The 72,089-nt window shown below is 37.7% G+C and overlaps 5 protein-coding genes and 1 long non-coding RNA gene across 11 annotated transcripts; 1 reads left to right on the forward strand and 5 right to left on the reverse strand.

Annotated features, from left to right (window-relative positions):
- Window positions 1–6,492: 6,492 nt before the first annotated feature.
- On the reverse strand, window positions 6,493–8,161 carry LOC110906621 (isocitrate dehydrogenase [NAD] regulatory subunit 3, mitochondrial-like). The gene is made up of 5 exons (XM_022151728.1): window positions 8,135–8,161; window positions 8,004–8,018; window positions 6,890–6,968; window positions 6,641–6,799; window positions 6,493–6,593 (listed from the first exon to the last, which is right to left on the reverse strand). Exons 1-5 carry the CDS (start codon window positions 8,159–8,161, stop codon window positions 6,493–6,495), a joined length of 381 nt encoding a protein of 126 aa, XP_022007420.1.
- A 15,389-nt stretch (window positions 8,162–23,550) lies between these two features.
- On the forward strand, window positions 23,551–24,258 carry LOC110906622. Its single transcript, XM_022151729.1, has one exon. It carries the CDS (start codon window positions 23,551–23,553, stop codon window positions 24,256–24,258), a length of 708 nt encoding a protein of 235 aa, XP_022007421.1.
- A 465-nt stretch (window positions 24,259–24,723) lies between these two features.
- On the reverse strand, window positions 24,724–27,988 carry LOC110908298. Of its 6 annotated transcripts, XR_002574473.2 has the most exons (4): window positions 27,562–27,986; window positions 26,247–26,275; window positions 25,901–26,124; window positions 24,724–25,804 (listed from the first exon to the last, which is right to left on the reverse strand). It is a non-coding gene; the product is annotated as an uncharacterized LOC110908298 (long non-coding RNA). The 6 variants fall into 6 exon arrangements; XR_002574466.1 differs by having other exon boundaries at window positions 26,247–27,988; XR_004878494.1 differs by having other exon boundaries at window positions 26,059–26,124; window positions 26,247–27,987.
- Window positions 27,989–28,549: 561 nt separating this feature from the next.
- On the reverse strand, window positions 28,550–29,868 carry LOC110908299 (mannose/glucose-specific lectin-like). The gene is made up of 3 exons (XM_022153216.2): window positions 29,611–29,868; window positions 29,100–29,540; window positions 28,550–29,022 (listed from the first exon to the last, which is right to left on the reverse strand). Exons 1-3 carry the CDS (start codon window positions 29,866–29,868, stop codon window positions 28,768–28,770), a joined length of 954 nt encoding a protein of 317 aa, XP_022008908.1. The 3' UTR covers window positions 28,550–28,767.
- Window positions 29,869–52,420: 22,552 nt separating this feature from the next.
- Window positions 52,421–53,739, reverse strand: LOC110908300 (mannose/glucose-specific lectin-like). The gene is made up of 3 exons (XM_022153217.2): window positions 53,482–53,739; window positions 52,971–53,411; window positions 52,421–52,893 (listed from the first exon to the last, which is right to left on the reverse strand). Exons 1-3 carry the CDS (start codon window positions 53,737–53,739, stop codon window positions 52,639–52,641), a joined length of 954 nt encoding a protein of 317 aa, XP_022008909.1. The 3' UTR covers window positions 52,421–52,638.
- Window positions 53,740–61,417: 7,678 nt separating this feature from the next.
- Window positions 61,418–69,647, reverse strand: LOC110906623 (glutamic acid-rich protein-like). The gene is made up of 4 exons (XM_022151730.1): window positions 69,284–69,647; window positions 64,395–64,742; window positions 63,792–64,094; window positions 61,418–63,705 (listed from the first exon to the last, which is right to left on the reverse strand). Exons 1-4 carry the CDS (start codon window positions 69,645–69,647, stop codon window positions 61,418–61,420), a joined length of 3,303 nt encoding a protein of 1,100 aa, XP_022007422.1.
- Window positions 69,648–72,089: the final 2,442 nt, after the last annotated feature.

Below are 72,089 nucleotides of genomic sequence, written 5' to 3' on the forward strand. Positions count from 1 at the left end.
TGGTACCGGTGATTATTTTTGAAAAACATTGCAGCGGAATTTTCATCAGGACCGTGAGTTAGGAAAAACATCAGAGTTTAGAAAACACCGGATTTTATTTAAATAGATGGGATAAACCCATGTTTTATAATGGTAGCTTTAATAAAGATAAATTTTATTTTATAAAACAATATTTCTTTAATAAGTCATTTCTTGATGCCTTTCAGTGCCGTATCCAGCCTTATGATAATTACCTGAAACATGTTTGAAAAAGGTTTTGTCAGCGGGAATGCTGAGTGAATTCATTCCATTTTTATACAAATATATGGTTATACCTTACAGTATTAAGGTTTTATATTTATTTGTATTTACCTGACTCAATTGGTATTTTGTCACATAATAGCAATTCAAATATAACAGCAATAATATCACTCATTGGTTTACTTTCATCCAATAGTGAATTAATCAAATAACTATACTTTACTGTTATTCAATTTATCTATCATTAGGCAATTCCTATGACTGGGTCATATCACTGTTGATCATTCTTTCAACTAGTGACTCTGACCATATCACTTGTTCATAACACTGTTGATCATTTTTTTCAACTAAGGTCTTTGGTCATATCGCTGTTGATCATTCTTTCAACTAGCGATTCTATTCATGGCACTGTTGATCATTCTTTCAACTAGTGCTTCTGGTCATTATCACTGTTGATCATTCTTTCAACTAGTGATTCTAATTATAACACTGTTGATCATTCTTTCAACTAGTGTCTTTGGACATATCACTGCTGATCATTCTTTTAGCTAGTGACTTTGGACATAATGATGTCTTATTACTTTGTCAAATATATTATTTCTAGCACCAAATCATGTAATTCAGAATAATGACATTTTATGTCAATTATTATAACTTATCAAAACATGTTAATTCACTAATTGTAATAATATGATATAATAACTTGACTACAAATAGAATACAGTATACTTGACTTTGTTATGGTATCTGCCATTTAGATTTATATATAATAATTATGGTTATGCTAACTTTCTGGGTAATAGCAATGAGAATCAAATAATGTATAATACCTCCCATACCAGTAGTTATTATAAAATATAATAACTTAATCACTGTAAGTATAACTGGTAACCATTTAGGATTTTAGAAAGCATTTTGTAATATAATTGTTTCACAAAAAGGTGATAAAACTTTGATAAAAGAGTATAGACTCACAAACGGTGAGAAAAGAGAAATGAACTCACAGTGCAGATTTCTACGGGCAAAGTTTAGTCTACAGATAAACCTTGATATACTGCTGATTCAATTTGGGCAGAGTCTAGTCTACTGATTAGCCAAATTCACACAAACGGGTTTGTAACTAATACAGCAATTACGACAATTCACGAGATTAAACCTTCACAACAATTAATCAGTGCAATACTCGATAATTCAATCGGATTCACAACGAATAACAGAGCATAGTCCGAATTCAAACAGCACTCTAATATTCAAGTCGCAATCACGACGAATAATCAAAGTACAAGCTTAATTGAGCAGCACCTGGACTATCGTTGGATAGTTACAATCGATCGGACGTTGTATCGTAATAGCGATCGAGTTATTACCCTGATTGCGGCAGCGATTCGAGGTTTGTGTGTGTTATGAACGAATTCTGTTATAACTCAGCGTATACAGCGAGTTTTTCCGTCGTTCAAGTGCCAAATTTCAAGTCCCAACCCCCTCTATTTATACCCGAATTTTGACACCGTCGCGTAGCGCGAGGGGTAACCCCTATAGGTGTCGCGCTACGTGAGTGGTCACCTATTTTCTATAGGTAGCTTCGTGTCTAAGTAACTTAGCTGAGTTGATGAAATTGTGAAATTCAAAACGGCCAATAAGTTATTTAGATAATCGTAACTAGGGTTTTGCCCCCCCTGAGTTTTAGGGGCCCTGATCCTGATTCTGATTGTTCTGGAAATTTTAGGGTTAGTGCAGAATTACTTGGGTTCTTCAATTAGGGTTTTCTTAATAGCTAATTACCATCCTAATTATGGTTTTTAGGGACAGTTGTTACAGTTTCGTTCCCTGTTTTCATCTCCACAGTTCCCACTCCACGAATGAATAAAAAAAATCATTCATTCCGGATCTTGTTTCGACACCCATTATGTGTTTTACCCTTTTGAAAACATCGATATTACCCACAAAATGATGATTGAATGTTGGATTAACATACCAGATTTCATTCCATTATCCACCATCAGTACCGGTGACAATCATCTCCTCTCGGCAGTGCACATCATCATTCTGCGTTCTGATTCCGACATTAATTGCTTGTCTAATCAGTTGCGTCTCTTCGTCGTTCTCCTTGGCCTTACATGTATAAATCCGGTGTCCTGACAAATGACAGTAGTAACATAATCTTTCACGCGGAATTCGGCGTTTTTGCTCATTTTTCTCATCAACACATTGTTGACAAGGCATAGAGGTTACAGTGGGTTTAACTTCTTCATCGAATCTTGTAGTGGCTCTGAATGTCCAGATCAAGAAATGATGCAGAATATACAGAGGATAATCAATAGAATAAAGTAGACAATTTCGGTTGATTGAAACTGTCTTCATATCCGACATTGTTGCCGGTAACATGAATAAATACATATGAGTTTGGCGGTTCGATTTTGGCAGGTAACTGTCAAAGACAGTTATTTGAAATGTTTGCCCGCTTATCAACCGATCATTACATAAACATATCATCTATTAGTCAAATACTTATCATACGTAATACTACTTATAAGTTCAAATAATAATTAAACTAATAAACATAACTAAGTTTAATATTTCTAGCAGTGACAAGTTGAAGAATTATACAAAGATATTGTGCAATTGGCCATATGAGAATAAAATAGGTGTACAGATTTATCTTAGGATAATTTGGTGTGTGCCAACATTTATAAACTCACACATTGTTTACATTATTTGTTTACATTTTTTTCTTTGCTCAAAGGTATTAACCCTGACTATATAACTTATTTAATTTGATTATTTATTTCTTCCTTGTAAATTTTGCAAGGAGAGTGGGCATAAAATCTTAAAGTTGTTTCACAAACCTAGTAAGATTCTATTTGGAAGACTTTTGTTATTTTTATTTATGTTATATATAGATTAATAATACTAATTGTAGTGATGATAATTATGATAAAATATACAAGTAACCGATATATTTAATTGTAGTTATAATATGAATTATGATGCTAACACTTATAATAATAGTTATAATAATTATAGTATTAGTTATAATATTTTTTATACATACATAACCGAATTGATCACATTTTTACTCGTGCAGGGTTGGTTTAAAACCGGACAGAGCATTTTCCAACCGAGACAAAGTCGAATGAGCGCCTTTCGATCCGAGTATTTTTCAGATGAACTTCAAGCTAGTATCTCGTGTCGTAGAACAAATATGGAAGTGACCATGAGGTTGTTAGTTTTTAGAGTAAATTGCAGCTTTCACCCAATAAGAACACAAGTATAAATTTGACAACTAACAAGAATAGAAAAAACACTCAACTAATTCTACCGAGATCTTATGAGTGAAAAGATATTAACCGAAAATCTAGATTTTAGTTATGATCCAACTAAACTGGCAAACGACTAGTATATATATATATATATATATATATATATAGGATAAAGATCCGTTAGGAACCACCCTTTATTGCGAGAACCGCGAGAACCAATGTGAACACATGGCAAATTTGTAATTAAGTGACATTTAATAAAAAAACACGCTCTCCTCTTATTTCAGCCCCTGCTCTCCTCTTATTTCAGCCCCTGTTCACCATCGTCATTCACAATCTAGGGTTTCGCTGGAGATTTTGCTTAATCGGCGACGGAGATCTACGGCGGTGAGTTTCACGGCGGCGATCTTACGGGGGATTCGATTGGGATACTAATTACGGTGTTGGGATACTGATTTCGGCTACACATGGCTTCGTCTGACTTATCTCGTGTTGGAGTTGAACCTACGACATCTGAAGGTTTTAGTTTTCGAATCCAATTCAGATGTTTATGCTATGATTTCAATTTATGATTTGCCCTTGATTCGAATCTCGTTTTAAAAGATTATTTGGTTGTTCTGGAATCGAAACAAGTTGCAATGACAGGACGATGGCTGTTGTAAGTAATTCAATTTTACATATAGCATACTCCAGCAGGTTTTATTCTATTCGAATCCCTAATAAATTAGGCATTCTTGTTTGGTGTTTGGTGGTAGTTGCAGGTCAGAAGTGATGGTGAATTTTTAGCCAAGTGGTATCTTCTCAGGTAAAAGGTTTATATATAAATCTTTAATTTGTCAATAGATGGTATTTTATATCCATTTTATGTAAACTGTGACTCGTTCAATGATATACTCCTTTGCAGCATGTTCACAATTGTTTTATGATGTAAAATATGATTACTCAATATTATATGCACATGTGCATTGTGTCAATTGCATCATGTTTTATGTTGTACAGTATGGTTACTCAATATTATATGCACATATATTATATGCACATGTGCATTGTGTCAATTGCATCATGTTTTATGTTGTACATTATGGTTACTCAATATTATATGCACATATATTATCTCCACTTTGGGGTTTCGGTAGTTCACCAGCACCAGTTCATGGTCTTCTCACTCGGCCGAGAGGCATTCACCGCGGTTCACGGCGGCGGAGAGCCGTGCACGGTGGTTTTCATGACATATAGATAGTCGTGTTCATGTACTTCATGGCGGTTGCAGTCGGCACGATGTTTACAGTTGCATATGGCATCTTCGTGTCGATCCTCGTATATCCGATGGACTCCTCATATATTGTCTGAATATCATCATCATACAACATCTGATGCCGACTTTGGTGGTCCATCTGTTGTCAATCCTGTTGATAGTCACAGAATTATGTCTAAAACTGTTGAAAGTCGACATACCTTTCATAGGTTTGAAATTCGGACTCTTGACTCTATGTCTACATCACTTTGACAGCACCTACAAATATAGATCATCAAGAGTTATAATTCATTCAATTTGTGACTAAAGGTATTATGTTGACTGTAAACGATGTTTATACTTTTGTAAATGATATTGTATTAAATGATATGCATATGTGCATTATATTGACTGTAAATGATGTTGTATTAAATTATATGCACATGTGCATCATGTTGATTGTAAGTGATATTGTATTAACTTATGTGCACATGTGCATTATGTTGAAAATTATACCATGTCGTTGATGTATGGATTCTGTTTATGTATGGATTCTGAACAGGTGCCTTACGGATGACTATCCAATTATGTACAGAATTGCATTAAACAAAGGGTCTTGTGTGGCGGACAACTACAAAAAAAATGGAAGAACAAGCCGACAACCGGGGAGGCATGGTGGAGTTTATGCATCTTATGGCGTGCTGAGAAACACCAGAGTGAAGACGGGTCAAGATGGGTGGGGTTGGCACTGTTGATGCTGAATTCCCTACTCTAAATAGAACGTTTAATCACTAGGAGGACATTGTGATGATGTACAACACTTATGATACAACAACTGGATTTTCCACACGCAACTACTTATATATTGATTATCTCTTGTTTTTTGTTTACATTCATTGTTTATACTTATTGTTTATCTACTTAACGGTGTAATATTCATTGTTTTATTCATGTCCATTTAACATAAATTACCAATATGTCCACTGTTTTAACACATGCACATGTGCATTACCAAACGCGTGCATTTTCAACATTGAAACCGTAGCATCTAAACTTGTCGATTCACTGTTTCTAATGTCATTATGTTTTAAGTGTATGTACTCCATTTTCAATCCACCTATTATACATTGCAACGTATACATTATGCACATTTGCATTGCCACCATATACTATGTCAAACAACATTAAACATTACTACCTTTACGTTATGCACATGTGCATTGCCAACATAATTTATGCCACACATTATATCACATCAATATGTGCCTGGGCATTTCCAACATATATTATACCATACAACATTGTAAACTACATATCCTAACATGTATTATTATTCTAAATAATGCATATGTGCATATGACATATCACTTTAACATAACCTATACAAAGTTCATTTCCATCTACATTACCATCCGTGGATATATTACTAACATGTTTACCAATTTCAAATTATGCACATGTGCATACAAAAACCTCCTTGCCATACCAAATGTATAAAAATATTACCAATATGTATACATTTTCAAATTACACACTTTGACTCTTTTTGTTCCACCTACTTTTCAGTGTGATAATATTGGAGTCACATTTCATCTATGAAATATCATGTCATTGATTTAAACTTTATTCAAGATATAGGTTCAACAATAATTTGTGGGTTTCTATTGGACCACGTATGTAACCAAAACCTAGTTACAATGTTTGGCAAAACTGTCGGTTGTAACAAAGAATAATTACAATATCAGATTATGATTCAAGTCATGTAAGTGCAGATATGACTGCATCAGTAACCTCTTGTGTTGTGATACTTCCACCAAGATCTTTAGTTCGGTATTTACTCTCGTAAATAATGCGTTTCACTGCAGTTTATAAACGTAAATAATGCGTTTCACTGCAGTTTATAAACGATCTGCATAATTAGGAAGTTGAAGATGTCTCATCATCATGGCTGATGAAAGAAGCAGAGCCACTAGGTTTGCTCTCTTTTTCTCAACCATTGATGGTTTCCCAACATTCCCGGCTGATGCACCTTGTTCAAAGATCGCGTACTCCGTGCCAACGTTACCTGTAATATGATTGCAAAAACTTTATTACTACAAAATCATCGTTACAAAAAGGGTCTAGGGATTTAAATATATGGTTTATGACTGTGTACCTCCTGGCATGACCCCTGTACCGCCAGCAATACCAATAGCAGCGTTTGCAACTAGGTTTCCATACAGGTTAGGTGTCACCTGCAATATTTAATCAGTTAACACCCAATTGGAAAAAGAATAATCTCCTGTGTGCGTTTTAAAACTAGAACTTATGTACAACTTAAGCATTTACAGAAATAATAAGTAGTGACGTTATTAATGTAACAATGTATGTATTTTCCTATATTTATATATGCATATTTACTTGTCCTTTGTATGTCTTTTCCTATATCTACATCTGCATATGGTATAATATATGTGTTTAAATGAATGACAACATCATTTAACATAAAAACTAAAAAATAATGCAAATGTGCATCTCTACCCAATTGAAACATTAAATATTAAGCAAGCTATTCTAACTTTTTGTTTCAATATTACGTCCGTCCTCGTCCTCTGTAGCATCTCACATTTTTTTCGATCCTTACTCCCTTTATTTTATAATAAATGGAACCCTTTTTCGTTTTTTCCATCGTTGATCTACAATAATAAAAAAATCATATAATTTACCAAACCTACAAACCTACCGCATTTTTGCATTCCACACAATGATGCACATGTGCAAAGAAAATAAAACATGTTATCAAATGTTCATACATATTACTGCACACCTACATTTATAAACTTAATGTGTTTACACAACTTATAATATTAACAAAAAAAAAGTAATACAATGTTGCACATGTGCATAAACTCAGATTTAATTACTAAAAAATTATAATAATACTAAATAATCAACAGCTTCTAACCTTTTTGTTTAACATTCACATATTCGTCTTCCTTTGCGTCCGTTGCGTTCGGCATTCTTAATGACCCTTCATCCCTTGACTTTAATACGAATGTTACTTTTTTCGATTTTTTTTTCCATTGATGATCTACAATGAACATGTGGATAAAAGTTAAATACCTTACTAACCTATTATGACAAATTATGCACATGTGCATATTAACATATTTTGTCAAGCTATGCACATGTGCATATCTATGTATCGCATAACACTACCTTATTAACATAATCTGACATTAAATACAAATGTGCATAACTATACATCACACCAAAATACAACTAAATACCTTATTTAATGTCATCTGCATCAACATTAACTACCTTATTCACATGTTATTGCACACTATGCACATGTGCATATTGACTTATTATTACAATCTATGCACATGTGCATAACCACATATTACACAAGAATTACCTTAATAGCCAATTCTGCTAAACCCATGATGTCAAAATATGCACATGTGCATAGTTATATATCACACAATACAAAACAAAGCTTGAATCGACAAATTATCTATCATATAAAAGTACAAACGACAAATTATCTATCATATAACAATATAAACGAATTGTATAAACTTGCAAACGGTGTCTCGATTAATATGATAATATCTATATTACCAATTCGTCAACGATTCCGTAGGCGGCGGCGATTTCGACGGCGATTAATTCCAGCGATACCGTCTTAGTGACACACTCATTGAATCATCTATTCTTATAATCACTGGATGAATTTTGGGAACTAACCTCGATTATATGACGAAATATGAAATATCTGCTGGTAAAAATCTCAAATCTGAGATACAATCTCAATCCAGATGCAGTTGCTTCGATATGATGAACTGATGATGCTGAAGTGATGATGTATTCCAGACGATGATGAAATCGATTGTAATTGAATAATTGTTGAGATAATCAGGTTGAGAAAGGTTGAGATATTTGGATGTAATCACAGTTCAGATGATAGAGAGGATAGTGGACGTGAAGTTTGTATTAAATGTAGTTTAATTTTTGTTTGAAGTCCGATAGTAAAAGGGCAACAGGTAAGCGGGTTTTTTAAAGTTGTTTGGTATTTACAAAATTGCCCCCTGTTCACATTGGTTCTCGCGGTTCTCGCAATAAGGGTGGTTCTCGCATGAACCCTACCCTATATATATATATATATATATATATATATATATATATATAGGACAAAGATCCGTTAGGAACCACCCTTTATTGCGAGAACCGCGAGAACCAGTGTGAACACAAACAGTAATACCTAAAAAAATCTAAAAAACACCCAAAAATATTTTTTTTATTTTTTTACTATTTTTTTATAAAAATCGCTACTTTTAGTATCAAAAAATTTTAAAAAAAGTTTTTAAAAAAAAAAAAAATTTTTGGCTACTAAAAGTAACGATTTGAACATAAAAAATAGTAAAAAAATAAAAAAAATTTAGATTTTTTTTATTTTTTTTTATTTTTTTAGATTTTTTAGGTTTTTTGGGGGTTTAGTTTTTAGCATTTTATCTTGGGGGGGTGGGGGTTAGGTTTTTTTAGGTTTTTTGAGGGTTTTAGTTTTTAGCATTTAGCTTGGGGGGGGGGTTAGGTTTTGTTTTTGGGGGGGGGGTGGGGGGGTTTAGGTTTTTGGGGGGTGGGGGTTAGGTTTTTTTTAGGGTTTTTTAGGTTTTTTTAGCTATTTTAGGTTGTGTTCACATTGGTTCTCGCGGTTCTCGCAATAAGGTGGTTCTCGCATGAACCTTACCCTATATATATATATATATAGGGAAAGATTCATTTGAGAAGAAAATTAATGTGAGAAGAAAAAGAAGAAAGGACATATTAGTAAATACTATTTCATTTATAACTCATATCATTAATTTTTATCTCTTTAATTAATTAGTCAACTAGGGGAAGGTTCAAATGAAAACCACTAGTTAACGCGAAAACTCGAAAACTAACTAAAAAAGCCAAAAAAAAACATACCATTTTTTTTTGCATTACAATTTTCGACGCTTTTAGTATATAAAAAAAATTTCAAAAAAAAAAAAGTTTTGTAGTGCACATGTGTAATACTACACATGTGTAAGTATTAAACATGCGTAATACAAAAAAAAATATTTATTTATTTTTTTTTTTTTGAAAAAAAAATTATAAGAAAAACATGCGATTTTTTATAAAAAATTGAAAAAAACAAATAATTTGGTGTGTTTTTTAGGCTTTTTTTAGTTAGTTTTCGAGTTTTCGCGATAAAAGTGGTTTTCATTTGAACCATCCCCTAGTCAACTAATCATTAATTATCCTACATATAATCTATAAAACCTACACATATCAAAAATTTCCTACATATATCCTACACATTATAGAATTTTATCCTACACAGTCGAAATTTATCCAACACACCCCGAAATATATCCTACACAACTCGTAATTTATCCTACACTTTAAATTAAGCTGTTTTTTTAATTTGGAAAAAATATATAATTTGAAAAGGAGTTACAAATTTAATTTGGTTAGTGATGCGGGCCCAAGTGTGGAAGAGCGGGCCATCTTGTATTTGGAGGCCCAAGATCGCGTAACAAAAGGGGCTTCACTAAAATGGCTCTAACTTGGGCTACGGGGGTTCGTTTTGGGCGTGTGACCAGGCGAAATGAACGTGAGAACGAGCTCTATCTTGCTGCAAATGCCTACGGTGATTTGGGTCAACGTCCAGGCCAAAAAACGCTTATTTCTATTAGTTATTTCCATTTTTATGTTTTTTCAAGTATTTTGGGCATTTTGTTTTTGGGCTTGTGTTTGACCCGTTGTCTTTTTTAGGCCCATTTCGAGTTTATGTTCCTATTTATATGTTGCTCTAGTGAAATGAAGGATCAGACTTGAATTTTGAGAAAACTGGTTTTTCACTTCAAATTCCGTGCCCTTTGGGTTGAATTTTGGGGTTGGGGGAAGAACTACACGGGTATTCGCAGAATCAACGTGTTTGATCTTCATTATCGTACTACACGCTACATCAGTTGGAATCAGAGCCGAATTCCTGGCTCAAAATGCCTCGGAGGAGAAACAACAACAGGCCTCTCGATGAAGTGTATGAACAGGAGTTGGAGCAGCGGCTTATGGCGAGGGTAGATCAACGGTTGGATCAAGTGGTCGATCAGTTGACTGACCGGATGGCCGACTTGATCAATTGTAGGAGGCAGAGACCCAATGACGGGTATGGTTCTGAACTTAGTAACCCACTTGGTGATGATTCGACTTCCGAAGACGAACAGGAGGGGCAACCAAGGGGTGAACGTGGAGGGGGTAACAGGCGTTGGGTTTCTGGGATAAGAGTTGATGTTCCAGAATTTGATGGGTCTGGTTTGAATCCGAAGGGGTTCATCGATTGGTTGGCTACCGTGGAGGAGGTGTTTGAATACAAGGAGGTGCCTGAAAATAAGCGGGTGGCCTTGATCGCTACTAGGTTACGCGGTAGGGCCTTTGCGTGGTGGCAACAATTGAAGTTAACACGAAACAGGCTCGGAAAGTCAAGGATCGTGACATGGTCCAAGATGAAGAAGTGCTTGCGGTCCAACTTTTTGTCTCATAAGTTTCAAAAGTTGGTGTACCAACGTCTGCAGAATTTAAAACATGGGGCCAAATCTGTTGATGATTATACAACGGAGTTTTATCAATTGATTGCGAGGAATGATATTCAAGAACCGGAGGAGCAACTTGTTTCTCGGTATATTGGGGGTCTGAGGCTTCAAGTTATGGAGTCCGTGAACCTTTTTGATCCGTTAACCATTCCAGAGGCACACCATCGGGCGTTGGCATTTGAGAAACAAAACCGTCGGGTAGGCGATTCATTTACCCCTGCTGGAGGAAACATTGGGTCAGGCACTGGGGCACCTCGTGGCGGGCCTAGTCAGCAGAAGCCGGGGGGTAGCAATACCGGGCCTACTTCTAAAGGGGCTATCAGTAGTGGTCCGAGATGTTTCAATTGTGGTGAAACAGGCCATCGTCAAGCTGAGTGTAAAAAGGCTGGTAAAAGACACTTATTTGCTGAGTCTGAGGATGATCAGTATGAAGAGTATGAGAATAACCCAGTGTACGATGAAGAAACTGAATATGAAGAAGAGGTCATGACCGGTGATGTTGGGGTGAACTTGGTGGTCAGACGCTCTTGCTATACACCAAAGGCAGATGGGGATGACTGGCTGAAGCATAACATCTTCCACTCAACATGTACCATTTTGGGGAAAGTTTGCACGTTCGTTATTGATTCGGGGAGTTGTGACAATCTGATTTTTGAAGAGGCAGTTCAAAAGTTGGCCTTGAAGACAGAGAGTCACCCGAAGCCTTATAAGCTTCAATGGCTTAAAAAGGGAGGTGAAGTGACGGTATCTAAAAGGGCACTCGTTTCTATTTCTATTGGGTCAACGTATAAAGACGATGTTGTGTGTGATGTGGTCCCTATGGATGCGTGTCACTTATTGTTGGGTAGACCTTGGGAGTATGAGCGTAATATTGAACATAATGGGCGGTCCAACACTTATAGCTTTCTGTTTGGTGGTGTGAAGATAACCCTTGCTCCTAGCAAGCCTAAGCAGTTGGCCACAAAACAGTCGGGTACTATGTTGACCATTAGTCAGTTTCAAGATGAGTTGGAGGAAGCAGACAACGTTTTTATTTTGATTGGGAAGCCGGTGCCCGAGGAAGTCGAAATTCCTGAATGTATGGTTCCGTTATTCGAGGAGATTGTTGATGTTTTCCCAGATGATCTACCTGCCGGGTTGCCACCCCTACGAGACATCCAACATCACATTGATTTGGAACCAGGGTCCCAACTACCCAATAAGCCCCATTACAGGATGAGCCCAAAAGAACATGAGGAATTACGTCGGCAGGTTGAAGACTTAATTTCCAAAGGGTATGTTCAGGAAAGCATAAGTCCTTGTGCTGTTCCTGCTCTGTTGACTCCAAAGAAGGATGGGACATGGCGTATGTGTGTTGACAGTCGTGCTGTCAACAAGATCACTGCAAGGTACCGATTTCCGATTCCCCGACTTGATGATTTACTTGATCAAATTAGCGGTGCCACTATTTTCACGAAACTAGACTTGAAGAGTGGGTATTACCAGATCCGACTTAGGCCTGGGGATGAGTGGAAAACCGCCTTCAAGACTCGTGAGGGGTTGTATGAATGGTTAGTGATGCCTTTTGGCTTGTCCAATGCCCGTAGTACGTTTATGCGGGTCATGAACCAGTTGTTTAGGCCCTTTATTGGCAAGTTTATGGTGGTTTATTTTGATGATGTTCTTAATTTATAGCCCTAATTTTGATGAGCATGTGAAGCATGTACGGCAGGTTTTGACCTTGCTCCGAAGGGATAACTTGTATGCAGCCAAAAAGAAGTGTGTCTTTATGGTCCCTAAGGTCCTGTTTTTGGGGTATGTTGTTGTTTTTGGGGTATGTTGTTTCTGGTGACGGAATACAGGTGGATGAATCAAAGGTAGCGGCTGTTAAGCAGTGGCCAACCCCCACTATAATAACTGAAGTACGTAGCTTCCATGGTCTTGCTTCATTTTATAGACGGTTCATTCGAAATTTCAGTTCCTTTATGGCGCCAGTGACTGACTGCATGAAGGGGTAGACTTTTATATGGACTGAGGAGGCAGAGTCAGCTTTTCAGTTAATCAAAGAAAAGCTTACAACAGCACCAATTCTAATATTGCCAGATTTTTCTCGGGTTTTTGAGTTGTACACAGATGCCTCGCAGGGTGGTATTAGGGCAGTCCTAAGTCAAGAGGGCGTCTAGTTTCTTATTTCAGTGAGAAGTTTACTAGGCCAAAGTTACGTTATAGCACTTATGATCTTGAATTTTATACAGTGGTCCAGGCTGTGAAACATTGGCGTCATTATTTGTTTCACAAGGAGTTTGTTTTATTTACAGACCATGATTCATTGAGGCATATCCACAGTCAAGATAAAGTATCACATAAGTATGCCCGGTGGATGGCTTTCTTATTAAAGTTTACTTTTGTTGTGAAGCATAAGTCTGGAATTTCGAATCGTGTGGCAGATGCATTGAGCATGAGGAGTAGCCTGCTAGTTTCTTTGAGGGTTGTTGTACCCGGCAAGACAATCTCATGGAACAGCTCACAACAGATCCATATTTTTCTGTCATTTTGCAGGATGTGCAGTTTGGGAAGAGGACAGATTTTCTTGTGCATGACGGTTTTCTTTTTAAGGAAAATCAATTATGTATTCCCAATTCCAGCCTCCGCCTTCAAATAATTAAAGAACTGCATGGGGAAGGGCATGTGGGGAGAGACCGTACTTTACGATTGGTGCAGTCTTCTTATTTTTGGCCTACTATGCGGAGGGATGTTGATCGGTTTGTTAGACGTTGCAGGATCTGTCAAGTTTCAAAAGGCACAACTACCAATGCAGGGCTATATATGCCTCTACCCATTCCTCAGCAGCCTTGGGTTGATATTAGCATGGATTTTGTGTTGGGGTTACCCCGTACTCAGCGTGGTAATCATTCGATCTTTGTAGTGGTGGACCGGTTTTCGAAAATGGTGCACTTTATTCCTTGCAAGAAGACAACAGATGCAGTTAACGTGGATCAGTTGTTCTTTCGGGATGTCTATCGTTTGCATGGTTTGCCATCTTCTATTGTTTCTGATCGGGATACTCGTTTCTTGAGTCACTTTTGGTGCAGTCTATGGAAAATGGTGAATACTCAGCTCAATTTTAGCAGTGCTTACCACCCACAAACTGATGGGCAGACGGAGGTTGTTAATCGGTCACTTGGTAATCTTTTGCGGTGTCTTGTGGGTGATCATGTGAAGTCTTGGGATCTAAAGCTTTGTCAGGCTGAGTTTGCTCATAATCATGCTGTTAATAGGAGCACTGGGTTTAGTCCATTTGAGGTAGTCTATTCTGCTAAGCATCGGGGTCCTCTTGATTTGATGTCACTTCCTACCCCAGGTTCTGTTCCCAAGAAGGTGCAAGATTTTGTGGTTGGGTTACATGAAGTTCATAAAGCTGTGCAGGATAACTTGGCCAACGCTAATTCAAAGTAGAAGCAAGCTGCACACCAAAAGCGTAGGCAAGTTGATTTTGAAGAGGGTGACTTTGTTAGGGCCATTTTGACTAAGGATCGTTTTTCAGTGGGGGAGTATAATAAATTGTCAGCCAAGAAGATTGGGCCAGTTGAGATTGTGAAGAAGATAAATTCTAATGCCTATCGTCTGAAGTTACCAAGCCACATTCGTTGTTCCGATGTTTTCAATGTCAAACATTTGCTGCCTTTTCATGGGGATTCGTCTGATGATGAGGTTGCTGCGGATTCGAGGTCGAATTTTGTCTACCCAGGAGGGAATGATGCGGGCCCAAGTGTGGAAGAGCGGGCTATCTTGTATTTGGAGGCCCAAGATCGCGTAACAAAAGGGGCTTCACTAAAATGGCTCTAACTTGGGCTACGGGGGTCCGTTTTGGGCGTGTGACCAGGCGAAACGAACGTGAGAATGAGCTATATCTTGCTGCAAACTCCTACGGTGGTTTGGGTCATCGTCCGGGCCAAAAGACGCTTATTTCTATTAGTTATTTCCATTTTTATGTTTTTCAAGTATTTTGGGCATTTTGTTTTTGTGCTTGTGTTTGGCCCGTTGTCTTTTTTAGGCCCATTTCTAGTTTATGTTCCTATTTATATGCTGCTCTAGTGAAATGAAGGATCGGACTTGAATTTTGAGAAAACTAATTTTTCACATCAAATTCCGTGCCCTTTAGGTTGAATTTTGGGGTTGGGGGAAGAACTACACGGGTATTGCAAAATCAACGTCTTTGATCTTCATTATCGTACTACAAACTACATCAGTTAGTTATTAAAGGGGAAAATACAAACTAATGATTTATGTAAGTTTACCAATATACCCTTATATTAAAATTAAATGCAAATATTAAATAAAGTAAAATGGAACATTCTTATTGGTTAAAACTTCTTGTTTTTTCTTCTTACAAAAAAATTCTTCTCATTTGAACCCTCCACTATATATATACATATATATATATATAGGAGAAGGATCCGTTAGGAACCACCCTTTATTACGAGAACTGCGAGAACCAGTGTGAACACAAATAGTAATACCAAAAAAAAAAATTTTTACCATTTTTTTTTTTTGAAAAAATCGCTATATTTTGTTTACAATAAAAAAATTTAAAAAAAAATCGAGTCACAGTTATCCATGCACATGTGCATTTGTATCATTTCTTTAACAAATTCCGTAATTCATTACAAATATTAGACAATTGCACTTTTATTTACACTACCACGTGTAATACACTACTTTTTTTTTTTACGTTAACAATATTATAAATGCATATGTGCATCTATATGTATCAACATGAAATAAGGTGTTTTGGTACACTACTTTCTCTTTCATCTATCATTCCTTCATAATACACAAACATGCACATATGCATTTTTTGTCATTTCTTTGATAAACTCCGTAATTCATTACAACTATTAGACAATTGCACTTGCATTTACACTACCATGTGTAATACAATACTTTTTACATTACCAATATTATAAATGCACATGTGCATCTATATGTATCAACATGAAATAAGGTGTTTTGGTACACTACTTTGGATACACTTTCCCTTTCATCTATCATACCATCCATAAAACACTACCATTACCTCCTACCATCCATAATACAATACCATTACCAATATTTTCACTTTATTACATGTATGTAAACACCATTTATACCATCCAATCAATATATTACATCATAAATTGACAACTATAACCAAACCATCAACCACTAGAGTCATCCGGTATATATGCTGCTCTTGTGAAATGAAGGATCGGACTTGAGTTTTGAGAAAACTAATTTTTCACTTCAAATTCCGTGCCCTTTACGTTGAATTTTGGGGTTGGGGGAAGAACTACACGGGTATTCGCAGAATCAACGTGTTTGATCTTCATTATCGTACTACACGCTACATTAGTTAGTTATTAAAGGGGGAAAATACAAATTAATGATTTATGTAAGTTTACCAATATACCCTTATATTAAAATTAAATGCAAATATTAAATAAAGTAAAATGGAACATTCTTATTGGTTAAAACTTCTTCTTTTTTCTTCTTACAAAAAAAATTCTTCTCATTTGAACCCTCCACTATATATATATATATATATATATATATATATATATATATATAGGGAGCCGCTAAAATAAGAACCACCTCCAGTTGTAAGAACCGTGAGAACCAATCTCAACCAATTAGATTATGACACCCCAAAGGGTATTATGGTCATTTACTCCAAATGTCATTCCCCACCCTCTCTCCTCATTAATAGTTGTCAGTAGTCTCTCTCCTCCACCATTTTAAAACTCCATCTCCTTATTAATAGTTGTAGTAGTCTCTCTCCTCTTTTCTTGCGTACACCAGACCTTCTCTGCTCTTCCTTTCTTCAATTTTTGAAAACCCTAATCAACACCCACCTAATTTACTCCTCCTCTCACCTAATTTACTCCTCCTCTCCACTCAATAATACCTACAGACATCACACTCAAAAATCTGCTACCTCATTCCTCTCTTTCTCTCTCTCCCATCGGTGAAGAAACCGGCGACTGGAGCCGGAGATCTGACCACCCAACGCCCCCCATTGTTACAGAACTGAACGGCCGCCCCCCTCCGATTTCCGGCGACAAGCACCAGCCTCCCTTCCTCTACGCCGTCTCCGCCGCCCCACAACCACCCCTCCGCCGCTGCATCCATCGCCAAAGATATGTTTTCTCTATATCTCTCTTTAGACATGGGATCTGCTACTATCTGTCTTTTTATTTCAGTTTTTTTGGGGATTTTTTGTGATGACGGTTTGAGGGGATGTCGTAAAGGTGATGTCATTTGGTGGTTAATATGCTGCTGGCGGTGGTGTTTTGGCAGAGGTAGGCGACGGGTGTTGTGCTGGTGGCGTTTTGTTCGGTGGCGAGGCGATGGTGGGAGGTGTTTGGTCGGTGGTGGGAGGTGGTTGGTAGGTGGTGGAAGACGGTGGTGGGATGTGGGTTTTGATCCGTGGGAATCCTGGCCTGTGTTCTTGATCTGTTCTTTCTTTTTCTGGGTTTTGAATGTTTGAATCGGTTGGATCTTTTGGCCTGTGTTCTTGATCTATGGGGTTTGAATGTTTGATATGTGGGTTGAATGATGTTCAGGTTCCTTGTGGGTTTGAATGCTTGAATGTTTTACGAGGTTCAAAATCTGAGTTTTTTTATCCGATCCCTGGGTTTTTGATCTGTTGAATCTGGGTTTTGAATGTTTTGATTTTGTGGTTTTTGATCTGTGGAATCCCGTTACTGACATTTTGTTGCTACTGCCATTTTTGGGTTTGTTTAAATCGGTTGAATCTGGTTGAATTTGGTGCCTTTTTGAATGTTCAAATCGTTTGAATATGTTTGAATGATGATCTTGTCCCTTTTGAATGTTCAAATCGTTTGAATATGTTTGAATGTTGAATCTGGGCTTGAAATATGTTTGAATGATGTTTCTTGTCCCTTTTGAATGTTTAAAACAGTTGAATATGGTGCCTCCTTTTGAATCGGCAGTGATGATGTAAAAAAAACTGACAATGGCGCGGCAAGGACGGCGGAGGGTAGGTTTTTGAACCTGCAACCCCATTTTGCAGCCGTTGATTATCGGAAAATCTGAGCCAAAACTTCGTTTTTTTTTTTCTACAATCCACTCGTTCTTTTGATTTTTGTTTGTTGGGTTTTTATTTTTTTATTTTTTAGGCGTCGATGATGATAACAATATATCTGAGACGCTTCATTGAGTTTGCGATTTCTGGGTCCGTTCATTTTTGCGTAAAAAAATTTTTGTAAAAAAAAATTAAACCGTAAACTTTTTTACGTCAACCGTAAACTTTTTAACGTAAAAAATTTTAGGTAAAACGTAAATATGTAAATTTTTTTTACTAAAACGAAAAAAACGTTAACGTAAAAAGTAAAACGTAAAACTTAAAAAAGTAAAATAAATCTTAAAACGTAAAAAGCTTACCGTAAAACTTAAAAAAGTAAAACGTAAACTTAAAACGTAAAAAGTTTTACATAAAACTTAACATTTAAAAACTTAAAAAGTTTAACGTAAAAAGGCATGTAAAAAACGGCGTGTTAAACGTAAAAACGTAAAAAACGTTAACGTAAAAAACCGGCGCGTAAAACGTAAAAAACGTTAATGTAAAAAACGTTAACGTAAAAAACCGGCGTGTTAAACGTAAAAAACGTTAACATAAAAAACCGGCGCGTAAAACGTAAAAAAACGTTGACGTAAAAAACCGGGACGTAAAACGCAAAAAAACGGCGTGTAAAACGTAAATAACGTTAACGTAAAAAACTGGCGCGTAAAACGTAAAAAAACGTTAACGTAAAAAACCGGTGCGTAAAAACGCAAAAAAAAAACGTTGACGTAAAAACTGGGACGTAAAACGCAAAAAACCGACGCGTAAAACGTAAATAACGTTAATGTAAAAACCTGGACGTAAAACGCCAAAAACCGGCGCGTAAAACATAAATAACCTTAACGTAAAAAACCGGGGCGTAAAACACAAAAACGGCGCGTTGAAAAAACGACGCGTGAAAAAGCCGGGCGAAAAAACGGCGCGTCAAAAAACGAGGCGTGAAAAAGCCGGGTGAAAAAACGGAAAACGTAATTTTGAACGCAAAACGTAAAGTTTTTTAACGTAAATGACGGCGTGTAAAAAAAACGACGTTTGAAAAAGTTCGGCTCGCAAAAAACGTAAATTGTTTTGTTAAAAAATCTGAATTTAAAAATGATTTTTAATAAAAAGATTCGGATTAAAAAATAAAAAGTAATATAATAAAACAAAAATGTAATAGAAAAATAATAAAGACTAAAAGACAAAAATAAGTAATTTTACTAAATTACCCTTTTTGATTAAAATATTAAAGACATAATAAGACAAAAAATACTTAATATTATTTTTTAAATACTTTTAATCTCATCCATCCATCTACTTGATCTAATGGCCAGAAAGTGGTTCACGCGCTTCTTACAACTAGAGGTGGTTTTCATTTTAGCGCTCCCCTATATATATATATATATATATATATATATATATATATAGGTTTAGGATCCTGTACAAAGTGCTTAATTTGTAAGAAGTGTAAGAAATATTCCTGGAATGACAAGTGTCCATCCTCTTAATTAATTCAAAAGGGTAGTTTTGTAATTGTACATTTTGTCATTTAATTCAAATATCAGCGAATTATATGGTAACCAGCGAATTATATGGTAACCGTCATCAATCTCCAAAAAATCAACGAATTTCTGCATACTTTATCATAAATAGATCTATAATCAGATTCATGGCGTGGTGTTTTAAAACAACTGGATAAATTGACTATGATGTTGGTCATGGTGTTTTATATAGAAGGTTGCTGGGGATTCCAGATAAAACACCATGACTTGAATCATGGCGTGGTGTTTTATCTGGTGACAATGTTCATGGCATAGTGTTTTAAACACTTGGAGACAAAACACCACGCCATGAACAATGTCTCCAGATAAAACACCACAGCATGAATAATGTCTCCAGATAAAACACCACACTATGAACAATTTCTCCAGATAAAACACCACGATATGAACAATGTCTCCAGATAAAACACCACGCCATGAATAATGTCTCATGATAAAACACCATGACTTGAATCATAGATGTTTTAAAACACCACACTATGAACAAGGTCTCCAGATAAAACACCATGACTTGAATCCTAGTCTTGGTGTTTTAAAATCTGGGAATGTTTTGTATTTATAAAACACTACGCCACGAACAATGTCTCCAGATAAAACACCACGCCATCAACAATGTCTCCAGATAAAACACCATGACTTGAATCTGCTATTACGTTTTAAAAATCTGGGAATGTTTTAAAGTATGAAGAAATTCGCTGATTTTTTTTTGGAGATTGATGGCGGTTACATATAATTCGCTGATTTTTAGGAGTTTGATGGTTGTGTTTGAAACGGTTACCATATTTGAAAGAATGGAAAAGACATTATTGCCCTTCAATTTTACAAAAGCCCCTTCTAATTAAAACACAATTTACATTTTAATACCCTTTTGATCTCAACCATTAGATCAAAGATCCAATGGTTTAAAACACTTCTTACACTTCTTACACTTTGGACACTTTTTACCATATCCCTACCCTATATATATATATATATATATATATATATATATATATATATATATATATATATATATATATATATATATATATATATATATATATATATATATATATATATATATGGTAGGGCTAGGTAGAAAACCCTAAAAATTTGAGAAAACCCTAGAAAACCCAACCTCCCGACTTTTTTGTTTTTTTTTTTGAAAAAAATAACACATGTAGTATACATGTTTTTAAGAGTTTTGAGCCAAAAAAATCAAAAAAGCGCCGAGTGGTTTTTTTTTTTTTAAATAAACAAGTTTCAGCACTTTTTTGTCTAACACATGTTAGTGATGAAAGTTGCTGAAACTTGTTTATTTTTTTTAAAAACATCCACTCGGCGCTTTTTTGATTTTTTTGGTTCAAAACTCTTAAAAACATGTATATTACATGTGTTATTTTTTTCAAAAAAAAAAAAAAAGGTCGGGAGGTTGGGTTTTCTAGGGTTTTCTCAAATTTTTAGGGTTTTCTATCTAGCATTGTCCTATATATATATATAGGAGAAGGATCCGTTAGGAACCACCCTTTATTGCGAGAACCGCGAGAACCGGTGTGAACACAAATAGTAATACCTAAAAATTTCTATAAAACACCCAAAAATATTTTTTTACCATTTTTTTTTTTTGAAAAAATCGCTATATTTTGTTTACAACAAAAAAAATTTTAAAAAAAAATCGAGTCACAGTTATCCATTTTATTTACACTACCACGTGTAAGACACTACTTTTTTTTACGTTAACAATATTAGAAATGCATATGTGCATCTATATGTATCAACATGAAATAAGGTGTTTTGGTACACTACTTTCTCTTTCATCTATCATTCCTTCATAATACACAAACATGCACATATGCATTTTTGTCATTTCTTTGATAAATTCCGTAATTCATTACAACTATTAGACAATTGCACTTTCATTTACACTATCATGTGTAATACAATACTTTTTACATTACCAATATTATAAATGCACATGTGCATCTATATGTACCAACATGAAATAAGGTGTTTTGGTACACTACTTTGAATACACTTTCCCTTTCATCTATCATACCATCATCCATAAAACACTACCATTACCTCCTACCATCCATAATACAATCCATTACCAATATTTTCACATTATTACATGTATGTATACACCATTTATACCATCCAATCAATATATTACATCATAAATTGACAACTATAACCAAACCATCAACCACTAGATATAACTAACCAAAAAAAAATGTATATGGGCCTACTTTTCCATTTAAAATCACAAACTTTTTGTATTAAAACACGTTATATCATGGTTATACCTAATGATGCACATGTGCATTTTGAATATTGGTAATGTAAAAATTAGTGTATTACGAATGGTATTGTAAATAAAAGTGTAATTGTCTATTCCTAATAGCGTATTACCTAATGATGCACATGTGCATGGATAACTGTCAGTAGAAAAAAAAAAAGCTTTTTTTTAATGGTAACGAAATATAGCGATTTTTTTCAAGAAAATATAAAAAAAAATTGAGTGCTTTTTTGATTTTTTTTTTTAGATTTTATTTTGTGTAATTTTTTTTTAATGGTAACGAGATATAGCGATTTTATTTCATTTAAGAACCACTCTTATTGCGAGAAGCACCACGCCAATATGAACACAAAAAATACCTAAAAAACACACAAATTTTTTTTCATATATTTTTTTAAAATCGCTATATTTTGTCCCTAAATTTTTTTTTTCCGAATAACAATTATTGAGCACATTTGCATATGTATCGTTTCTTTTTCAAATTCCGTAATACATTACCAGTATTATACAATTGCACTTTCATTTGCATTACCATTTGTAGTACACTATTTTTTACATTATCAATATTAAAAATGCACATGTGGATCTATATGTATGAACATGTTTTAACGTGTTTTGTTACAAAATGTTTGTGATTTTGAATGATGAAGTAGGCCCATGTACATGTTTTTGTTTAGTTATATCTAGTGGTTGTTAATTTGGTTATACTTGTCACTTTGTTATGTAAGATGTTGTTTGGTATGGTATGAAGGGTGTTGATGTACATGTGCATAAAATGAAAATATTATACATATTGGTAGTGATAGTGTATTATGTATAGTAGTAGGTAATAGTAGTGTATTATGGATGGTATGATAGATGAAAAGGACAGAAAACAATCTATTTAAAGAGATCAGTATAAAGAGAAGATAGATAGATCAAATCTTGTAAATGATGAGACATAGACGGCTTGGGTAGTATATGTGCAGAATTTGTAAATAAGTGTATATATGAGTAGAATTTGTAAATAAATATATGTAATTTCAGTAGGGATCCTTAATTAAGTAGAATTTGTAAAGCGGTTTTGGCTAGTCCATGGAATACCTTGGTTCGTTGGGAAAGTTCGTGGCGTCTAACAGGTAATCGGGTCAATAATTTAGTTGGGGATGGAAAGAGTATACTCTTATAGTTAGATGCGTGGATAGCAGACAAGCCGCTGCAGGTCATATTTGTAAGGCTTTTCAGTCTGGAAAAACAAAAAAAATGTTGCTTTTGGGACAGATGTGAGGGGCTGCTAGAAACAGGTTGTATTCAATGGAATGGAACTGGTCTGCGAATCTGGTAGATAATGAGGTGGTTTCGGAGTTTAATTTATGCAGCAATATGATTCAAAATGTGGCGCTTTCTCAGAGGGAGGATTCGTGGAAATGGCTCAGAGATAATACGGGTTCTTTCACAGTTAAGTCGGTGAAGAAGATGATAACGAAAGGTATACCGGATGACTCGAATGACAAGTATAATTTCAAGTGGTGTAGGTGGATTCCAAGTAAGTGTAATATCTTTGCTTGGCGTTTAACTTTAGATAGAATCCCGATGAAAAGGGCGTTAATGAAAAGAAACATTCACGTGGGTAATATGGATTGTGTTCTTTGTGGCGATTGGGAGGAAAATGTCGAAAATTTGTTTACAGGATGCAGAGTTTCGACGGGAGTTTGGCAAGGGATACCGGCGTGGTGCAAAATTCGGACGGTGTTTGCCTTCACAGTTAGTGATTTGTTCGACTTTCAAAACATTTGCGCGGCTTCGACGACCACGAGGAAGGAAGCCATCCGAGGAGTTTTTATTATAACGTGTTGGTGGATTTGGCGTACAAGAAACCAAAGTTTGTTCAAGCATAAGAGTTTCAAGGTGGCGGATATTGTGGCGAATATCAAGACAACGAGTTTTCTTTGGTTTAAACATAGGCAAAACGAAGTGGTTGTGGACTGGAATGATTGGTGTAATTTTTGCTTTTTGATGTAATCGATCACTACTAGAGAATTAGGTATTTGCTACCACATTTTCGGTCGCAAAACGGTAGCAATTGCTCTTTTGTCACCGTTTTGCCACCAAAAATTCGGTGGCAAAAGCACACGTAGCAAATGCCCTATTGCCACCTATTTGCTACTGTTTTATTTTTTGCTACCGATTTTGCTACCGTTGATTCGCCACCATTTTGCTACCGCTTTCTGTCACCGTTTTGCTACCGCTATTTTGCCACCTTTTTGCTACCGCTTTTTATTACCGTTTTGCTACCACATTTTGTTTTGCCACCGTTTTGCTACCGCTGTTTTGTCACCTTTCTGCTACCGCTTTGTCACATTTTACCACCGTTTTGCTACCATTTATGGTATTCCATTCAATAAATTGCCTATTCCATTTCATAAAAACATAACAATTATAACTTGTTGCCATTCCATTAAAATGTAAAAATTTATACATCCAATATAAACTTCCAAATCAAAACATCAAATAACTAAAATTAAATTTTCCAAATCCAAACATCGAAACTACAGTTCAGTTCCTTTCCATCCAATTGAAGTAACTAAACTACAATCCTTTTGCAACACTTTGTTCTAAAACATTACAAGCATTGAAACTCAAAACAGAACTCGCACTACTATTAATATACAATAAAACTAGTATAAAACGATCAGATCCATCTTACCATTCCATTCCAATCTGATTTATAAACCTCACCATAACGAACAACCTGGAAGAAAATAAACCACTTAAGATTATAACATGGTAACTTTTCAAGACCATCCACATTAAAGAGGCCCAGATACACCCAAAAATGTGGCTAGTCAGTTGTCACATCAGAAAAACAACAGCGCTAGATCAGGATTAATCAAATGTAGGACATGAAGGTTTAAAATCCACTGATCCTATTCAGCCTTAGTTTTTGGGTTATATAAACTAAAAATATACAACATAATCTAGGAAATAATAGAAGTAGGGATGACGGTAGGGACGACGGTGAAATTATCGGTAAAATCCGATTGGCTCAAGAATCGAATCCAGGTTTCCTGGTCTCCTGTAATATTAATTCTTTCAGTAGAATTAGAGAATATGTGAGTCGTACCTTTTGAGAAAACCCAAGGGGTAGTAGACTTTGGATAAGACATAAACTGTGAACTGGCGGTTTTCTGGTTTGTTTTAGTGCTTATCTGATAGTATATTGCTTACGTATCAATATCAGCATATATGTTATATGTTAGAAACGAAAGGCCGTACGATAGTGTCTTGAGGACCTTCCATGCTTGACCAGAGTCAGTATTTTGTTCTGCTTCCATATTATCAGCTCACCACCCACATTTATAAGAGTTTAAACCGTGTATTTGTCTCTTTATTAATGGAAATAAATTATCATCAAATCAACTTAATAACTCGTACCATCAGCACCAGAAGCAAGATACTCTCCTGCATGTTCCAGATGGATGAAAATAAATTATCATCAAATCTCCTCCACAGGCCATTGGATCAGTTGCCTCCCACTTCCGTCCAACCAGACGACCCTCGGAAACGACTGCAAAACAAACATATCATACATAAACGACATCGCTTTTAGCTCCGATCAATGCATATTAGTAAAAAGTGCGGTAGATGTGTTTGGTTTATTAACTTAAAAAAAAAAGTGAAACAGTATCTGCCAGCCCGATCGTGCACACCAGCTTCGTCCTCCGCGTGCTCCTGAACCCGTTCTCCTTCAGCGCCCATTTTCTACTATCAAATCAACTTGATATACGTTGTGCATCAAACTTCAAAGTGCCGGTAATTTACCTTAATGAGGCCGGTTTTCTTGTCAAGTTCATATTTCACTTTGCTTCCTTTAGTGATCTCAATAACCTGTATAAAAAATAAAAATTACAACTCAATATGAACCCATCCAAAGAAAGGGAAGTTATTATTAGTGAGCCTAAATAGAATAAAATATACATGGACATATACATATGACAAGATTTACATACCACATTGCAAATCTGGGGAGCTCCAGGTCCTGTGTCGGCAAGGAAGTGTCAGTAATAAAAAAGAGTGTAAATGGTGAAAAACAACCCATAAATAAAGCTAGAATCAACCTAAATAAGCATAAAATCAACCTAAAAGAGCCTAAACTAGCCCTAAACGAGCCTAAAACATGTCTAAAACCCCTAAAAATAGTATTTTTGTACTATATGCCTAGCTTAGCCCTCTCGCTTTTTAAGCGCCTGGTGCCTAGGCTATACGCTTTGAATGCGTTTATGCGCCTTGACAGCGTAGCACACATCGAACTACCCACTTTGTTAAATGCAAGTTGTATGAATCACAGATACGTGTGTGCAATCAACCAGCTGGACAGCTGGACTGCTGGAGACATACTATAACAGAAGCACAACCACCATAAAATGATTAACACCGATATTGAGTTTGAAAACTAATCATGACCTTCTTAGCTGAAAGCTCAATATGAGCAACAATTACGACACATCACAATAATCCCTAACACTTTACAATGCAATTTGATCAGCTCAACAAGCACATATTAATAACTCACAACCTAAACAGAATCAAAAGCACTACAGAGTAGCTATCGACAAGAGCAGCCTAGTACTCCTTGCATACACCTGGCAAATTCCTGTTCAACTAGAAAACAACATCAAACATCACCCAAATATATCAACTGCAAACATTCGTAAACCCTAAACACTCGATTCTTCAATTAAAATCAACAAAAACAGATAAACTCACAAGTAATAGGTGGAAATCGCTTAATCAGATCATCCGATAAATCAAGTAGTCAAACAACAACAAATTAACTTCAGTGTAAAAAATCTGCTACAAATTGATAGGCAATTAAACAATTATCAACGAAATCAACAGTCTAAATTCTCAACAGATTACATATGAACAGTTTTTTGGATTAACAATAGTCTCAACGAAATCAATAGTCAACAAACCCTAACTAATTGATCAAATTGAAGATCATCACCTTGCTAAACCCTAATATGTGAAAATGATCTGATGCAGATTGAACTCATATCATCATTCATCAATGTATCGACATGATTTGAACGAATATAAACGTATATAAAGAGAACGTTGTAACCTAGAAATCAAAAAACAGGTATATTGAACCAGATCTTTAAGATTCAACTGAAATTACCTGATTGAAGAACGGTACGTATCAATGTTCTATTCAGAATCCTCTGTTTAGAATCGTATGTCTAGTCGTATCTCAACTCAGTTGTATGCACAAACCTCAAAACCTAGCCGCTAATCCTAGTCCTAACCAAAGAGGATACGAACCTGTTCAGAAGATAAAGCCTGAGAATCGTCTGTGAATCGATGTGCAGAATCAAACCCTAGCTTTCTGTAACAACGAAGTTCAGAAGATCCAAATCGTGTGCGTAATCATCCAAATCGTGCATATGCTTCGAGAATCATTTGTGAAGATCAATGAATCGTCTGGATTACAAGATCAATCGATATGTCTAATGCGTCGAACACTTGAATCATTTGTGAAGATCAATGAATCGTACAATGAAGCAGAGCTTCAATTCTCTAATGAAACTGAACTACGGTGTTGTGATTTAGGGTTAAATTTCGTGTGAATTGGTAGATTTAGGGTTAAATCTGGTGTGAATCGGTAGATTTAAGGGTTTTGAATGTGTGAATAGGTGCAACTATCTGAATGAGAATGTAGTTAGGGTTTTTAAGTATACATCACTGTTACATATTTTGCTACCACGTAGCAAATTTTGGTGGCAATTGCCTTTTTTTTAATAGTGGATTTTCACCGGCCGGCTTAGTTTCTCCTCGAAACTTAGTCAGGGGTTTTGGTTTTTTAATGAACTTTAAGTTAAAAAAAAAAAAAAGTAGATTTTGTAAATAAGTATATATATTCATAATTTGTAATCGATTTAATCACAAAATCTATAATCGCAAAACTCAATTTAAAAACAAACCAAATATAGTATCACCGAAATTCACATTTTGTACTCTAATTTTAATAGGCAAATATGGAATGCACTCGTGCTCTAAACTTGTTGAAATACATGGAATATTTATCATTTATATCCAGTAGAATTATACTTACTTTCAGATATTTCTAATCACGTTTGGGATAAGTTTGAGAGTCCAGGTGACTGGAATCAAAACGTGAAAAACCAATAAACCGTGCGATATAAGAAGTTATCTGAACCTAGTTTGAGACACAAGTTAATATTAAGAAAAAAAATGAGACGAGAGATCCAGGGTTCCTATCATAGTTGTTTGTTTTGGAATATCAGGGTTTACGAACAGATACACTTGCCAAATGCTGGAACATGTCTTACTTTTATTCATCACAACTTAAACAGGAAACGATAAAGGGAAACATATTGCTAAATAGAAAAGACATAACAAACTTCATTTATTATTTTCTGAACAAATGGCTAAGGAGTTGCAATCCCAGATTACTCAGCACAACTTGAACCAGCTTCTTCAAACGTGTACTAACCGCCACCTGCTTCATCAGTAGTTTGTAGCCTTCAAATAAACACCAATGCTATCAATATAATAACCCGCAAGGCCGTAAAATCCAGCGAATGAACCCGCATTCCATGGTACTGTAAAAGGCGTCCCTCTTACGTCACCAAATGGCCCATGGGTTTTTTTATTGGTCATGAATGATATTGACGAAACTACTGTGAGACCCGCATAAGTTCCCCTTGACAATGCAACTGTGCCACTAATGCCATTAATTTCTTCGTCCCCTTCGAATGTAATCTGATCAATTATGAAAGATTAGATTTAAAAACATTATGATGCATGCATCGTTTGTGTTAACTTGTTTAAGTTTTTACCTCAGAAACATTTTCTCCACCATTCCAACCACCCATCTTTTCAGAAGTGTATGTTAAGTCTCCGTATTGTGCGGTGAACATCAGAGAGTATATGAGATCGCCATGATCAATGGTTATCTTCGTCAAGTGATAAGTTGGCTCAAGTTTGAAAGACCAATTATTTTGCGGACCTGCAGGAAGAGTTTTTCCCCATGTTCCGATCTTCAAGATTTGTCTCAAATAGACACCAATGCCATCAATATAATAGCCAGCAAGGCCGTAAAACCCGACTAACGAGCCATTCTCCCAAGGTAAGGAGAACTCAGAACTGGTTGCTCCACCAAAAGGTCCATGGGTGGTCTTGTTCGTTACAAAAGACAGTGAAGAAATTATTGTATACGGAGCTTTAGTACCAACGCTTCCTTTAATTCCAACTATTTCCTCGTCCGAGTCAAGCGTCACCTGTGCCAACAAGAAGGTATATTATTACGTTTCTTAAAGCGCGTTGATTAAGTTAAGATATATGGTTCACCTCCGAAACTGTTTGTCCACCATTCCAACCACCAAATTTGTTAGAAGTGTTCACTACACCTCCAGCAGCTTCAGTGGTGAACATGAGAGAGTATATCACATCATCACCATGATCAATGGTTATCTTTTTCAGCCTCTGGCCTTGATCAAGTTCAAAAGACCACTCATTCTGAGGATCTCCCCTTTGTCTTCCCCAAAGTCCTACCGGAATAAATCCCGTTCTTTTCTTGATGTTCACGTTTTGTAGTACTCCTGCCATACTGTATTGTATCAAAGAGAGAGAGAGATTCAGAACTTAACATAAATATAACATGAATTTGGCTAAATAGTCATACCTTTTCAGCCCTTCTTTTGATCTGTGTCTTGATGTGGAAGAAGCTGGCATAAGGTCCCGTGCATTTATATGCAAACACTGGTACCTACCATCTAGTAAATTATCCACAGAGGATGTATTACTTACTCCCCCCTTGTCTGCTTCTAATTAAAAAAAGGTCTTTTAGCTCACATGTTCAATGCCATTACCTTTTTATATATAACGTGTTACTACAAATCTGAATTCAAAATCTTATAATTAATATACATGGGGGGCACCAAATGGAACACGCTAAAAGATGCTTTTATGAATTCGATAAATAGATTAATAGTTAATAGTAATTCAACGTGCATCAAACAAACGGTATATATATTATGGCAGATCGGATTTGGATTTGCTAAAATGCATGATCAATATCATTGTTGATGCACATCTGTGTTTGAGTATATTACAAGTTATCATTTTGTTCCTGAAGAATTTGACAATAAACACTAATTAAGTAGGTTTAACACTTTAACTTATAAGTACAAAAATAATTAAAAAAAACTACGAGAATCGGTTTCAAACCGGTTTCCTCCAAAACGAATTTAACTTCTAGAATCTTAAAGCGGTATAAAGAGGCGGATCTTGTCCTGTGGCAGCCTCACTGGGGCAGCAATAATATATAGTATATGTAATTTGCTTTAATCTCTTCATTGGGGCATCCGTGACATATCGTGTATATATAATTTGCTTTAACACTGAGACCCGCATCAATGGTGTATCACTTTGGGCGATGATGTGACAAGTTGAAGAATTATACAAAGATATTGTGCAATTGGCCATATGAGAATAAAATAGGTGTACAGATTTATCTTAGGATAATTTGGTGTGTGCCAACATTTATAAACTCACACATTGTTTACATTATTTGTTTACGTTTTTTTCTTGCTCAAAGGTATTAACCCTAACTATATAACTTATTTAATTTGATTATATATTTCTTCCTTGTAAATTTTCCAAGGAGAGTGGGCATAAAATCTTAAAGTTGTTTCACAAACCTAGTAAGATTCTATTTGGAAGACTTTTGTTATTTTTATTTATGTTATATATAGATTATTAATACTAATTGTAGTGATGATAATTATGATAAAATATACAAGTAACCGATATTTTTAATTGTAGTTATAATATGAATTATGATAGTAACACTTATAATAATAGTTATAATAATTATAGTATTAGTTATAATACTTTTTATACATACAGAACTGAATTAATCGCATTTTTACTCGTGCACGGTTGGTTTAAAATCGGACAGAGCATTTTCCAATCGAGACAAAGTCGAATGAGCGCCTTTCGATCTGAGTATTTTTCAATCGAACTTCAAGCGAGTATCTAGTGTCGTAGAACAAATATGGAAGTGACGATGAGGTTGTTAGTTTTTAGAGTAAATTGCAGCTTTCACCCAATAAGAACACAAGTATAAATTTGACAACTAACAAGAATAGAAAAAACACTCAACTAGTTCTACCGAATGAACTAACAAACAAAACTCATGTGCATGCATACATATATACATATACACCACACACACACACACACGCATATATATATATATATATATATATATATATATATATATATATATATATATATATATATATATATATATATATATATATATATATATGGTAGAGTTTGTTTAAAAATCGCTATATATTGTCCCTAAAATTTAATACCTAAAAAAACACACAAATTTTTTTTAATATTTTTTTTTAAAATCGCTATATATTGTCCCAAAAAATTTTTCCAAATAACAATTATCGAGCACATGTGCTCATTTCCTTTACAAATTCCGTAATACATTACCAGTCTTATACAATTACACTTTCATTTACATTACCATTTGTAATACACTATTTTTTACATTATCAATATTAAAAATGCACATGTGGATCTATATGTATGAACATGTTTTAACGTGTTTTGTTACAAAAAGTTTGTGATTTTGAATGATGAAGTAGGCCCATGTACATGTTTTTGTTTAGTTATATCTAGTGGTTGTTGGTTTTGTTATACTTGTCACTTTGTTATGTAAGATGTTGATTGGTATGGTATGAAGGGTGTTGATGTACATGTGCATAAAATGAAAATATTATACATATTGGTAGTGATAGTGTATTATGGATAGTAGTAGGTAACGGTAGTGTATTATGGATGGTATGATAGATGAAAAGGACATAAAACAATCAATTTAAAGAGATCAGTATAAAGAGAAGATAGATAGATCAAATCTTGTAAATGGTGAGTCATAGACGGCTTGGGTAGTATATGTGCAGAATTTGTAAATAAGTGTATATATGAGTAGAATTTGTAAATAAGTATATATAATTTCAGTAGGGATCCTTAATTGAGTAGAATTTATAAAGCGGTTTTGGCTTGTCCATGGAATACCTTGGTTCGTTGGGAAAGTTCGTGGCGTCTAACAGGTAATCGGGTCAGTAATTTTATTAAGGGGTTAGTTGGGGATGGAAAGAGTATACTCTTATAGTTAGATGCGTGGATAGCAGACAAGTCGCTGCAGGTCATATTTCCGAGGCTTTTCAGTCTAGAAAAACAGAAAACTTGTTGTGTTTGGGACAGATGTGAGGGGCTGCTAGAAACAGGTTGTATTCAATGGAACTGGTCTGCTAATTTGGTAGACAGTGAGGTGGTTTCGGAGTTTAATTTTTACAGCAATATGATTCAAAATGTGGCGCTTTCCCAGAGGGAGGATTCGTGGAAATGGCTCGGAGATAATACGGGTTTTTTCACAGTTAAGTCGGTGAAAAGTCGGTGAAGAAGATGATAACGAAAGGTATACCGGATGACTCGAATGAAAACAATAATTTTAAGTGGTGTAGGTGGATTCCAAGTAAGTGTAATATCTTTGCTTGGCGTTTAACATTAGATAGAATCCCAATGAAAAGGGCGTTAATGAAAAGAAACATTCACGTGGGTAATATGGATTGTGTTCTTTTTGGCGACTGGGAGGAAAATGTCGAACATTTGTTTACAGGATGCAGAGTTGCGACAGGAGTTTGGCAAGGTGTTGGTATATATTCTGTGGACCCGGCTCGGTTCGGTTCGACTCGGTTTGGTTCAGTTCAAACCCGACGTCACGACATTCCTTTGTCGTGCGCCCCAAAGATCGACCATCGAAGCACGAAGAGCCGCAAGATGACATCACCATGATGATGTCATGATGATGTCAGCTAATATCATAAAAGAGTTGTGCATGTCTAAACGCCAAATACATGCAAAAGTCCTTGGGCCAATAGAAAATCAAATGGTTATTGGATCAGAATGTTTATTGGGCCTGATATGTCAACTAAGACTAAATATGACTGTTCCTCCATATTCTCCAACGAAGACTTTCATGTCATGAACTCTCAAGGGTTCGTCATTACCCACCATGTGGCCGAAGACTCTATGCTTGTGACGAAGGCTTACATTGGACGAAGAGTTGTGATGAACACTCCTTTGGACGAACCCTCGACTTGTCCAACGAACCCTCCATGTGGCGAACTATATAAGCGACGAAGACTCACTCTTCGTCGGCCGGAGAAGGGTTCGTGGCTCACTCACTGTTCGTGGAGATGTTGCTTTTTGCTTGTCTATTTAAATAGCTTATTGGTCACAGAAGAAAGGTGGACACCAGAGAACAGAAAACACAGAACTGAGTGAACATCAGAGAGTTTTATTGTATTTCCTCTTGTAATATCATTCTGTATTGAAACTCTGTTGATATCATTTCACTTGTGTTAAAACGTTGAATATTTGTGTTGTGTTTATTCCGATCTCGGTTTGCTTACCCGGTTGGATTCCGCACAACCGGGTTTGTTCGTGTCACAAGGATTAGGCTACTAGATCCTCCGCTAGTGGACCTACAAGTGGTATCAGAGCCAACGCTTTCATCCTTGTTAAAACTGAGTCGTGTGTCGGGTTTTTTTTTCAAAGTTTGTATCTTGATAGTTTTCTGGCTTTAATCCTTGAAAATCATGTCATTTTGCTGATAGTTCATATAAAAACCCTGTTAATCTCATACACACATGTTAAGATATGGTTTTTTAGTGAAGTTTCGAGCAAAAAAATTGAGTTAGGAAATTATTCCGGTGAACGTTTGGTTGGAAAACTCATAGAGTTCATCACTGGTCATCATATTTCCTGGGTTCTTAAGTTGTCTGCTTGTTTTCATTAATTGTTAAGATATTGTTTGTGTTGCAAAGTTGGTAAGAATATGATGGACAAAATCATGGACCATTGACAAAGTTGGCTTACCAACTTTCCTTGTGTCAGGATAAGGATAAGGTTGCTTAAAACATTCTTCTTCTCACCAACTTTTCACCATTTCCAATTTCAAAGAACATCCATTCTTCGTGGCTTTCCCCTTTTTAAATTTCTTGTGGTGAACACTATACTCTTCGTGGGACATTTTTTTATTTAGTCTTCGTGGAATACAAATCCAACAAGTCTTCTTGTCCCAACTTTGAGTCAAGTGTTCGTGGATTTTATCATAGTTCGTGGACTTCATTGTTGGCCCAATATAGTGTTTGTGAAATCAAATAGTCTTCATGGCACAATCTGTTGGACATCAAACTCAAACCAATCTCACCTTTAAAAGAGCTTATTTATTTTTAGTAAACTATCATTTGGGCCTCTCTTAATCGGGCGTCACAAAACACTTAGACATCTGTTTTTCGCAGTAGTTCACAACTTAGTGTTAAGTTGCGTGTTTTCATTTCATCATGAGTTCAGACTGGACTGGTAGGGTTGGAAACCTGATCCTAATGCGGATATGTATACGAGTAAAGGTTTAGGTCCAGTCCCTTCATGGGCTCAGACTCCCACGTCTTCGTCATCAGCACAATCGAGTTCAATTACAGCAAATCAGTGGGCATTGGTTACTAACCAAAATCAAAGTAAACCGAAAATGGCAAGAAATATGTATGGTGAACCATAACCAGTTGCCTCAGAGCAAAGCTATCGGTCTACCGGGGTACCATTATCTCTTGATCCAAACAACAGTAGTCAAACAAGAATTGCGTTTTACGCCAAAATTGTCAAGGATGTCAGCACTGATGAGTCCTCGGGAAATGATGACAATTCTGAACATGGCGGTAGCTCAGTTGAAGATGTTACAAGTTCAGTTGAAGATGGTACAGGCTCAAGTTCAAGCGAGGATGGATCAGAATATGAATCATCAAGGGAAGTTGTTGATTCTGAGGCAAATGAGTCACTATTTGAGAGCGAACCCAATCAGGTATGTGTCGATAAACCAAGTTCTGATAGGTGTGATAATTGTGTTGAGTTAAATGCTAAATTGTCTGATTTGCAAAGCCAATTGTCGGATTTGCAAAGCAAATATGACGATTTGCAAAGCAAGTATGACGTGATATTTATCCACAATCAAAGTTTGATCGTGGATCTTTCAAAATGCACAGAGGCCAATATGTTTCACAAAAATCATGAAAATGAATTTAAAAAGATAATCAACACATTGAAGGAAGATAAGTCTGAGCTAACAAAAATGGTTTCAAGAAAACAAACTGCAATAAACAATTACATCAATAGGCTCGAGGAAACACAAAAAGAATTGGCTTGTGTTAAGTGTGAAAGTGAGGCGATCCAGCTTAAGTTAGATAGTTATTCAAACTTGAGGTATGTGACAACCCTCAAAATCCCATGTATTCCGTACAATATATTAATGATAAATAAAGTGCTTGATGACTGTGCTAAATCATTAAACTGCTTTCTGATTTCTGTGTTATACTAACATGTGTTTGTTAACATACTAGTAGTATGCAGAAAAGTTACTAAATAGTCTTGTATGCTTTCCTCAATGTTGAAAATTAAAAACGTTACAAAAATATATACGTAGGACACTTTACGGATTAATTAAGCACTTTAACGGAACAGTATCGAACCGAACAACCGAACACTACCCGAAACACAAAAATATTGTCAAACACATTATTTCTATTTTTCTGAGTTAGTTAGGGTCCCCGAACACCCTAACACACTATATATTATATAACACACCATAAACTATTAACTAAACACTTGATTCCTAACTAGATCACTAACTATAAGTTGCAACCCAACTAGAACAACCCCCCCCCCAACCGGTTCTAGAAAGTGGGATCTCCACTTGATTTTTCTTAATTTGTTTAATTAGTTTGCTTTGTACTAAGGGGACATGGAATCTAGTGGATAATAGAATGGTGGAGGTCTATTTATATATCCACAAGAGTTTCATTCTTATCACCTACACACCATCAACACCATCATACCCTCCTCCTTTCCTCTTGTTCTCGGCAGCCCCTCATCACCACACAACCACCATTTTCTTGCAAGCTCCATCCATTCCAAGTGTACTTCTAGGTGTTAGTAGGCATACAACGAAGCTTGGTGTTCTCGGAAGTGGAAGGACCTTCTCCATTTGCTATTAACCACCACTTTTCTACTCTTGAACTTCCCTAGTCTTGAACTAGTGGTAAGAACTTAGATCTTTGCTTCTTACATCTTGTTTAGGTGGTTAAAGATGTGTAGTGATCAAAATGATAAGAAACTCTAAAAAAAAAAAAACTTACATTATGTCTTGAACATAAAGGTTAAGGGGTGGATAAAGAGAAGTTATATGGGTAAATCATGTAGGTCTTGTGTTGTTATGATTCTTGTTGATTTTCCTGATGATTTGCTGGATTATATTGATGTTTGATGTTATTGTGATCACTAAACATGTTAACGGAATTAATCGAACACGAATTAGAAAGCTAAAGGCTGAAAAACAGAATCTGTCCGTGCCTTTACAGCCACCTTCAGTTGGCTGTAAACAGGTCATAACTAACAAAAAACTGATATTTTAAGTGTATAACGAGTTATTATGAAATACGGTTCTAATGGCACCGGAATCATAATTTCTGGACTTCGTTTACTATTTTTAAAGAACCGATTCATAACCGCAGCTTAGGCTGAGTTTTTACAGTAATAAATGAGTGTTGTATTTTCTGTTGTAACTTGTATTCTGTGTAGAATCGGACCATGAGATTTGTACAGTAGATGAAAACCGATGCATTTGTAATTACCCCACTGGAATTTCGTAAATCGGACACTCGATGAATTTTTAATAAATTGTTCCGTAGACTGTGGTCAGAAATGTATAAATCTGAGTTCAGTCCGGAATATGATTTTTTTATAAAATATTGGTAGTGAACCGGACCCGGATATTTTTACACAATAAAATATGGAACGTTTAAAACATCTTGTAAAAATTTGGGAATTTTTGGAATAATTTAACTATTTTATTAAAATGTCCGAAAACAGCCGGTTTTGAATATAAATGCTGAATTGAGATAAGTTGTGACTTGCGTGTCTAAATGTCGAATATGCTATCTGTGAATGATCTAACATGTTATATATGTTATGTGCATTATCGTATGTTTGATTTTGAGTGGGGAATGGATGGGAAACTTAGATGGGCATAAACCGTTAAAACGATGCATGTTGTGTGATAGACACGTGTAGGAACTTTGTGTTCTATTTGAAGGCCACTAAATGACTAACTGGTATATTATATTAGGACGTGATTGACCGACCTTGACTGTTAGCTATATTTGAGAATCTAACCGAGCAAACCAAGGTGAGTTCACACACTTTCTAAGGCATGGGATTCCCGGTGGTTTGGGAATGGGTTAAAGAATTAAAACGGAATCTACATATCTTACTTAGGTAGGATATGTACGGCCATCCTCCTCGGGTAGGATGCCAGTATTAATCTTGCGTATTCTCTTTGGGAGAACTACGTACGTTCGTCCTCCTTGTGTAGGACAACAACCTTTAACTTACTAGACAAAACTCTATCATAAGTCCCTCATTTTATATCGACTTAATCGTCGAGGCCAATGGCGAGCGGGCCATTAGTTAATAGCGCTATTAGGTTTAACAAACCTCACACCGTGCCAGTCGGACGGGCGTGTACTAATGGACTATGGCAAACCATCAGTGATGATAGACACTGATGTAGGGCACAACTTACTTGCGTAGTAGTCGATATCATACGGTCTAGTGGTTCACATGGGGAAGCCCCCACTAATCATGAACAGGGTATGGGTAATAAAGAATGAACTGGTTAAAACTTTATTTCAACTAAGGGGTAACCCCCACGGCAATTACGCCAACGAAAGACAAACCACGTTTTCGGAAAACAACTTAAAACTAAACAACCAAACGTGAACTCACTCAACTTTGTTGTTGACTCGTTGTTACATGCCTTACAGGTCGTTAAATGCTTGGAGCTTGCACGAGGAAGGAGTCGTTGTGGTGTACGGACGATTATGTCCCGTGTTTAATATATAATCCTTGTGAACTTATTAAACCTATCTGTCGGACTTTAAACTTATGAACTGCGAACTTATGTTTTGAACTTTATGTTTATGCTTCCGTTGTCTAAACTAAAACTTGGTTAACTAGCTTAAGGTCACCTATCGTATTGTGGTTGGCTTGATTTATTTAAATACGTTGTTCAGTATGATTGGTGGCTCGATCCTGGTCACGTCACGCCTCCAAGCGGTGGTACTCCGCATGGTGGATTTTGGGGGTGTGACAGATTGGTATCAGAGCCATTGGTTATAGTGAACTTGGTTTTAAAAGGGAAAAGTTTTTCGATAAAACCAGACTATAACCTGTACAGTGCTCAACGATCCACAACGACGCATCGCTCCACGTGCAAGACTCAACACCATAAGTGGTATGATATATGTTATATTGTCGGTTAGATAGTTCTCACTATGCATTAGTTAACGTGATAATTGCTATTTGAACCTTCTGTGCTTACTCTCTCCTGTTGTCCCACACTTACGCACTTTCGCGACACTTTTCTCACTTACGTTGCTTCATTATGAAGATCATGAGCGGACGCGGAGGACGTATAAACCTCACTCAAGCCCAGTTGACGGCTCTGATCAACGAACGAGTTGCTGAGGCACTCGCAGCTGTTCCTGCAGGAGGTATAACCTGCTACTTCGACCTATCTTAGGACGTTTAGATCCTACCTTCGCAAACCTACCCTCGTGCTTAACCTTGTCATTTATTCTCGCACCACAGGTCAACATGCTCAGCCTCCTGTGCGCACATTCAAAACCTTCATGGATTGCCGACCTAGCACTTTCAGCGGCACAGAAGGTGCTGTAGGCCTTCTTCACTGGTTCGAGAAGCTCGAGTCTGTTTTCGAGATGTGTGATTGCCCGGAAGATCGTAAGGTGAAGTATGCTACTGGAACACTGAAGGAGCTGCGTTAACCTGGTGGAAAGCACAGGTCCAATTGCTTGGGTTGGCGGTTTCTAATGCCACCCCATGGAATGGCTTCAAAGAACTGATTAGAGAAGAGTGTTGCAGTCGTGACGACATCCACAAGCTAGAGGTGGAATTTTTCAATCTGAAGATGACGGGGTCTGAGATTGAGGCGTATACTAAGAGGTCAAACGAACTGGCCATCCTGTGCCCCACTATGGTGGACCCTCCCTACAAACGCATTGAGCTGTACCTTAAGGGCTTGGTGCCAGAAATTCAAAGCCACGTAACCTCAGCTAACCTTGGCACTATACAACAAATCGTCAAGTTGGCTCATCGTCTCACTGATCAGGCAGTTGAGCAGAACAAACTGCCCAAACGTATTAGCACCACTACTTCCGATGCTCCCAACGACAATAAGCGCAAGTGGGATGGAAATCTGGGCAAGGGTTCTACTTCAGCTCAATCTCAGCAGCGAAAGACAGATGAGTACAGGAGCCCCAATCAGCAGTCATCTGGAAATCAAGGTCAGGGTGGGTACAAGGGAAATCACCCTAAGTGCAATCGATGTAATCTGCACCACAGCGGCCAGTGCAACAAGGGTCGTTGTCAGAGATGTCACAAGCTGGGTCACGAAGCCAAAGATTGCAGGAGCCCACGTCCTGTGAATCAGAATCGCCAACAACAACAACAGGCTCCACAGAACCACCAGCAGCAGCCTCAGCAGGGAAATAAAGGATGCTTTCAGTGTGGCGCTGAAGGCCACTTTAAAAGGAACTGCCCCCAGCTGAACCAAAACCAGAATCAGAACAACCCAAGAGACGGGAATCATAATGGGAACAACAATGGAGGCAACAACGGAGGTAACAATAATGGCAATGGCGCTCAGGGTCGTGTATTCCTGATTGGTCATGGAGAAGCAAGGAATGATCCCAACGTTGTGATGGGTAAGTTTCTTCTAGACGACTTCTTTGTTACTGTTTTATTTGATTCGGGTGCCGATACTAGCTACGTGTCCTTAGAAGTTAGTCAGATGCTTAAGCGTACTCCAACACTTTTGAACACCAAGCACATCGTAGAGTTAGCAAATGGCAAAAGTTTAGAGGCTACACATATAGTTAAGGGTTGCAAGCTTGCCCTTGCCGATCAGACCTTTTCTATCGACCTCATTCCTATTGTTCTGGGTAGTTTTGACGTTGTCATTGGGATGGATTGGTTATCTCAACACCAAGCGGAGATTATTTGCAAGAAGAAAATCGTCCGCATCCCTCGCCCTGGTAAAGAACCCCTCGTGATTCGTGGCGACAAGAGTGGTGCTGTTGTAGGCATCATCTCTTTCCTTAAAGCCTAGAAGTGTTTACGAAAGGGCCACACCGCTATCCTAGCCCTCGTTACTGAGGCATCCGTGGAAGAAAGGAAGATAGAAGACATTCCTATTGTACGCGACTTTCCCGAGGTATTTCCTGAGGGATTACCTGGCCTTCCGCCTCATCGACAAGTCGAGTTTCAAATCGAGCTAGCTCCTGGAGCAGCACCAATAGCTCGTGCGCCTTATCGACTTGCTCCATCAGAACTCAAAGAACTGTCTACGCAACTACAAGAACTCTTGGAAAAGGGATTCATACGTCCTAGCTCTTCGCCAAGGGGAGCTCCAGTCTTGTTTTTAAAGAAGAAAGATGGTACTTTCAGAATGTGTATTGACTATCGCGAGCTTAACAAGGTGACTGTGAAGAATTGTTATCCTCTTCCACGTATTGACGACTTGTTCGACCAATTGCAAGGGTCGAGCTATCACTCCAAGATTGATTTGAGATCGGGATACCATCAGCTAAGGGTCCGAGATGAGGGCGTCTCCAAAACAGCATTCAGAACTCGTTACGGCCATTACGAGTTTCTGGTTATGCCATTCGGGCTGACGAATGCACCAGCGGTCTTCATGGATCTCATGAACCGAGTGTGCAAGCCTTACCTGGATAAGTTCGTTATTGTGTTCATCGACGATATCCTGATCTATTCTAAGAGTCAGGAGGAACACGAGCAGCATCTACGATTTATGCTGGAACTTCTTCGAAAAGAGCAGTTGTATGCCAAGTTTTCAAAATGTGACTTCTGGCTTCGTGAAGTCCACTTTCTAGGCCATGTGGTAAACAAGGATGGAATTCATGTGGATCCATCTAAGGTTGAATCGATCAAGAATTGGCCTGCACCCCGCACACCAACAGAGATCCGCCAATTCTTAGGTTTGGCAGGATATTACAGAAGGTTTATCAAAGATTTCTCCAAGATTACGCAACCTCTCACTTCACTGACTCAGAAAGGTGTTACCTATCGTTGGGGTGATGCACAGGAGTCCGCATTTCAGCACTTGAAAGATAGACTCTGTAGCGCGCCTATCCTCTCATTGCCTGAAGGCACAAATGATTTTGTGGTTTATTGTGACGCTTCCATCCAAGGACTTGGTTGCGTGTTGATGCAACGCGACAAGGTCATTGCCTATGCATCACGCCAACTTAAAGTTCACGAAAGGAACTACACTACTCACGATCTGGAACTGGGAGCAGTTGTTTTCGCGCTTAAGATATGGAGACATTACCTGTACGGTACCAAGTGCACCATTTACACCGATCACAGGAGTCTCGAGCATATCTTCAAGTAAAAGGAGTTAAACATGCGTCAACTTCGATGGGTCGAACTCTTGAATAACTACGAATGCGCGATCAAGTATCATCCGGGCAAAGCCAATGTTGTGGCTGACGCCCTCAGCCGAAAGGATACTATACCTAGGCGTGTACGTGCGTTACAGCTTACCATCCAATCCAACCTTCCAGCTCAGATTCGTGATGCTCAGGTTGAAGCATTGAAAGCAGAGAACATCAGGGCTGAGTCCTTACGAGGATCGAGGCAACGACTAGAACAAAAGAAAAACGGCGCCTACTATGTTAACGGACGCATCTGGGTTCCACTTTATGGAGACTTACGTGAGCTTGTGATGGATGAAGCACATAAGTCTCGTTATTCAGTACATCCTGGTTCGGATAAGATGTACCACGATCTAAAGACTACATACTAGTGGCCTGGTATGAAAGCCAGCATAGCGACCTACGTCAGTAAATGCTTGACTTGTGCTAGAGTCAAGGTCGAATACCAGAAACCATCAGGCCTACTTCAACAACCAGAGATCCCGAAATGGAAATGGGAGCAAATATCCATGGATTTCATTACTGGCCTGCCCAGATCTCAACGCGGAAATGATACCATTTGGGTGATCGTGGATCGACTGACCAAGTCTGCACATTTTCTGCCTATCAAAGAAACGGATAAGTTTTCTACTCTAGCAGACATCTACCTAAAAGAAGTGGTATCAAGGCACGGAGTGCCAACCTCCATCATTTCTGATCGTGACGCGCGTTTCACCTCTGAACTGTGGCAAGCTATGCACAAGTCTTTTGGCTCACGATTAGATATGAGCACCGCTTATCATCCACAGACGGATGGGCAATCAGAACGCACCATCCAAACTCTTGAAGACATGCTTAGGGCATGTGTAATCGATTTTGGTAACGGCTGGGAAAAGCATCTCCCGTTAGTGGAGTTTTCATATAACAACAGCTACCACACCAGCATCCAGGCCGCTCCGTTCGAGGCATTGTATGGACGCAAGTGCCGATCACCCCTCTGTTGGGCAGAAGTTGGTGACAGTCAGATCACTGGCCCAGAACTAGTAGTAGATACAACAGAAAAGATTGCTCAGATACGACAACGAATGGCGGCAGCTCGTGACCGTCAGAAAAGCTATGCCGATAAGCGAAGAAAACCACTTGAGTTCCAGGTTGGGGATCGAGTGCTGCTCAAAGTCTCACCTTGGAAAGGTGTAGTCCGATTTGGCAAACGGGGCAAGCTCAACCCGCGTTATGTCGGACTGTTCGAGATCATTGAGAGAATTGGCAAAGTCGCTTACAGGCTGAACCTACCTGAAGAACTCAGTGGAGTTCACAACGTATTCCATGTGTCGAATCTGAAGAAGTGTCTGTCAGATGAGACCCTCATAGTTCCTCTCAAAGAGCTCACAATCGACGACAAGCTGCGATTCGTTGAGGAACCAGTAGAGATTACGGATCAAGACGTTAAGATTCTCAAGCACACCAGAATACCTCTCGTCCAAGTTCGTTGGAATTCCCGTCGTGGCCCAGAGTATACCTGGGAACGAGAAGACCAAATGAAACTCAAGTATCCCCAGCTGTTTAAGAAAAATGCAACCACTACTGAGGCTGAAGCTACCGCAGAATTTCGGGACGAAATTCCAAATCAACTGGGGGATGATGTGACACCCCAGGAAAATCAGGAAAACAACGCAACTTAGCTAGCTTCCGAAGTAACCACGCGCTAAATTTCGGGATGAAATTCTCTTAACAGGGGGAGAATGTGACAACCCTCAAAATCCCATGCATTCCGTACAATATATTAATGATAAATAAAGTGCTTGATGACTGTGCTGAATCATTAAACTGCTTTCTGATTTCTGTGTTATACTAACATGTGTTTGTTAATATACTAGTAGTATGCAGAAAAGTTACTAAATAGTCTTGTATGCTTTCCTCAATGTTGAAAATTAAAAACGTTACAAAAATATATACGTAGGACACTTTACGGATTAATTAAGCACTTTAACGGAACAGTATCGAACCGAACAACCGAACACTACCCGAAGCACAAAAATATTGTCAAACACATTATTTCTATTTTTCTGAGTTAGTTAGGGTCCCCGAACACCCTAACACACTATACATTATATAACACACCATAAACTATTAACTAAACACTTGATTCCTAACTAGATCACTAGCTATATTTGAGAATCTAACCGAGCAAACCAAGGTGAGTTCACACACTTTCTAAGGCATGGGATTCCCGGTGGTTTGGGAATGGGTTAAAGAACTAAAACGGAATCTACATATCTTACTTAGGTAGGATATGTACGGCCATCCTCCTCGGGTAGGATGCCAGTATTAATCCTGCGTATTCTCTTTGGGAGAACTACGTACGTTCGTCCTCCTTGTGTAGGACAACAACCTTTAACTTACTAGACAAAACTCTATCTAAAGTCCCTCATTTTATATCGACTTAATCGCCGAGGCCAATGGCGAGCTGGTCATTAGTTAATAGCGCTATTAGGTTTAACAAACCTCACACCGTGCCAGTCGGACAGGCGTGTACTAATGGACTATGGCAAACCATCAGTGATGATAGACACTGATGTAGGGCACAACTTACTTGCGTAGTAGTCGATATCATACGGTCTAGTGGTTCACATGGGGAAGCCCCCACTAATCATGAACAGGGTATGCGTAATAAAGAATGAACTGGTTAAAACTTTCTTTCAACTAAGGGGTAACCCCCACGGCAATTACGCCAACGAAAGACAAACCACGTTTTCGGAAAACAACTTAAAACTAACAACCAAACGTGAACTCACTCAACTTTGTTGTTGACTCGTTGTTACATGCCTTACAGGTCGTTAAATGCTTGGAGCTTGCACGAGGAAGGAGTCGTTGTGGTGTACGAACGATTATGTCCCGTGTTTAATATATAATCCTTATGCGCTTATTAAACCTATCTGTCGGACTTTAAACTTATGAACTGCGAACTTATGTTTTGAACTTTATGTTTATGCTTCCGCTGTCTAAACTAAAACTTGGTTAACTAGCTTAAGGTCACCTATCGTATTGTGGTTGGCTTGATTTATTTAAATACGTTGTTCAGTATGATTGGTGGCTCGATCCTGGTCACGTCACGCCTCCAAGCGGTGGTACTCCGCATGGTGGATTTTGGGGGTGTGACAAGGTATGTGCGGGATCACATCATTGACATACAGAAAAAGAAAGAAGAGGTCACGTGCATTGGATATAAGAAGTGTCCTCCACCTATTAGACATAATTATATCGCTATGCCTGATCAGGAGAATAAGCCTCACTTTGAGCCATCAGTTCCATTAGACGTTGAGGAATTTGCAGCTGGGCTCAGTTACAAAAAGGAAGTATCATCATATTCAGATGTGTCAGCAGATACGAAAGTATCAACTGCTGAACAAAATCAGGATCCTCTAGTCATTGTTGAGGATGCTGATTCTTCAGATGATGAATCCGACGATACTAACTTGGTACAGTCTGATGCGGTTATCAAAGAAGAGGACATACCTCTCGAGAATCATATTCTATGTGATCCTCCCACAAAACCTGCTAAGACTGTTCTGGTTGAGTCCATGTCTGCGCAACAGTCTGAGAGTTGTGAAAGCATGAATTTGCTTTACACGTTCATTGGATCTGATAAAATATATTCAGACAAGGATTTCCCAATCAAGAGTGTCAATCAATTCTTGATTGATAAATTTTTTGAAGATTCTACCAGTAAGTTTTTGGGAAAGTCGAGCCCAGGAGTTGCAGTAACTCAGTGTGCTCCTATCCCAAAATCCGAAGTTAGAGAGAAATATAGGAATCAAAAATTGCAACTACAACACAATCAACGAAAACAAGATCACGTTCACCAAGGACAGGGAAAAGGCAAACAAAGCCAAAACAAGAAGAAGGTTCAGAAGGTGAACTTCGTGAAATCCCGAGGAAAGGATAAAATTGAATCTTTTGAAAACAAATCCAACACAGATTTTGTTATGCAAAAGAAAATTTTGAAAAGAAACAGTCAAAACAACTACACACAACACACAAACTATTGTGATGTAGGACCAAGTACCTCAAAATCACGAAGTTCATCAACAAGCTTTTACAATTATGATACTCTGAGATTTATTGAGCGAAGATCATGTTTTGAATGTGGTGAGTATGGTCACATTGTCAGAAACTGTCCATATCTCACGAAGGGAAAGGCAAAAGTTGATGCCCCACATGGTAACAATTACCATATGTTTCACCAAAACAGGACCCTGGTCTTGTTAAACAACGGGCAATGAAACAGAAAAAGAAACAAAGAAAATAAGTTGAAAAGGCTTTGAAACCAGAGGTTATCCAAACACAGTCTATTAAATTAGAAATTAAAAATGAAAAACAAAAACAGATTTGGAAACCAAAACCAGTCATTGTTTCAGGGGGAGCTACATCAATTCTGAATCATCGGGAAATAGATGTCACAATTCTCGATGATGACAGATGACCCAAGTCTGTAAAGGCTTGGGTCCCCCTCTCCAACTAATCTCTGAATGAGTGTGCAGGATGTTCCAGGAGGAGGAACTATTGATAGTCCTAGGATTGTTGATAGTGGAGCGTCCATGCACAAGATCGGCGACATAAGGCTCCGAAACATTGTTACATCGAGGAGAATACTGTTGCCTTTGATGGAGAGAGAAAAGTAAAAGAAGACAAATATTCCGATGAAGGAATGATGGTGTAAGAATGTGGTTGAATGAAGTTGAAAAATTCGACAAGATGAAAAATGTGCCAAAATTTGATTGTTGAAGGTTTTGAACGGGTCCTCACGAAAGATTCCAATGAAAAGTATGCGCATGTAGCACGTCTGAAGCTTTTTGAAGATTCGTTGATTTTTCTTCCACAAGAAGTTCAAAGTCCACAAGATGAACGTGTAGGGTACTTTTCTCTATGGTGTGATTGAAGAAAATGTGTTCGTTGATCAAACCAACTAGGTGTGCGGATACCTTGGAGTGGATTGAACAACCGCACACTACTTCTAAAGAAGAAAGACGAAGACCTTTGCTGGTGCAAAAGCATGTGGAAGACATCATGTATGGACCGTCCAATGATGATGTGTACAAGCTTTCCCACATGTTCCATTTGCCACTTACCAGCCGGACCCGAAGGTTTATCATCTTGTTGTTGTGAAGAGATTTTTGAGTTAATTTGAGGCAGCTGCAAAATCGACCTTGAAATCCACACCCAGTGGATATCCAGTTTGGGAGAGCACTTAGATTTCTACCAATACACGAAGTATTTGCAGGATTACGGTTTTAAATTTCTAATCTCCCCTATCCTTGTCGATATTTAAAATGCTTTATGATTTACTAAAATCTCGTACAACACTCGTTGGCCAGACACGTTGATCTCGACACGTGATTGTTTCAATATGAAACTTGTCAATGTGTTTTGGTCCACACCGATTACCGACATGCCAACGGATTTTTCCAAAATTCGATAAATCATTTTTGATTAAATTAATTTTGGTAAACGGCATTAAGGTCAAGCCAGAGTAAAACCAACATCGGAAAATCATTTTTGTAAATATTTTTTTGTGTTTTCTTAATTTCTTGTACTTTTTGCATTTTAGGGGGAGTAAAAAACGAAAAATACAAAAACATTGAAAATTTTTAAAAATACAAAAACATCGAAAAATTTCAAAAACACAAAAACAATAGAGAAACAAAAATGAGTTTCCTGGCGACAAAAATAGAAAATGATAGTACATCAGTGGTCTGTCGAAACCTCTTTAAAACTTAAAATGAAAAACGATAAGCAGCTCTATATAAGATGTATCGGTAGGCTCACAATCATTTTAAAGTGTGCAGGGTAATATAAACCTAAATCGACTGAAGACTGTGTGAGAACCGCTCATCAGCATATGGTCTTAGTACCGAAATTTCGTTTGATAGATTGCTGAGGTTCTGAGATACGTGGTCTTTATGCTGTTTATCATCTGGGTATCATGGTTGTTTCTTTACCGGAAAACAACGGGGACGCAAGTCTAGATCTTCCATGATACCATACATACGTGTAAATATCATTCAAACATGTATATAATACATGATGCATCCGACCTCAATAAGTGATAAACAATCACATGACCCAATCAATAAGTGATAATATATCACAGTTATCCGGGAGTCAATTCGTCTCTTTGTCTGTACGATGGTACTAACCTGTTCACGGACTTGCTCCTGTGCCCTGCATGCATCAAATATCAAGTTCCTCGTCAATAAGTGATTTTATCACATAGGGCTTGTATTCACCCAAAAATAAGTGAGTATCTCACATCATATACGTTGAAAAACAGATGAAAAATGGTATACTTACCAGTAAGATGAACTCTCGTGCATTCCTTGATATGGGAATGTGTCGTGTGTGGATGAACACCGGTCGGTAAGTATAAATCATACCTTAACGTATCCCCTAGCGACGAGTACATCTGATAAGTTGAGCTTAAGTGGACAACAATACCGATAATCGTTATAGGATGCTTATCTAAATATTAACTAATTGAATAACAAGAGCGTTTTGGCGTGACCGTATACTGATATGATTCTCTTACCCTTGAAACTTGCAAAAAGGATGTCTGTAAGTTTTTATTTAACGCTTTCAGTTTCTGCATCTTTGTATAAATTTATTTACTGCTTCCCGTCTTTAAATTTGAAATATTCAAAAATTCCAAAAAGATTTTAGGTGTGTTTTATTTTCGATTGCCCGATGTTGGATCTCGAGTCTTTTCCACCTGAAATCTGATTGAAACCTAAAACAACTGCATCTTCATAAACGGTCGAAATTTAGCAACTGTTGAAAGTTAAAATCTAAATTAATCTATTTTACAACTTTCAATCTGTTGTCGGTCGGTGATTGATTGAGAGTTGGTCATATGTGTGTCGTTTGTTTATGTTGATTATGTTCCAAGCGGTTGTTCTCATTACGCGTTTAGCTTTCTTGTATGTGCAGATGCGACATTCGAGCCAGCTAAAGGCGAAGAGAACGTGTTAAACAACGAGCTTTGGAATGAAGACACACATGAATGCAATCAAAGGATCAAGATGACCGAGTTGCTGCTGACCACTTCTCAACACCGCAAGGATCTAAAATTCGAAGATCAATGTTTCACGAGCATCATTCAAGGGGGAGTTCGTTGATACACTCCCTATTTGTGACGCGTGAAGACTCTAAAAGATCTGACACCAATGTGAAGAATGAACCCTCACGAGCAGCGTCCAAGGGGGAGTTTGTTGATACATATTCTGTGGACGTGGCTCGGTTCGGTTCGGTTCGACTCGGTTCGGTTCAGTTCAAACCCTACGTCACGACATTCCTCTGTCGTGTGCCCCAAAGATGACACGTGAAGCACGAAGAGCCGCAAGATGACATCACCATGACATCACCATGATGATGTCATGATGATGTCACCTAATATCATAAAAGAGCTGTGCATGTCTAAACGCCAAATACATGCAACAGTCCTTGGGCCAATAGAAATCAACAAAGATCAAATGGTTATTGGATCAGAATGTTAGAATGTTTATATGGGCCTGATTTGTCAACTAAGACTAAATATGATTGTTCGTCCATATTCTCCAACGAAGACTTTCATGTCACGAACTCTCAAGGGTTCGCCATTACCCTGCACGTGGCCGAAGACTCTATGCTTGTGACGATAGCTTACATTGGACGAAGAGTTGTGATGAACACTCCTTTGGGCGAACCATCTACTTGTCCAACGAACCCTCCATGTGGCGAACTATATATGCGACGAAGACTCACTCTTCGTCGGACGGAGAAGGGTTCGTGGCTCAGTCACTGTTTGTGGAAATGTTGCTTTTTGCTTGTCTATTTAAATAGCTTACTGGTTACAGAAGAAAGGTGGACACCAGAGAACAGAAACACAGAACTGAGTGAACATCAGAGAGTTTTATTGTATTTCCTCTTGTAATATCATTTTGTATCAAAACTCTGTTGATATCATTTCACTTGTGTTTAAACGTTGAATATTTGTGTTGCGTTTATCTCGATCTCGGTTTGCTTACCCGGTTGGATTCCGCACAATCGGGTTTGTTTGTGTCACAAGGATTAGGCTACTAGATCCTCCGCTAGTGGATTTGTATCAAACACTTCTAGTTCCGACAAAGTTTACTCAAACACAGATTTTCTCATGAAAAATTTTCTTTTCATTAAAAGTTTAATACTTCTCTCTAAATGTAGTCCACACTTATGATAAAATCCACGAACATTTGACTCAAAGTTGGGCCAAGAAGACTTCTTGGATTTGTATTCCACAAAGACTAAATAAAAAAAAATGTCCCACGAAGGGTATAGTGTTCACCACAAGAAATTTAAAAGGGGAAAGCCACGAAGAGTGGATGTTCTTTGAAATTGGAAATGGTGAAAAGTTGGTGAGAAGAAGAATGTTTTAAGCAACCTTATCCTTATTCTGACACAAGGAAAGTTGGTAAGCCAATTTTGTCAATGGTCCAAGCTTTTGTCCATCATATTCTTACCAACTTTGCAACACAAGCAATATTTTAACAATTAAAGAAAACAAGCAGACAACTTAAGAACCCAGGAAATATGATGACCAGTGATGAACTCTATGAGTTTTCCGACCAAACGTTCACCGGAATAATTTCCTAACTCAAATTTTTTGCTCGAAACTTCACTAAAAACCCATATCTTAACATGTGTGTACGAGATTAACAGGGTTTTTATATGAACTATCAGCAAAATGACATGATTTTCAAGGATTAAAGCCAGAAAACTATCAAGATACAAACTTTGAAAAAAAAAAACCCGACACACGGCTCGGTTTTAACAAGGATGAAAGCCTTGGCTCTGATACCACTTGTAATTTGTTGATACACTTTGTGGATGCTGCTCAGTTCGATTCGAGTCGGTTAGGTTCGGCTCAATGCCTTCATCGCGACATTCCTCCGTCGTGCGCCCCAGAGTTCGACACTCGAAGCACGAAGAGCCGCAATCTGACATCACCATGACATCACCATGATGTCATGATGATATCATGCCTTTTAACAAAATGCACACATGAATCGAAGACCTGCAATGCACATGGGTTTGTAGTCTTGCATGCTTAATGGGCCTTCATACAAGAAGTTTTATCTATTTGTTTGGGCTTGCATTGGGCCTGACATGTCAAGAAGATACAATCCATCAACTGCACGAAGACTATGTGTGACGAACTCTATATGTGGGACGAACCCTTTCATTGCCGAAGCCTTCCATTGCCGAACTCTCTAACCGCGAAGGGTTTCTCCATGAACCCTTACAGTCCGTAGACCTTGGATGGGAAGAAGGGTTCACCACGAACCCTTACAGTTCGTGGGCTTGGAGTGTTCGTCGATGATATCCACAGTTCGGGGAGATGTTGTTTTGTTTGTCTATTTAAACAGTCTGTTGGTCACAGAAGATAGTTAGACAAGAGAACACACACCAGATATAGTTTGATAGTTTGTGAGCTGTTATTTTGTTTATCTTCTGTATCAAACACTTCTGGTTGAATACAATTTGAGCGTTAACTTTGAATATTGTTTTGTATTTTCGTGTTCTTTGCTTGGTTTCCTTACCCGGTTAGATTCCGCACAACCGGGTGTGTTCGGTAACAAGGATAAGGTTACTAGATCCTCCGCTAGTGGACCTACACAAGGGATACCGGCGTGGTGCAAAATTCGGACGGTGTTTGCCTTCACAGTTAGTGATTTGTTCGACTTTCAAAACATTTGCGCGGCTTCGACGACCACGAGGAAGGAAGCCATCCGAGGAGTTTTTATTATAATGTGTTGGTGGATTTGGCGTACAAGAAACCAAAGTTTGTTCGAGCATAAGAGTTTCAAGGTGGCGGATATTGTGGCGAATATCAAGACAACGAGTTTTCTTTGGTTTAAACATAGGCAAAACGAAGTGGTTGTGGACTGGAATGATTGGTGTAATTTTTGCTTTTTGATGTAATCGATTTTCACCGGCCGGCTTAGTTTCTCCTCGAAACTTAGTCAGGGGTTTTGGTTTTTTAATGAACTTTAAGTTAAAAAAAAAAAAAAAAAAAAAGTAGATTTTGTAAATAAGTATATATATTCATAATTTGTAATCGATTTAATCACAAAATCTATAATCGCAAAACTCAATTTAAAAACAAACCAAATATAGTATCACCGAAATTCACATTTTGTACTCTAATTTTAATAGGCAAATATGGAATGCACTCGTGCTCTAAACTTGTTGAAATACATGGAATATTTATCATTTATATCCAGTAGAATTATACTTACTTTCAGATATTTCTAATCACGTTTGGGATAAGTTTGAGAGTCCAGGTGACTGGAATCAAAACGTGAAAAACCAATAAACCGTGCGATATAAGAAGTTATCTGAACCTAGTTTGAGACACAAGTTAATATTAAGAAAAAAAATGAGACGAGAGATCCAGGGTTCCTATCATAGTTGTTTGTTTTGGAATATCAGGGTTTACGAACAGATACACTTGCCAAATGCTGGAACATGTCTTACTTTTATTCATCACAACTTAAACAGGAAACGATAAAGGGAAACATATTGCTAAATAGAAAAGACATAACAAACTTCATTTATTATTTTCTGAACAAATGGCTAAGGAGTTGCAATCCCAGATTACTCAGCACAACTTGAACCAGCTTCTTCAAACGTGTACTAACCGCCACCTGCTTCATCAGTAGTTTGTAGCCTTCAAATAAACACCAATGCTATCAATATAATAACCCGCAAGGCCGTAAAATCCAGCGAATGAACCCGCATTCCATGGTACTGTAAAAGGCGTCCCTCTTACGTCACCAAATGGCCCATGGGTTTTTTTATTGGTCATGAATGATATTGACGAAACTACTGTGAGACCCGCATAAGTTCCCCTTGACAATGCAACTGTGCCACTAATGCCATTAATTTCTTCGTCCCCTTCGAATGTAATCTGATCAATTATGAAAGATTAGATTTAAAAACATTATGATGCATGCATCGTTTGTGTTAACTTGTTTAAGTTTTTACCTCAGAAACATTTTCTCCACCATTCCAACCACCCATCTTTTCAGAAGTGTATGTTAAGTCTCCGTATTGTGCGGTGAACATCAGAGAGTATATGAGATCGCCATGATCAATGGTTATCTTCGTCAAGTGATAAGTTGGCTCAAGTTTGAAAGACCAATTATTTTGCGGACCTGCAGGAAGAGTTTTTCCCCATGTTCCGATCTTCAAGATTTGTCTCAAATAGACACCAATGCCATCAATATAATAGCCAGCAAGGCCGTAAAACCCGACTAACGAGCCATTCTCCCAAGGTAAGGAGAACTCAGAACTGGTTGCTCCACCAAAAGGTCCATGGGTGGTCTTGTTCGTTACAAAAGACAGTGAAGAAATTATTGTATACGGAGCTTTAGTACCAACGCTTCCTTTAATTCCAACTATTTCCTCGTCCGAGTCAAGCGTCACCTGTGCCAACAAGAAGGTATATTATTACGTTTCTTAAAGCGCGTTGATTAAGTTAAGATATATGGTTCACCTCCGAAACTGTTTGTCCACCATTCCAACCACCAAATTTGTTAGAAGTGTTCACTACACCTCCAGCAGCTTCAGTGGTGAACATGAGAGAGTATATCACATCATCACCATGATCAATGGTTATCTTTTTCAGCCTCTGGCCTTGATCAAGTTCAAAAGACCACTCATTCTGAGGATCTCCCCTTTGTCTTCCCCAAAGTCCTACCGGAATAAATCCCGTTCTTTTCTTGATGTTCACGTTTTGTAGTACTCCTGCCATACTGTATTGTATCAAAGAGAGAGAGAGATTCAGAACTTAACATAAATATAACATGAATTTGGCTAAATAGTCATACCTTTTCAGCCCTTCTTTTGATCTGTGTCTTGATGTGGAAGAAGCTGGCATAAGGTCCCGTGCATTTATATGCAAACACTGGTACCTACCATCTAGTAAATTATCCACAGAGGATGTATTACTTACTCCCCCCTTGTCTGCTTCTAATTAAAAAAAGGTCTTTTAGCTCACATGTTCAATGCCATTACCTTTTTATATATAACGTGTTACTACAAATCTGAATTCAAAATCTTATAATTAATATACATGGGGGGCACCAAATGGAACACGCTAAAAGATGCTTTTATGAATTCGATAAATAGATTAATAGTTAATAGTAATTCAACGTGCATCAAACAAACGGTATATATATTATGGCAGATCGGATTTGGATTTGCTAAAATGCATGATCAATATCATTGTTGATGCACATCTGTGTTTGAGTATATTACAAGTTATCATTTTGTTCCTGAAGAATTTGACAATAAACACTAATTAAGTAGGTTTAACACTTTAACTTATAAGTACAAAAATAATTAAAAAAAACTACGAGAATCGGTTTCAAACCGGTTTCCTCCAAAACGAATTTAACTTCTAGAATCTTAAAGCGGTATAAAGAGGCGGATCTTGTCCTGTGGCAGCCTCACTGGGGCAGCAATAATATATAGTATATGTAATTTGCTTTAATCTCTTCATTGGGGCATCCGTGACATATCGTGTATATATAATTTGCTTTAACACTGAGACCCGCATCAATGGTGTATCACTTTGGGCGATGATGTGACAAGTTGAAGAATTATACAAAGATATTGTGCAATTGGCCATATGAGAATAAAATAGGTGTACAGATTTATCTTAGGATAATTTGGTGTGTGCCAACATTTATAAACTCACACATTGTTTACATTATTTGTTTACGTTTTTTTCTTGCTCAAAGGTATTAACCCTAACTATATAACTTATTTAATTTGATTATATATTTCTTCCTTGTAAATTTTCCAAGGAGAGTGGGCATAAAATCTTAAAGTTGTTTCACAAACCTAGTAAGATTCTATTTGGAAGACTTTTGTTATTTTTATTTATGTTATATATAGATTATTAATACTAATTGTAGTGATGATAATTATGATAAAATATACAAGTAACCGATATTTTTAATTGTAGTTATAATATGAATTATGATAGTAACACTTATAATAATAGTTATAATAATTATAGTATTAGTTATAATACTTTTTATACATACAGAACTGAATTAATCGCATTTTTACTCGTGCACGGTTGGTTTAAAACCGGACAGAGCATTTTCCAATCGAGACAAAGTCGAATGAGCGCCTTTCGATCCGAGTATTTTTCAATCGAACTTCAAGCGAGTATCTAGTGTCGTAGAACAAATATGGAAGTGACGATGAGGTTGTTAGTTTTTAGAGTAAATTGCAGCTTTCACCCAATAAGAACACAAGTATAAATTTGACAACTAACAAGAATAGAAAAACCACTCAACTAGTTCTACCGAGATCTTATGAGTGAAAAGATATTAACCGAAAATCTAGATTTTAGTTATGATCCAACTAAACTGAACCTTCTCATGCACACCCTTTGAATTACTAACAAGTATTTTGTTTTCCGTTGCATCGCGAATTTAGTTTTGATTACGGCTCAAAACCGAACCACCCTGTACATAGCCCTAAACTCACCAACCTATGTGATATGTTTCTGATGTGCGTTAGGTTTAATATAATTTAGGTATGTATTTTAAGCCCTTCTACACTTTTTTAGCCAAGTTTTAAATTTATAAAACACGATATTTACTAACACTAAACACACATATGGGCAAGTGCACCCATCGTGGACGTAGTATAGTGTTGGTAAGATACCGAGGTCGTCCAAGGACACAAGAGCTTTTAGTACCGGTTTATGCTCAACGTCTAATCAAATCAAAATGTTAGAAAAAGATTTTTAATTAAGAAAATAAAATTAACTAAAATGCTGAAAATTAAAATAAAGATAAAACAGATAGACAAGATGAATCACTTGGATCCGACTCGTGTGTTAGTGTAACCTTTGATTATTTTCGCACTTTTGCACTTGTTTAAGAGATTATCTTAGTTATTGTAGTAAGCCCCTCTTTTGAAGGCGACGCTACCCTCAACCCAGTAGTTTGAGTCAGCAAGGATACAATCCTAAAGGGTCGGATTATTGAAAGATAATTAATTAACTTATTAATGCATAATGTGGTAGGCCCCTCTTTTGAAGGCGACGTTACCCTCAGCTAAGTAGTCTGAGTCGGCAGGGATACAGTCCTAAGTAGCTGGGTTAAAGTTTTAATAGTAGTTTAACTTATGAAGGGATCAAAGAGTTTGGACCCCCGCCATCCAATACCTTTGGATATTGAAGGAGGTCCTACTAAATTTGACCAAGGTCCTTTGCAGGATCTAAACACCGAACAATGGCAATACTCTTACCAAACCGTTCCCTTAACCCCCGACCAGGTAGCCAACATACCTCCATATAGACCGTGGAGATATGAATGGTGAAAATCTTTTATTTTATATAGACATTAATATAATGCCAAGACACCACGGACAAACGATAAGGAAGAATCACCTTCAACATAAGAAACTAGTAATTAAAGTCATTAATACAAAACCAATTAAAAAGTGCAAAAGATTAAAAATAAAAAGTATTACACTAAACACTTGTCTTCACCAAGTGATGTAAGAGACTTAGGCAAACATGGCCTTTGATTGTCAAGAACTCTTACGATCAATCTTGGATCCCGAGACAACTCACACACTCTATGATGGACAATGGATGATGGTGGTGGATGATGGTGTTATGGTGGTGGTGGGTGGTGGGTGAAGTGTGAGAGAGGTGGTGTGCCAAGGGATGAGTTGAAATGGCTCCAAACACTCCTATTTATAGGCTGAACAGAAGCTCGGGCACGGCCCCGTGTCCATCCGCGTCTCTCTCTTCATTAATTGTAATTCGCAATTACAATAAATGCGCCTGCAGGAAGTTGACCACGCCCCCGTGTCCGCTGGGCACGGCCCCGTGGTGGGCAGTAGAAGCTTTTATGGGTTTGTCTTTTCTGCTGCTACTTGGGCACGGCCCCGTGCTCGCTGAGCACGGGGCGTGTTCAGTCTTCTGTTTCCTCAGTTTTTCTTGGGAAGATGCTGTCGAGGGTTCGGGCATTCCACTTTTGTTCCTTTTCTTGTATTTATGTTAGATTTTGTTGTCTTTTTGCTTCTTTTGTTAATTTGAGCTCATTTAATCCTGAAAATACAAAAGGAAGACAAAAGCACACTTTTTCCAACATTAGTACTAAAAAAAGGGTTAGTTTTATGCCACAATTGATATAATTTATATGTTGCATTTTGTGCATATCAAATACCCCCACACTTGAATCTTTGCTTGTCCTCAAGCAACACTCTTTATAATGTGGCTTTATTCACTCCCAAATGGAATGGGTAGAATAGAAGGTTTTTGGGCTTGTCATAGAGTGTCGGGATTTCCAAGATTCTTTATTGAGGTTTTATTTTTATTTATTTACAACCCTATTCGTCATGATTTATTAAGAACGTTTCTTAAGATAAATTACTTATTAGGGCATAACATACCTTTTTAAAATCTCATTTATATACAAGTTCACATACCTCACGGGGGATCACTCAACACTCGGCCGAAGGTGTATTTTTAGTGAATCACTCGAGAGCGGCATGGAACTTACTCCTACCATAAGCTTGCCAAGCAATCAATCCTCCTCCTTTTTAACTATCTACCTTTGTAAATATCAAAAGGACTTTCTGGGTGAAGGGTTAGGCTTGGGCTAAAGGTGGGTGGTTGGGTTAGTGGTTAGTAAAAAGGGCGAAAAGCGTAACAAACGTCAGTTTGAAAGACTTTTATTTTTCATATTTTTATTTTATTTTGATGAATTGTTCAAACAAAGTTATTTTTGATAAACTTTGTTTGTTTGTTTGGTTATATAATTTTTTTTAATACAGTCATAAGAGAACCGAACGTTGTTACTAAAAGAAAAGGGTTAAAAAATAAAAAGGTTTAGGTGGGTAAAAAGGGTGATTGTTTTGGGTTAAGAAATGAAAAGGTTTAGGCTCAAAGGGGTTAACTAGGGGGATTTTGGGTAGGTGGTAAAAAAAAATGAAAAATAATGGTGTAGAATGAAAAAGAGGTTAGTCCTAATGCCTCCATCATTTACTTACTCTGGTTTAAGTTGGTAAGGACCGGGAATGTATTGTTGTGGCAAGTTCTAGAGTCGTACGAACCAAGCGGCTATTCACACAAGAAACGAAAAATGAGCATTTAGTGTGAAGATATATATTTGTATGCTCGTTAAAGGCTCAAAACTCACTTTTGTGGGAAAAGGGTTTTTATGTGATCAAGTATATATAATTAAATTTTAACTAAGTTTGTCATGCCTTTTCATAATTTTCTTATGTTGGTTCTTTTTATCACGATGCTATCGGTTGTAAACTTGTAAAAATATAACCTTTTTAAGACTTGAATTCCCAACTTAAACTTAGACAAGTAAAAAAAATGAAAAACTTTTTGGAAAAAATTTGGGGTGATTAGCGGTTCCAATAGAGTTTTGTGTAAGGCTTGTTATTAGGACTTGCAAAATTCAAGGTTTTAGCATCCCCCCACACTTAAATTACACATTGTCCTCAATTTGTCCCAAAAATAATTTTTTAGGTTGATTGAATGTGTAAAATGGGTTAAAAGCTAAACTTTATGTTACTGGCAGTCTGGACACGGCCCCGTGGGGACCGGGCACGGCCCCGTGTTCAGGTGCCAGTGACAAAAATTTAAGAAAAGGAACAGAAGCGTGGGCACGGGGGCGTGTTCAGTGAACACGGCCCGTGTCCAGTTACCTGAACTGGGCGATTTTCTGCAGAATGTGCAGCACGGGGCCGTGTTGGGTGAACACGGCCCATGCTGAGCCTACTGTAATGGAGAGATCGTTGTCGGATTGCTTTGTTTTAGTGCATGGGGCGATGTTTCTCGTTTCCCTTGTTATCCTTCACCATCCCGAGTGTGTTTTATTCCTGCAAACTAAACTAAGGATATTTCCGCGGAATGCCTCCGTGGTGCGCCACGTTTATAAGGGTCCTTGGCTAGACCCAAAGTGAGGTTATATGTTTTCCGAGCCGGATGCTTTGCATCCCATGTTGCACCGTCGGAGAGCATCATCCAAAGTCGAATCAATAACCTTCATGTAATCGACCGGATCATCGTCCTCTACTCTCTTCCCGACTCCAAACTCCACTTCCTGATCCCCATACTTCAAAGTGAGTGTTCCGTCATTATGTCTACCACTGCTTGTGCGGTAGCTAGAAACGGCCTTCCTAGTATGAGGGGGACTTCGGTGTCTTCTTCCATATCTAGTATGACAAAGTCGGCCGGGTAGACGAAGTTGTCGACTTTGACCAATAGATTTTCAGCGACACCTTGTGGGTATTTGACGGATCTATCGGCAAGCTGTATACTCATCTTGGTAGGGCTTGTTTTTCGTAAGCCGAGTCGTTTGAACATTGATGCGGGCATGAGTTTAATGCTAGCCCCAAGGTCGGCTAGTGCATTACCAATGGGGGAGTCCGCAATCGAGCAAGGAATTGTGAAGCTACCAGGATCAATCTTCTTTTGGGGGAGTTTGTTGAGTACGAGGGCGGAGCATTCTTCGCCTAGGTTAACTAACTGTAATGATTCCATTTTCCTTTTATGAGTGAGGAAGTCCCTCATGAATTTTGAGTATTTAGGCATTTGGGTTAGGACGTCGATGAAAGGAATATTAACATGCAATTGTTTTAGTAGACTTTCGAATTTTGCGAATTGCTCATTGGTCTTTTGACGGATTAACCTACCGGGGTACGGAACCGGAGGAGCCTTGGTGGGCTCTTGTAATGGAGGAGAAACCTTCTCTTGTTGGGGCGGTGTTGCGATCTCCTCAGTTGGTGGTGGACTTTCTGCGGGACCCTGTTGGTCCCCCGGATGGGATCTTCTTGTTCGTAAACGTAGTTGAATCGTAAGTGATTAATGCGCGGAATTCATGTAATCACATAGCAGATATACAAAGACAATATTCTACTCTGAATCATCGTCTGATATTCTATTGAATGATATGAAAGTGTACAGGAACCAGAAAGAACTCAGACTTACAAAAGGTAGCTAGAAAGTGAAAGTGTCAAAAAGTCCTAAATAAGCTGATCGAACAGCTATTTATAGGCAAGGTCAGAATAAGTGAATGCTGGCCGATCGGCTGGGCTAGCCGATCGGCTGACAATGCTAACCGATCGAACAGCCTGCTCGATCGGCCGGGCTGTCCGATCGGCTGGGCTAGCCGATCGGCTGGCAGCATCAGCACTTAACAAAAACTTCACCGTATTCTGTCCTGCTTTACATACACACATACACAACATATACACAACTATACAAAATATAACTACATGTTGACGAAAGCTACAGACGTTATTGCACTAACAGACTCCCCCTCGGATGTAGCTGTAGTTCCTTCCAACATAGTCTTTATTTCCTCCTGTTGCGTCTTCTCTCTTTAGCCTTTTGTCTTCTCTGTTCAGCTCGTTCTTCTAACATTCTTCTTCTTTTATGCCTGCCCTCATTTATCCACCATTTTCGGTATTCTGGGTCTCCATCACGCTTTCGATCCCACTTTGGAATTTTATTTTCTTCAGATTCGATAGGCGTTTGATCAGTAGGCGGCACATAACCAAGATTTCTCTTTCCTCTCTCTGCAGCTTTTCTAGCTATCTCTTTCGATCTTTGACTACGCTTGTAAGCCTTTAGGAACTCATCAATTTCAAGATCTCTCCATTTCGTCTTCCAATTTCTTCCTGGATTGATTTCTTTTGCGAAGCAAACATCTACCACTCCTTGATACTGCATAGCTATCTCTTTATCTTTCTTATCATAGATTATCTTGTTGACAAACAGACAATCTATATCTTTCTTCGAACAATTTACCAACCACATAGGATCCAAGATACTTATTCTTCGACCTTCTCCAGTGGTCTTGTCATACAAAGAAATAATTGCTTCAGCAGTAGAGGGATTGTATAGCCAAGCTTGAAATAGATCGTAGAAATCTTGTTCAATGGCTCTGAGAGGCATATTTTTCAAACACCTTGGAGGCTTTACATCCAACGTAATGTCTTTCTCTCCGCTCTCCAAGTAAGTAACAATCTGCTTCGGAAATTGTGGTTTCCAATCTGGATAATTGTTCTTTGCTTGCAATTTGATGTAATCCCACAAATCCTGATCACGCTCTCGAACTTCTGGACCGTAGTAGTATTGTTTAATATTCTTTGTTACCACCAACTCATCTACGTCCCACCAAGGTAAAGTAGCTATATCAGCTAAGAATTCAAAGTACTGCACACCCTGCTCCCTTCTGATTGCATAAACTTTCAAATCTTCCAAATAACCCCAAGATAGAATATCTCCCCAAGAAAGATCTTTGCTATGTGTGAAGAATTGAAGAGCCCTGAGAGTCTTTCTTTCTTTTGGCATATTCTTGAACCATCTTTTTCTTTCTTCTGCTGTAATCTCTCTAGGAACCGGTTCAGGAATATCTGCTGTAGAAATTCTTTCTTTAATCTTTCTTTTCTAGCTCATCTTCATTCTTATCTTGAAACATTTCAGTAAACGTAGGGAATGCAACATCTTCCCCTTCATAATGAAAATCTACCCTATCTTCCTCTGAATCAGACGCGCTTTCAACAATTACTTCATCATAATGATTAGCTTCATGAGGGTATCTAGGCTCAAAATCTTTTGCAAGTGAATGAGGAATTTCATCTTCAATGTCGAATTTAAATTTTCCATCTTCCAAGCCTAATTTCTCTAGCATTTCAGCCCGTGTTCTTCTAACCTCTACTTCTCCTTGTTGTTTACCAGATAAATAAATGACAGTAGGGTTATAAAGAAGTACCTGATCAACAGGTTGTTTTCCAGACGATGATGCTTCATATTCAACTTCATCCTCCTGCTCATTTAATTCATTATTCATCAACTCATCCACTCTTTCTTGAACATTTTGTTCTCTGATTAATAATCCCGAAGCACCTTGATCATTATTATCATCATCTTTATCAGACTTGTCATTATCTTTGTCATCAGATTTATCTTCATCTTCCTTATCTTCATCCTCCTCTTCTTCATCCTCCTCTTCATCATCTCTGAACAACTCTTTATCAGATTCTTCATCCACAATCTCACCACGAGCTATTCTTCCCTTCCTTTTTCGATCAAGAAACTTTAACAACTTTGCCACTTCTTTTGAATTGTATGGCACAGGGTAAGCATTACCAATTAACACAAATTTGTCTGTCTTCCACTCAAGTAGCAGAACTTCCCTGGCCTTTCTTTTTCTCTGAATAATTTCAACCCTTCGAAGAATATTTTCAACAATTACTGGCTCAGAAGGCTCACCGACAACTAAGAATTCAGGTTCATGAGGCTCTTCAGCATCAACCATCTCCTGATCGTCTTCAACTGGTTCTTGAATTTCAACCACTTCAATCATTTCAACATCAGGTTGTGAAGAAGAACCACCAGCATCAAGTTGACTCGAAGATCCATCAACTACTTCAACTTCTTCAACCACACCTTTGTTCTTTTGATTTGCTTCTTCAGCTACACGACGTTCTCGTTCCATTCTTCTTTCATTTGCCTTTATTACATCAATTTCATCGAATGCAGCATGAATATTCATCTTTAGATGGCTTTCAACTACAGCAACCAGCATCTGAAGTTGTTGATCTTTCATCACTTTGTCAGCTTTCATAGCTTCCATCTCCAACTTCATAGCCTTCATTTCATTAGAAGAAGCTTCGCTCATCTCATTGAGAAGCTGATTTAATTTTTGGTTCACATCCTCCAGATCCTTTATCTTAGCATTCAAAGAAGATATCCCATGTGTTAACGAATCAAACACTTTAGAATTACCCTCGACATCATCCTTCATTTGGTTCATTCTTTTCTCCTTTTCAACCAATGCTGCAACTATTTTATTGTGAGCTTCCATCAAATCATCAATTTGACTTTTCAGCATATCACGTTCCTCCTCAGCTTTGCCTTTTTCTTTCTCCAACTTGTTAACTCTTTGAATTAGCTCTTTGACAACTTTATCATTGAACATATCGCTTTCTCCAGGAAGATCTTCTGAGAAAATACCCGTAGCAGGACCAATATTATCAAAATCAAAGTTGAAATCTTCTTTTTTCTGATGCGATGAACCAGGAATATTTTGTTGAACAGGTTTAGGACTGGCAGCTTTGAAGCCTGTGATCTCGACGTAATCATCATCACCTGTCTTCTTTTCTGTTTCAACAACTGGGATTTCTTTTGATTTCACCTCTGGTTCTTTTGGAATATCAACACTTGGAGGCTTTTCTTTCTGCACATGTTGAACTTTCTTTCCTTCTTTATCCTTTTGTGAATCAGCTCCTGATTTCTTTGATCTGACATTTCTGGGAATTACACCAACTGGAGCTACTTTTCGTTTCTTTCTTTGCTTCTTTGACTTTTCAGGATCATACGGAGAATCTTCTTCATCTGATCCCTTTTGTTTCTTTGAGGGTCTTTTCTTCAATTGAGCTTTTCCTCTACCAAGAGTTTCAGGAATTAGTTCGGACTCAGATTGAGTAGCTTCAGAATCTCCATTACTTGAATCACTTTGATCTTTTGTTTCTGGTTCAACCCTTGTCACCTTTTCAGCATGAACACTTGTTCCTTGAGCTTGTTGTGCTGCAATCTCTTCGTTCTTTTTCAAATAACTTTCCAAAGTTTGCTTTAACAACTCAGCACCTTGTTCAATCACCACAGATGGCTCTACAACTATCTCATCCACCAGCTTCTGCTGCGGCTCTCTAGAAGACCCTACAAGATAAACATATACAACAAGAATAGTAATCATTTAAACAATATGTGATCTAATTGTCTTAATGCTCCCCCTTTCACTATACCGTTTTCTCCATCTTTCGGAATAACAACTGCAGGGGATGACTTAGGTGTCCTTTTCCTTTTTCCATCTCTAACGAACCACCACCTAGTCTTTTTCTCAACCATCTCATTCATCTTTGTGTCTTCATTGTCAGAATTACTATCGTCATGCCTCCACTTATCGTTTTCAGGAGCAACATATTCTTTATCTTTTATTCTGCAAATCATCTGCTTGGTTTTTGCATCCTTGTCTTTTGTAACTCTACCAATTATGACCTTATTTACAATGCTCATCTCCATCGCATCTTCACTGTCTTTCGGAAGATCTTTGATTTTATCATTTAAAATCATCATGATGAATCTAGGATACATGATGTATTTTTCTCCTCCAGCTTGGCAATTTTCCTTCATATACTCAAAAATTATTTGAGAAATGTTGTATTTTCTGTTCAACACCAAGCTTGCTATGATGTTCATGATATAATCAGCAACCTCATCATAAGCACCCTTTCTATGTCCCAATGAATGCACCATACAATGCATCAAGTACCTATATGCTTTGGAGAAGCTTCTTTTGTACATCTTTCCATTTATGTACCCCGTGAAACCCATTCTGCACCACAAACCTTTTACAAGACGTTCTGACATGATTGTCGGATCATCATCAGAATCTTGTAGATCAAGAACCCTTCTAACATCTTTAACACTGAATTCAATCTCAACATCTATATCTTTTCCATTTTTGTCCTTCTTTGTTAATACAGCATGAATCTTTTTATCTGTTTCATCAAACCTTGCTGTATCCCAGAATGCTCTAACATGTGATTCATAAACCACAGTTTTATCAGACATCGCTTTAGCAATTCTGCTCTCTCTCAAGAATGTTGCCATCTTTTCTACAACAGTACCAGCTGTCGATTCAGTATCAAGTGCACAAGGTATATTATGACCCTTGTCCTTTTCTTTTCCTCGTCCTTGCAAGAATATTCAGAATAAATTATTTGAACAAGAATAAAGGCATAAGGATGAAAATTTTGAAAAATTTTCTAACACTTGGAATTTCTATGTGATAACACTACAGAATCGACTGGCCTGTTCGATCGAGGAGCATTGCTGTTCGATCGGCTGAGAATGAATAGAGTGACAATGTCTGTTCGATCGGCTGGTCCAGCCGATCGGCTGGCACATTGCTGTTCGATCGGCTGGTCTAGCCGATCGGCTGGCAATTTATGTCAAAGAAGTTCTTACAAATGGTGTCCGATCGGCTAGCAAATGCTCTTCGATCGGCTGGCAAACTTATGCACAGAAATCTAGGTGAAGAAAGAATGATATCCTTTCAACAAGTAATGTTGCCCGGTCGGCTAGCATATGCTTTTCAATAGGTTAGCAATTCCTGTTCGATCGGCTGGTCCAGCCGATCGGCTGGCAATGCTGTCATGCTGTTCGATCGACTAGCAATTGCTATTCGATCGGCTGGTCTAGCCGATCGGCTGGCAATGCTATGATCAAACAGTATTCAACAAAGGATTCTAACACACAGATTTCATAGCAATCATTTGGCATAAATTTCAAGGCATCAACAGTAAACTTATCCTAAACATCATAAACACATGATCTATATTGCTGCTCGATCGGCTGGTCTAGCCGATCGGCTAGCACATTGTTATTCGATCGGCTGGTCTAGCCGATCGGCTGGCAAATGTCATAGAATCGGCTAAGAACAAAACACTATCAGATGTATCAAAAATTTCATCATCAAAAACACAAATTAAGCACAGATCTAGAATCCTAAGGATATCGCGATCAAATCCCTATGCTTATTTCTATCTAAAACATCCTACACAGTGTCCAATTTCTCAAAATAAGTGCCGACTGCCGTAATCAACTAATCTCAGATCTAGCATATTCAAACAAGATTTTTCAAAAATTGAAACGGTAAACATGTAGATCTTGTCATTGCGATCAAAACCATGTAATCAGATTTCATCATAAATTCCTAAATCTTTCTAAATCTAAGTTCAAAGGTCCGACTGATGAAGAACATGAAGAACAGAATGAATTTCAAAGATTTTAAGATGAATCACATACCTTTGCCATTGAAGATGATGAGCAAGCCAACAAATCAATGATATGATGCAAAGAGAATCCAATAAATTAGTGAAAAACAGTGAATCGGCTGAGAGAGCTCTTGTTCGATCGAAGTGCGTAAAGGTTCAAATGAAGCAAGAACTACTATTTATAGGGTGGTAATGGAACGGCTAGGCTGTTCGATCGGCTGGTCCAGCCGATCGGCTGGCCTGTTCGATCCAAGACACTTTAATTTTCAAACTGATTTGACTTTTTGACCTTTTTCACATTATCAGTGTTCGAGAAATCCACTTAAGTATCTAGGTCCAAGTTAATGACCCTAGGTACTTAATTTGTCTACCAAGTTCAACTTAATGACCTTGGTTGACCCAAAGCAAAAACAAACTGATGTTTTGATTATCCATTTTTCTGAAAATTTACAAGTTTCAACTTAATGAACTTGCATTTTGGCTTTTTATTATTCTTTGTTTGTATCAAGATTAGCTCCAAACTTGTTTTTCAGCTCAGAACAACTTCCTGCAACTTGCATCAGACTGTGAATCTGAAGATCAACCCTCCGCTTTGGTTTGTCAAAAATAAAGCAGAAATGCAAAATCTTTTTGAGTTTTCAATGCAGATTCTAAACTAGAAAAGTATAACTGAAACTGAAGGACAGAATGAAAGAAATCTATTTACAAACATATTTTGGTGAGCGTGTCAGGGAATCATATCAGCTACCGACATGTTACAAGTACCGTTAAGCTTAATTCATACTCAGAATTTAAACAATTCACCTAGATTGTCGATATACTGATCCATTTTAAGTTTTCTCACAGATTTCAATTTATTCAGGATACGATTTAGATGTCTTATTAACTTGACTCATTCATGTGTCCCACCTTTTGAATATACTCCCGTATCAAGTTCCCAGTATTCAGTCTTACAGGTGAATATACCACAGATGATATCTGTAATGGGTTAAATGCGAGGGCCGTGAGAGCTCAGGTCGATACTTCCGTATACGCAGAGAGATGACGGCTTCGACTTTTCGGTGTGTCCCCTTTAGAGGATCTTTTGATTTCAACAGCAGCGACTATCAATTTTATTGTTTCATCAACTTGCTGAGGGTGATGCTATGTTTCAAGCATTTTGCGGAAAGTATTATTCGGGGGCTAGGTCAGAACTTCCATTCAGCAGAAGTCCCGGAATAATACCCCAGATATCACTGAGTATAAAGACCTAGTATCTCAGAATAAGAGACCTATCAAACGAGATTTCAGGGGTTACCTATATATCCAAATAGTGTTCCCCACAAAGTAAGTCTCGTTATGTATTTTTTAAGTTTATATCCCGAACAAATCTATTAACTGTGCAAAAACCTATCGACACATCATTAGTGAGACTGTTTAAACCTTTTAAAACTTTACAAATCTTTAGCATACCGTAACAGTCTAGCTGATGTACTATCATTTTCCCTTTTTACACAAGCTCTTTTTCATTTTTTATTGTTTTTGGATTTTGAAATTTTATCATGTTTTTGACTTTTTGATTTTTTAATGTTTTTGGATTTTCTAAAAAGTATATACAAATATACCTATCTCCCCCTAAAGACCAAAACATGTAAAAAATCGACAAACCATTGCAGAGTGATTATCAACATCATCTACAGTGGTATCCTCATCAACGCCAACAATTCCATCCTTCACCGACAAGAGCATCATACCATTTACTTTTAAAAGATATTTAAAACGTGTTCTATCAAATGCCTTGGTATGTAAATCAGCTTTTTGCTCGTCAGTGTGGATTTTCTCAATTCGTATCAACTTTTTCTCGAAACAATCGCGAATAAAGTGATGACGAATTTCTATATGTTTGGTTTTAGCGTGATGTACCAGATTTTTTGTTATATTTATTGCAGCCTCATTATCAACAAAAAAAGGAGTGTTAAGAAACTGCAAACCGTAGTCGCGCATCTGTTGCTGTATCCACAGGATCTGAGAATAGCAACTGCTGGCAGAAATGTACTCTGCTTCACATGTGGATAGCGCCACAGATGTTTGTTTCTTACACTGCCAGGTAACCAAGCAAGGTCCAAAGAACTGGCATCCTGCAGTTGTTGATTTGGCATTGACTTTGCAGCATCCGAAATCCGAGTCGGAATATCCTTCGAGCGTAAAGTCGCCTTTTCTAGGATACCACAACCCCAACGATGGAGTTCCCTTCAGGTAGCGTAATATCCTTTTCACAATGATCAAGTGCGAAGCTCTCGGGTTAGATTGAAATCTTGCTGCGAGGCACGTTGGATACATAATGTCGGGTCTTGAAGCAGTTAGATACATCAATGAACCAATCATGGAACGATAAAGTGTTTCATCTGCCTTATCTCTGGTGAGATCTGGGTGAATTCCATGATTTGTTGCTAATGGGGTTGCCGCAGGAGTAGAACCTGACATTCCGAATTTCTCTAGAATATCATGAACGTACTTTGTCTGGTGTATGAAAATTCCTTCAGGAAGTTGATCAACTTGGAGTCCCAAAAAGAATTTCATTTCCCCCATTGATGACATTTCGAACTTTTGCTTCATCACTTGTTCAAAGTCTTTGCACAAGTCCTCGTTTGTTGACCCAAAAATTATGTCATCCACATAAATTTGTACTATCAGCAGGTGACCGTCGACTATCTTTGTGAAGAGTGTGGCATCTATTGTTCCCGGATGAAGTGATTGGCTAGCAAATGCTGAGATAATGTCTCATACAAGGCTCTCGGGGCCTGGTGTAAGCTATATAACGCTTTATCCAAGAGATACACTTTATTCTTGTGGTGTGGATCGACGAAGCCCGGTGGCTGTCCCACATACACTTCCTCCTTCACTTTGCCATAGAGAAAGGCCGACTTCACATTAAGCTGGTAGACTTTAAAGTTTTTCCATGATGCAAATGCTAGAAAAATTCTGATTGCTTCTAGTCGTGCCACAGGAGCATACACTTCGGTAAAATCAATTCCCACCTGTTGACTGAAGCCCTGGACAACAAGTCGAGCTTTGTTTCTGACCACTACTCCTCTGTCGTCCCTCTTACACTTGAACACCCATTTGGTGTTTATTTTCCTATGACCTTCAGGTAAATCCACCAGTTTCCAAACACCTAATTTCTCAAACTGGTTCAGCTCTTCTTGCATCTCGTTGACCCAAGAATCTTCAGTAAGCGCCTCTTTGTACGTTCGAGGTTCAATCTGCGAGATAAAACAACATAGTGAAAATTTAGTTTGTAGAGGTGCTACTGATGAATAAAAAACTTGTAAGCCCTTGGTCAATTTGATGTATGGTGCGAACTCCTGATTGAAGCTCTCCGATGATCAGCTCCTCTGGATGATATGAAAGAGTTCTGGGCATTACTTCACTCGGAACATCTACATTGCCTTCCAGATTAGTGACATTTTGATTTGTACCTTCTTCACTGATAGGATCTGCTTGATCTAAGATCTGGATTTGCTCCCCCACAGATTCTGAATCCCCATGATCAAAAGTTGGACCGACATCAGATGTTGTATCATCATTTGTTGTCGTCTGATTCTCTAGAGTATCATCTTGTTCACCAGTATTACTAGGACCTGCTTCATCATCATTTGAAGTTTTCTGCGATTGGCTAGAATACTGTGCTGGAAATCTTTCTTCTGATGATTCATAGTTTCTAAGAATATCCAACTCATCAAAGAAGTCTTCTTCATCTTCAGGTTCTTCCATTACATCAAAGGAATCCCACAACGTGTCGTAGTGGTAACGCCATGAATCTCCTGGGTTCTGAGGCGGCATCGTATTACCTTGACATTCAACATTAGCAGCTTCAATAATCCGCTTTTCACTTGGCACGAAAACACGACGTAAAGGACTTGCATATCCAACAAATATACCCTCAATGCACTTCGGACCAAATTTTCCAAAAGGTTCTATCACCGTACAGGGTGACCCGAACGGTTCAAGATACTTCAAGTTAGGCTTGTGGTTATTGATCAACTCAAAACATGTTTTGTTGAATTTCTTGACAGTGAGAACTCTGTTGAGAGTATAGCATGCGGCAGAAACAGCTTCAGCCCAAAAATTTATTGGAAGTTTTGAATCTGTGAGCATAGTTCTGGCTGTCTCGATTAGTGTCCGGTTTTTGCGTTCTGCTACTCCATTTTGATACAGAGTGTACGGAGCACTAAACTCATGCAATATACCTCTTTCTTCACAAAATTCTTCCATCTTGTTGTTTTTGAATTCAGTACCATCATCACTTCTAATTCTTCGGATACGCCTCTGGTACAAATTCTCAATCTTTTTGAATAACGCCATCAGACTCTCAAATGTTTCATCCTTTGACTTCAAGAAAGATACCCAAGAAAATATAGAATAATCATCAGTGATGACCAAGCAATAGTAATCTCCTGTAATGCTTTTGACATTCACAGGACCAAATAAATCCATGTGAAGTCTTTCCAGCGGTCGTGAAACTGAATTGACTTGCTTTTTGGGGTGTGACTTTTTCTTCTATTTGCCTTTAATGTAACTTATACACTCCCCTTCCAGATGAAAACCTTTGATGTGAACTCCTGTAACCAGATCATTGTGCACCAAGTGATTCATTTTTCGAAGATGTATATGCCCCATTTTTCGGTGCCACAATCTAGACTCCTTCTCAGTTGCTCTTGACACAAAACAGTGAGCTTGACCCGTTGTTGTCGTTGCTATGCTCATATCCAATACATACAGGTCGTTGACTCTTGGTGCCCTCATGATGACCCACTCCTCAGGGACAACAAATCTCGGTTTTAGAATCAAACATTCTTTGTCAGTGAAGTGAGTGGTATACTTTCTGTCACAGATCTGAGAAATACTTAGTAGATTATTTTCCAGCTCAGCGATGTAATTGACTCTTTCAAACGTTACAATCCCATTGGATAACGTTCCTTCACCAATGATCCGACCACCTTGATTACCCGCGAATCCAACATATCCTCCATTTATATTCCTTACATCGTACAACAATGCTGTCTTCCCTGTCATATGTCTGGAAGCTCCACTATCCATGATCCATCTTGAAACAAGTTGTGGAAAATCCTGCACATAAACAACCATGATTAAAACATTTCAATAAAGGATGCCGATTCATGCTTCGCGATCAAGGAAGCTCCGGCAATTCAAATTGTTTATTCAAACATCGAGTCCACCTAGGCCTCATCAGCCTTAGGTGTAACTTTGACTCTCGCAATTTGAATTTTGAAATTTTCAGCCTTGAGAGGTGGAAAATTTGCATCATAATTAACCGTAATTGGTTCTTCAGACTTTTTCACCTCAGAAGTTGAAATTTTCTTCTCACTTTTTGGTTTCCAAACTTGTTGAGATAATGCAACCCTTTTTCTTTTCAGAAACTGATTTTTCCTTTTCAATCTTTTCATAAGGAACACTCATCTTTACCGATGTGGTAAAAGATGATTGTTTTTCCCTTTCAGAAACCTTTGGTTTTGAACCACTTGCTCTCATTTCAGCAACTTTTGGCTTCCATGTTTGTTGAGTTGTTGCGACCCGTTTGTAAAACTTATCATTTTTAATTACCACCTTCTTTACGGGTTCAGTTTCGACTTTGGTGTTGTCATTTTTCAAACTCTTTTTCTCAACAACCAATGAAGCTTTTTCTTTCACATCATTTTTCTTCTTTTGATTTTCAACAACATCAGTCTTAGGCTTCAAGTTGATACACTTTCGTGCAATATGCCCAACTTGATTGCATCTGAAGCATGTTCGGGTGTCAACAACCCGACTTGTGCCTTCAAACTGAGGTTGTGAAGCTTTTTCCTCAAAGAAATCTTTGTTTGATTTTGAAAAGATTTCAGGTTCTTCATTAGAAAATGAACTCGAACTGTTCACAAACACTTTCTTTTCTACAGACTTCTTGTTTTGAACATTTTTCTTCTGATAAGACTTACCCCCCTGATATCCACCCGACCAATTGTTTTGATTGTTATTAAAAAAACGTGGAGGAATAACGGGTTTCTTGTAGTAAGCTTTATCTTTTTCAAAATTCATTTGTCTTTTTGTTTGGTTCAAACTCTTCACTTCTGTCAACTCAACTTCGATAAATTTTTAAACATTTTTCAATTTGTTGACATTTACATTCTCAATCAGAAACTCAGAATCCGAAAACAACTTATCTGAACCCAACATCTTGTACATGACAAGATTTGGTTCTTCATTTAAGTTGTTCTTGGACTTTTG

Source organism: Helianthus annuus, chromosome 14, assembly GCF_002127325.2.
Source record: "Helianthus annuus cultivar XRQ/B chromosome 14, HanXRQr2.0-SUNRISE, whole genome shotgun sequence".
In the NCBI taxonomy this organism is placed as follows: Eukaryota; Viridiplantae; Streptophyta; class Magnoliopsida; order Asterales; family Asteraceae; genus Helianthus; species Helianthus annuus.

Bases quoted from the DNA above. Each gene is read 5' to 3' on its own strand.
- LOC110906621 (XM_022151728.1), bottom strand. From the start codon at position 8,161: ATGGGTTTAGCAGAATTGGCTATTAAG. The intron at 6,800-6,889 runs GTACACAGTCAT...ATCATATTACAG, and splicing joins TACAGGGGTCATGCCAGGAG to GTAACGTTGGCACGGAGTAC. The intron at 6,594-6,640 runs GTTTATAAACTG...TATAAACTGCAG, and splicing joins ACTTCCTAATTATGCAGATC to TGAAACGCATTATTTACGAG.
- LOC110906622 (XM_022151729.1), top strand. From the start codon at position 23,551: ATGGAATGGAACTGGTCTGCGAATCTGGTAGATAATGAGGTGGTTTCG.
- LOC110908299 (XM_022153216.2), bottom strand. From the start codon at position 29,868: ATGGCAGGAGTACTACAAAACGTGAACATCAAGAAAAGAACGGGATTT. The intron at 29,541-29,610 runs GTGAACCATATA...TTGTTGGCACAG, and splicing joins GTGGACAAACAGTTTCGGAG to GTGACGCTTGACTCGGACGA. The intron at 29,023-29,099 runs GTAAAAACTTAA...ATAATTGATCAG, and splicing joins GTGGAGAAAATGTTTCTGAG to ATTACATTCGAAGGGGACGA.
- LOC110908300 (XM_022153217.2), bottom strand. From the start codon at position 53,739: ATGGCAGGAGTACTACAAAACGTGAACATCAAGAAAAGAACGGGATTT. The intron at 53,412-53,481 runs GTGAACCATATA...TTGTTGGCACAG, and splicing joins GTGGACAAACAGTTTCGGAG to GTGACGCTTGACTCGGACGA. The intron at 52,894-52,970 runs GTAAAAACTTAA...ATAATTGATCAG, and splicing joins GTGGAGAAAATGTTTCTGAG to ATTACATTCGAAGGGGACGA.
- LOC110906623 (XM_022151730.1), bottom strand. From the start codon at position 69,647: ATGCCGCCTCAGAACCCAGGAGATTCATGGCGTTACCACTACGACACG. The intron at 64,095-64,394 runs GTTTGTGGTGCA...ATAAAATCAAAG, and splicing joins GTCAGAACGTCTTGTAAAAG to ATCTTCCGAAAGACAGTGAA. The intron at 63,706-63,791 runs GTATAGTGAAAG...TTTATCTTGTAG, and splicing joins TCCGAAAGATGGAGAAAACG to GGTCTTCTAGAGAGCCGCAG.